At 60.3% G+C, this 69,233-nt stretch overlaps 1 protein-coding gene across 1 annotated transcript; it reads left to right on the top strand.

The window, feature by feature from the left end:
• Positions 1 to 22,370: 22,370 nt before the first annotated feature.
• GPC1 (glypican 1) lies at positions 22,371 to 53,991 on the top strand. The gene is made up of 9 exons (XM_012465052.3): positions 22,371 to 22,792; positions 45,106 to 45,264; positions 48,066 to 48,457; positions 49,539 to 49,704; positions 50,572 to 50,702; positions 50,812 to 50,931; positions 51,033 to 51,166; positions 51,400 to 51,575; positions 52,014 to 53,991. The coding sequence occupies exons 1-9, from the start codon at positions 22,627 to 22,629 to the stop codon at positions 52,244 to 52,246; spliced, it is 1,677 nt and encodes a 558-aa protein (XP_012320475.2). The 5' UTR covers positions 22,371 to 22,626; the 3' UTR covers positions 52,247 to 53,991.
• The last annotated feature ends 15,242 nt before the right edge of the window (positions 53,992 to 69,233 follow it).

The raw sequence follows: 69,233 nt of genomic DNA on the forward strand, positions 1-69,233 counted from the left end.
CATCCTAAGTAGAATTAATGAGTTAAAGATTTGACAAAAATAACAAGAAATAGAAAACCATAAAATGTTAGAAACTAAAAAAAAAGTAATATGGGAAATATACAAAAATAAGAACAGATAAGGTGAAAATAACAGAGTAACTTAAAAGAAACGTAAGTAACTGTCATATTCAACTCTACGCAAATAAATGTGAAAAGCAGAGAAAACGCATATCCTCCGAAGCAGCATGGTTTAGCAAAACTTTAGTAACTAAAGAGAGATAGAAATCTGAATAGAACCGGCGTAAGAAAAAGAGAGAAATAGGCCGGGCGTGGTGGCTCACGCCTGTAATCCAAGCACTTTGGAGGCCAAGGTGGGTGGGTCACCTGAGGTCAGGAGTTCAAGACCAGCCTGATCAACACGGTGAAACTCTGTCTTTAAAAAAATATTATTATAAAAAAATAATAAAAAGAAAAAAAGAGCAATTGTCAAGCAGCTAGTTTTCCAAAAGAGCCAGGCCCAAGTGGTGTAACAAAGGAATTCCATCAGCCCTTGAAGAACAGGGCATTCCAATGCCACTCAATTCCAGAGCATAGATGAAGAGCAGAGGTTCCTGAATTCTTACGTAAGGCAACCATGAGACGGATGGGAACATCTAGCAGATGGTCTTCTATGAGCATTCCTGCAAAAGTCCTAAATTACTAGCAGATGGGGTCCAGCACACATTTAGAATATCGAACTCCAATAAAAGTGGGCTGACCTCAGGGGGAAGCTGCGGGCATGGTTCATCCATGTTGAAGAAGACATTAGATTAAATTCGACATTCATTCTCACTTAGAGTCAAAGACGCTAATAAAATAGGAACACACGGAAGCCCCCCACATGAGATGGAGAGGCCAGCGTGGCCCCAAGCCCACGTCATGCGTGTTGGGAAACCCATCCCGTCGTCCCGTCAAGACCAGAGTGAAACAAGAAGCCGGCCATCAGCGCTGCTCTTTAGCCTTGCTGCAGAGCTGCCGGCCAAGGCCGTGGGAAAAAGAACTAGAGCCCTTGAAAGCACAAAGGAAGAGAGAAAATTAGTACCGTTTTCAGATCACCTAAGTGTGTACCTGGGAAGACAAACCAGAAAAGCAGCTAAACGTTGTTGCAAACCGAAGGAGGGCTTGCACGGCAGCTGAGTGGAGAGAAACAAATCCAGAGGATAAAATGGGGGAGACGCGCCCGTGTAAAATCGCAGTGAAACTAATAAGTTAAAAAGAAATGTAAACATTCTACATGCAGAGAAACCGTGAGTGCTCGTGAGGCAGATACGTGGTGTGTGGTTTTGTTTGTCTGTTTGCTTGTTTTGGGTTTTTTTTGAGATGAAGTTTTGCTCTTGCCGCCCAGGCTGGAGTGCAGTGGCGCAGTCTCTGCTCACAGCAACTTCCGCCTCCCGGGTTCAAGCGATTCTCCTGCCTCGGCCTCCCAAGTAGCTGGGATTACAGGCGTGCGCCACCACACCTGGTTAATTTTTTGTATTTAGTAGAGACAGGGTCTCATCATGTTAGTCAGGCTGGTCTTGAGCTCCTGACCTCAGGTGACCCACCCGTCTCGGTCTCCCAAAATGCTGGGACTACAGGCAACACAGATATATTTTAAACAAATGAAAGACCAGATTATACCCACGAGGAGACAGATTTAACATCATGAAGATGTCAATCCTCCATAGAGTCACGTAAAACGTTGATTCCCATAAAAACACCAACAAAACATTTAAGACAAAAAAGCAAAAGTTTACGTGGACACACGTCCCCAAACCGCATGACTGTAATCCAACCCGTGAGGCGGTGCCACGTGAGCAAGCACGTGGACTGGAGAGACGCGCTGGACCAGGAGGCCCAGATGTCAACACACACGCACATTTTCAGTGCGTTTGCAACATTTTCATCCTGTGAAGAAGGCGATGTCTGGAGCACGTCCCAGGAAGCCTGGGTCCCTGGACATGAGCGAGGCAGGGACAGCAGAGCTGTCTGAGGGAAGGGTCAGATGTGTGCCTCTCGTTCAACACCAAACGTCAGTCATAAGCAGCGCGATCACACAGGTGTTCAGGGAGCCAAGGGGGACGCTAGGGTCTCTACCTTACACGGAGACCTTTCTGCATAGGGCTAAACCGAGAAGCCAGGGGAAATGTGGTGCAAATTGACAACTGGCTGGCACTCTCGCTCCTGTGAGGAGGGATGAGGTCACAGGAGAACTTCAGTCCCGCACTGACCAGAACAGCCCCTCAAACTCTTACATTTAGAAGCTGAGGGGGCAAGACAGCCCGGTGAACTGAAGCCCAGAGGCGACAGCCCCCAGCAAAGAGGAGACACTGTCCCCCTGGGCGGAGAGGCAAAGCAGGCAAGCGGAAAGCAGCCACCAGTTATAAGGGCCAGTGTAGAAGGAGGGGGAGGACCCCCCAGCACGGGTGGGAGGGAGCCAGGCCCTCACCATCGCAGGCCCAAGGGTGCCCCCACCTGGGGAGGACACAGGAACCCAGAACTGCTGCTCGCCCAAAGGGGGCTCTGGGGGACAGAAGGCCGCAGGGCTGTGTTCTCACCCACGGTCAGTCCTGGGCCCTCGCCACCTACCCTGGGCCTGCACTGTGGAGACCCAGCCCTGGACAGCACGGACCTCCAAGCAGAGAAGTAGGTGCGCAAACACCAGCCTCCACCCTGCCACCCTGTGGCCCGAGGGGCCCTAGCCCCCATGCTGTACAGCTGTGCCGCTGCCTCACCCCCACTGCCAGGCTGGTAGCTGCATTTTGGAGTCCAGGGCCAGTCCCCGGTCCCTGATCTGTGCCTCTCTGGGGTCTATCCAGCAACCTCCACGACAGATGGCTGGAGGCAGCTCTGCAAGGTAGGGCAGGCCCTTCCCCCAGCCCCCATCCGGCCCCCATCTGGTCCCCATCCGGCCCCCATCCGGCCCCCATCTGGCCCCCACTGGCCCCTATCCGGCCCCCATCCGGCCCCCATCCAGCCCCCATCTGGCCCCCACTGGCCCTCATCCCTCCCGGGTCAGAGCACCTGCCTTGGGGCAGCTTGGTCCTGCCTGGGTACAAGGATTCCAGGAGGAGATGGAGGAGCTGGGGGCCAGATGTCTCCCAGAGCCACTGGGGACCTGGCGCACCATGACGGCCCAAGGCCCCTGTCCCCTGCCCCATCCGTCTGCACCCCGAGGAGACACCCCTACCCTCCCCGTGTCCTCCCCACCCAGCAAACAGTTTCATAAAATGTCAGAGAGGGAGCCAGCCACCTCCTCCCGGATGCTCCAGGGATGGGCCCCCAGAGACTTCCCTCACCACCCCCACAGCTGCTCTTCCCTCTGGGTCTCCGCTGAGCCTGAAGGTCAGATGGAAGGGAGCACGGAGCAGGAGGAAGGGCCGAGGTCGGGCCTTGGGGCAAGGTAGGGGTCTGCAAGAGTGGCTCCCACCCCCGGGCAGAGCCGCCAGCTCTGACTGAGCTCAGGAATCCAGGGCCTGGGCAGGGGCTGGGAGGTTTTCCAAGCAGCTTCAGAGGAATTTGCTCCCCAGCCCTGGAGGCCCCACTGGGGGACTCTGGCTCCACCTCCCCCAGGCCTTGGGTGTGATTGACAGGTATCAGGATGAGGCAGGGCCAGGCCAGGCTGGGTTTTCCTCCCTCCGAAGGCTCCTTGCAGCTGCTGCCTGCATGGAAAGGAAAGCCGGACCAGACAGGCCCCGAAGACCTGGAGCAGCTGGGCCACAGCTGTCCTCCCTGGCGGGCTGGGCACTCAGCTGGCCACTGGAGCGTCCCTGCAGGGCTGGCCCAGCTCTGTGGCCACGGCACCCAGGCCCTGTTGTTTGCTGTGGCCAGTCCAGGGCCCAACCTGGCTGGGGCTAGAGATCCAGGTCCCATCTCTGTGGCGCCCGCTGCTGCATGCCTCTGCCACCCCATGCCCTTGGGCCACAGACCGTCCTAAAGGACCACCTGTCCAGAGTGCTGCAGACATGCAGTCCAGCCTGGGGACAGGCACTGTCCTCCCTGCAGGCCACCACACTGGCCACAGAAGGGGTGAAGCGAAGCCTTAACTGGCTCCTGCTGAGGCTGGAGCATCCAGGGAGGGGCCAGAGACCAGGGGTCGCCCTGAATGAGCACCAGTGGGAACTGGGGGGTGCCTAAGGCTGCCGCGTGGAAATGGGAGGGCCGAGAGGAGCCAGAACACCCTGGCGGGGGCCTACCATTCCCACCGAGTCTGGAGGAGGCTTCGTTGAGGCAGGAGCCTGACCCACTGCCCGATGTGGCACAGGGAGAAGACGGATATGCAGGGGCGCCACGCGGGGCCAGGAGGCCTGTGTTGGACTGCACGCGGCTCCCTCGTGTGGGGTGGGCGGCACTGGAAGGACTCAGGTCCGGTCAGACACCTGGCTCTGGCCTTGCCCTCGCTGACCAGCCACGGGGTCCTCTGTGTCCTCACATGACCACGGCCCCACTCGCCTCCACTGTGACATCTGCCGGGGGCCGCTGGGTCCAGTGAGGGTGAGCTCCGGCCTGGGTCCGTTACACCAGGGAAGCAGCGGGGAAGGGGTCTCAGATGCGTCCTGAGACAGCAGGGACTCGAGACCCCCGCCCTCCCTCTCTCCCCACCGGCTCCGTGGCTGTGCTGTCGTGGGATGGCTGCATTCCCCACAATCCCGTGTTAGGTCTGAGCTACGAGATCTCCATGGGGAGAGGCAGGGAGGGATGCAAGGTGTCTGCGTGCTGTCCATGGACAGGTGGGGGGGCCGCTCCTCTAAGCCCCTCAATGAGGCCACTTGGTGGCCAGGAGTTCAGGTCAGCCCCCACCAAGAGCAGGGTAGGACAAGGATCCCATCTCACTCGGGCAGAGCACTACACACAGGTAAGGACCAGCAGCTCCCAAAACCCCTGCCCACTCTTAGAGGACCAGGTAACCAGAGAACCCCAGGGTGCTAACAGCAGAGGCCCCTGCAGGTGGATCCTGGGTGGTCTGGAGCCTGGAGTTCCCCAGGAAGGGGCCATTACCAGGGCAGTGGGACTGATAGGGTGGAATGTGGGGTCCCCTTCCGTGCTGTGGCCCAGACAGCTTCAGCTTTGTCCACTGAATACACCACGGGTCGGGGGTCTGTGTAAGCTATTTGTTTAGTTAAACACGTGCTACTAAAAATACAGTCACAAAGTCCTCACAAGCCCAAACCGCATCAGTGTCCGAAAGGAGCGAGCTGGCCACGGTCAAGGCTGAGGGAAGACCAGCTTACGTAATGTTGGTTTCTTACTGAAGGGCAGTCAGAGACATTTGGGTCCATGGGGGAGCGTGTCCTGTGCTATTTTAAAATGATGAAACCATGTTCTTCCCAATTTTCACTAGAGATGAAGGATAAGAGGACTCAGAATTTTAAATAATATGTGTAATTGAAACTACTAGAAATAACAGGGCTAAAAGACAACCGTGTGCAGAAGACATGGAAAGAGAGTGCGGTGTGGTCCCAGTAAGAAGAGGCGTGAAGGTGTGTGTTTTCACTGAGGAAACGAGGAATTTTGTCTTAAAGCCAGACAGATTGTTTCAGAATAAAGAAGAAGGAAAAGCGTAAGACAAACGCTAACCAGATACAGAAAGTTGTAGAAGGCTGGCCAAAGAGGACTGTTAGGTGTGGTCGAACTGCTAATATTAGATCGTTTTTATTCATCAGATCTTTTTTAAAAAAACAAGCTCAGTAATGTACTGGTGCAAAGCAAGAATTAGGTGTCCTCTGCTAAAAGGGCAAGGCTTTCTTGGAATATTGGTCTGCTCTTGACTATGAAGATATTTTTTCTTTAGTTTTAAGTAATGGGCCCAGAAAAAAAATATTTTGTGTTTTATCAGGATAATTTCTAATGCTGCATGCTGTCTTTCATAAAGTCTTTTATCATTTCAGAAAAGTGAGTCTTGGCCAGGCACGGTGGCTCACGCCTGTAATCCCAACACTTTGGGAGGCTGAGGCTGGTGGATCATGAGGTCAGGAGTTCAAGACCAGCCTAGCTGATATAGTAAAACCCCATCTCTGCTAAAAATACAAAAATTAGTTGGGCGTGGTGGCACGTGCCTGTAGTCCCAGCTGCTCGGGAGGCTGAGGCAGGGGAATCGCTTGAACCCGGGAGGTGGAGGTTGCAGCGAGCCAAGATCACAAGATCACGCCACTGCACTCCAGCCTGGGTGACAGAGCAAGACTTTGTCTCAAAAAAAACAAGAAAATAAACTTGGGTCTTTTCAGTATTAAAAGAGCTGCTTTTTACACCTGTGTAAGCTTCCGTATTTGCCTTTGAAATCTGTTGTGTCGGCATTGTCTCACAGTGACCTGCGATCTCATTTAATCAAGTGTTTTAACCCTTTGGAGATTTTTGGCAACTTCCCAAATTCCAATTCTAAATTAAGTCTTTTTGACCTCAAATCAACTTTCCAAGTTTCTCTGGGCTTCTTGTGAAGGATGTCTGGACTGTACCAAAAGCATTTGTTTTCTCTCTTAATAGAAAGAGAGATGGTAAAACGAACTAGGCTTATCCGATACATTGGATTTCACGGGAGGCACAGCCGTGAGTGATACTAAACCTTTCTAAAGTTATATTTACTATTGATCTGAGTATTCCAGAAATTATGTGAAATTCCTAGAAACATGATACGTCCTAGTGTGTTATCATTCATAACTCTAATTATGTTGAAATGTTATCTATCAGGAAGACCACCAAATTCCCCATCAGTTCCATGATACAAAATTGCAAGAGATTCATAAAAAAGACTGACAGGTTCGGGCTCGTGCTAATCTTAAGATCACATTTCGTACAGGGTAAGAATTTCCAGAACAGTAACGAAACACTGATAGATTCACAAAACAACTAACCCAACATCGACAAAACAAATCAGTTACCTGGAACTAAGTTGACTGATGAAAATAGTTATAATTTGTAGCCCTTTTTGTTAGAAATGCTGGTCCTCCAAGGTCTTATTTTTCAGATTTGAGGAATCCTTTTTCACTGAAGCTGGCTATAACTTGCATAAATTTGATATAATATACTTTGTAAACAAAAAAAAAGGAACATTTGTCTTTTTCTCCCTATCTGATTGGTCCAGAATTTGGGAATTTTTATTAAATATTCCTATTTTCATAGCAATACGGGCATTTGCGTAAGTTCAATAGGAAGACACAAGTGGACGGGTCCTTGGCTTGGCTTCTTAGCTAGAAAGGTTTTTAAAGGTCTAATCTGAGATTTCTCCTTACTAAATAATTCTTTAAAATGAAGATTAAGTGATACAAAATCAAGAAAGCCCGTTAGATATTACCAAAGCTCTGACTAAAATATCACAGTTTTGAATATACACAGAATTACAATTCTTATTGTACTTACATAAATAGTCAGGTCAACCTTAGTGAAACGACCTATTTTTAAAAGTTGGCCAGCCTTGGTGCGTCAGGCCTGTAATCCCAGTACTTTGGGAGGCCGAGGTGGGAGGATTGCTTTCTTGAGCCCAGGAGTTTGAAACAGCCTAAACAACATAGACAGACCCCATCTCGACAGAAAACTTAAAAATTAGCCGGATAGTGGTATGCACCTGTGGTCCCAGCCACCTGGAAGCCGAGGCTGGAAGGCTGCTTGAGCCCAGGGATTAGAGGCTGCAGTGCACCACGTCTGCACCACTGCACTACAGCCTGGGTGCCAGAGAAAGACCCTGTTTCAAAAAATATATATTATTTTTAGTAAAAATGGGAATGACTATAAGAAGATTGTATTTCAGTGGAAAACTGTAGTGTGCGCGTTATCAAATTCTAGTCCTGTTGATTTTCATTGAGATTTTGTTACCCGTCTATAAAATGGGTTGAATCCTGAATTCTTCTCCTTATACAAGAAATAGCACTTCCCTTTTCCCATGCCCCGAGACTAAACTGGATGACTTCAAACTGCAGAAAAATCACTGCGAGAGAACACATGTGGACAACCATCAGGCCTGCTCCTCTCTGGGTCACTTGGAGGGTTCCCCCAAACACCACATGACATCATCAGAGACACTCACCCTGCAAACCAGGAAAATCCGCAGGATTGCCATCCTTCATTCCGCCATCCAGAGATGTTTAACGCTCTAGAAACGTAGAAATCTTCTCTGCTTGCTGTCCTCTGCACTCAAAAAGTACAATCATAATTTGCTTCAAACGTTAACCGTTGATTTTCTTTGGTTTTCATAGGACAGCTAAATGAACAATTTAGCCTCAGTCAGACCACAAAATAAAAGTTATTGATACCTTAGCAGCTGAATAAGGAAGAGCTTGTGCTCTTACTGATTTAAAAAATGGTTTTTTCTATCTTAATAAATTAGAAATTGTTGCCAAACTTTAAAGGCTCTTGAGAGACAAATATTAGTCTCTCGCCAGACGGCCTCCTCCCGTGACTGACTCCACTGGAGAAATCTGAAACCCCAGGGAGTCTTTCAGGCCTGGCTGCGACTCTCCGTCCACTCACGGAATTCACATTCCCCTCCCGAGTGTGTGGTGTCCTCTCAAGTGCTTTAAATGCTTTCCAGCAGCCACTCGTGCGTGGAGAGATCGACATCAGAACTAGACAACTCAGAGAGTTCAACAACTCAACCCCTCAGGCCACAATGACTGTGATTTTGTATGGTGGTGACTGTATTGAGAGGACACGGCAACACTGCGGGTGTCTGTCCCACACAGATGTCAGGAGAGTGACACCGTCCTGACACCATGGGCCTCGAGTTTGCCGCATCCCAGATCGCACCTCCGCAGCTCCTCCCTCAGTTGACTTCAGCCCAGGTCCTTTCCCCGTGAAAAACCATAGCCTTGCATATAATAGCTTCCGTGAGTCTTGTGGGTTTTCTGGAAACTGCTGAGCCTTGAAAGCGGGATCTTGGGGCCCCTGAATGTGCCACTGCCGTCAGAAACAAGCGCAGCCTGGCGGGGACTGCACCCTCCCACTTGTGCTCGGAAAACTCTGGGCAGGCCTGGCCCTGACTCCCACCTCCCAGAGCGCCCGAGCCCCGAAAGGAGGCTGGTCCTCCTGGCGCCCAGGCAACTGCAGACACGGGAGTGGCTGGAGACCCACCCCAGCTCCTCTCCACACCCACGAGCGAGCTCCCAGGTGGGGAGCGGGGCCTGCACACATCTAAATGAGCCTCAGCCATCGGCCCTCGGGACCCAGCTTCCTGTGTCCTGCCTGGCCCGCCTCCTAGGGCCACACTGCGGTCACACTGGGGGGCCCAGCCCAAGCCCCCCCAATGCCCGTGGCCGAGCTTGTCTTCAGGGCTGTCTGCACAGACCTCAAATTTCAAGCAGAATCAAAGCCTTTTCAGAGTTTAGGCAAAAATCTTGTGATTTCTTTTTTTCAAATAGTTTGGGCTTGGCAGGTCCCATGCTGCACTTTGCCAAGCTCTCCTCCCTCCTATAATTTAAAGAAGAAAAAAGCACAAATTCAAAACCACTGTGCATTCCGGGGGAGACGTGGTCTGCAGGCTGCTGACTATACCACAGGCATCAGAGCGTCCGCACCGTGTCCACGCGGCCTCGCCCAGCCTCCTCCTGAGTCCTGCAAACTTTCATTTTATATTTTATTTTATTTTGCAATCTGTCAATGAGGCAGAATCTCTGCAGGGAGTTAGAGCCAGCCCGGCCCAGGACAAGGGGGCCAAGTGAGGCCTGTAGAGACTCCCAGCTCCCAGGCCATTAAGGCCAGTATCATACGCTACTAAAAGCCAAAGAAAAATAGACTGAAAACAGCAAAGCTCCCCCAATGCCCATGGCCGAGCTTGTCTTCAGGGCCATCTGCACAGACCTCAAATTTCAAGCAGAATCAGCCCCAGCCCCAGCTATTGGAAGAGGAGCCGGGCAGCCTGCAGGGGGCTCCTGGTCCCAAGAAAGCTTGATGGGGGGGCCATGGACTGAAGCCTGCTCCCATCCCCTCGTCCGTTTCAGAGATTGCAGGCTGCTCAGGCACCCAGAAGACCCCTTCCCGAACCCCTCAGTGTGCCAGGGATGGGCACAGGCAAGCAGGCGCCACCCACAGTGCCTGAAGGCTCAGCACCTTCAGCACACATTGGGAGGGTCTAGTCCACTCCAGAGTCGGGAGCTGGGGGCGGGGAGAAGGTCTTGAAGGGCATGGCTGATACTTTAGCCTGAGGCTTGCCTTAGGGGAGTACCCCCGGAAGAACAGGAGAGCTGAGGGGTGAAGAATGGAAGGACTGCCTCCTGGGCAGGCAGATGCCCCCAAAACCAGAGTTGTGGGCAAGCCCTGGGCGGTAGAACTCCAGCGGGAACAAGACCCTGGTCTGGGCCCTCAGGATACTCAGGCAGGGTTCCCGGGCTGCCACCTGCTATCCAATCCCCTCAGCATGAACTGCCTGGGTCCTCTGGCCTGTGTCCCCCAGCATGGGGTACTTGTGGCATTGAGGTCTTACGTGGCCCACAGGGAAGGAAAGACAGGTCCTTGCAGGGCCCCATGCCCTCTGCGATGGGCACCTCCTCCACAGCAGTCACTCAGCCGCATGCCCACGTGGAATGAGGAGGCCGTCAATCCTGTTCGCCAGGGCTGGGAGCCAAGTGTTGACAATTTTGAGCATTGGGTTTAGCTCGGTTTGGGAAAGGATGAGAAAATTAGAGGATGGGCATCTTTGCTTCCAAGAGTGTCTCGTTCTGTGGATCTGCCCAGGAGCACAGCAGCGGTGTCAGAGGCCCGCCAGGCACACCAGGCCCATGAAAGGCCCAAACTAGAGTCCAGGCTTCCTGTGAGGTGGCCGCCACCTCCATCCCCAACCCCCCAGCCCTCAGGCATCACACACTTGTGCATTTCCAGCTCAATCTTCCAAATGATCAACTTTAAAGAGGTACTGTGGGAGGAACACCCAGGCCCCTGGAAGGCAGTTGCTGGGCCTGGATGCAGAGAGCAGCGACTCCTCCCAGTTGGGATGCACGAGACCAGGATGCCCCAGGGTCGGGGAGGAAGCCAGCTTCACAAGTACGCTTTTTGTGACATGATTCACGGGCATGGGTGTCTTCTTCCAAAGCAGATGAAGGGTGTAGAATCCCATCGGAAGCTCCCCTGTCCATTTCCAGGACCCCCTAGACAGGTGTGGCCAGCAGGCAGAAAGGCACAGTTGGCAGGCACAGGCAACACTCATGCTGGGACACTACGCAGGCTACAAGGATCCCAGAGGGAGATGGAACAGACCCTGGTTCCCCAGGGACCATGCCAGGCTGTGGGACACGGTGCCAGGAGAAGATGGCCAGGGCAAGCCAGACCCAACAAGTGTCCTCATGCCACACAGGCCACGACAGCCCCTGCTCACGCCTCACCAGAACAGCAGCTAGTGCAAGGTGTGGACAGCATCACCTGTGCTCTGGCCCCACTGCCACAGGAATGCCCTGAACCCAAGGAGACCATCACAGCAGGAGAGGCCTGCAAGACCATCAAAACAGACAGGGCTTAGGGGCTGGCCTTAGCAAATCACATCCAGGATGGCATTGAAAATGTTTCCATTGTAAGCAGGGTTTAACGCTGGAATGCAAGGATGGGTTAATAGCAGTAACTCTAGAGGCATAACTCACTACACCAAGAATGGACTGGAGGAAAATGATACAATCATGAAAACAGATGCTGAAAAAATGCTAGTATCCTTCCCTATTAGGACTTTAAAAAGAAACCTTGTAGCAAGGAAAGAATAGAAAAAACCTTCCCCAACTTGATAAAAGTTTCTTCTAGCTTTCAGTCAACACTGTAATTGATGATAAAACTTTCAAAGCTTTAGTATTAAGGTCAGGATAAAACATAAGTTTCTTCATTATTAACAATGTTATCTTTAATATTATACGAGAGATCCTAATGAGGATAACAACACATTTATTTAAAAAAGAAATGAAAGGCATCAATATTTGGAAATAGATTAAGCTGTCATTAATTGCAGATGCTATGATTGTCCACCTAGAAATCAGAAGGTGGCCAATTGGAAAAGTATTAGAAGTAGACAACTTAGCAAAGCTGTGGCTTGAAGGATCAACGGCCAACAGCCAATGACTTCCCTGAACACAGCAACTACCAACAAAAACATATTATCAAAGCTACCGCTCACAGTAGCCAAAACTAAAATATCTTAAGTATAAACTCCAAAATATAAAAAGGCCTAGATGATGAAAAATGTGAAACTTTACTGCAAAGCAATTTTTTAAATTGAATAAAGGAAGAATTTGAACTACATAGAATTCCTGGATGTCAAGAATCAATTCTGAGAAAATATCAGTTCTCCCAGAACCAACCTATGAGTGCTGAGCAATTCTCATCCATTATTTACAGGACTTGATGGATGAATCCAGTGTTCATCTGGAGGAGACACTGGAAAGAATAGCAAGAAATTTTGAATAAGAAGAAATGTATATCTTACAAAACTACGTTATTCAAAACAGTGTGGCTTTAGCCCAGCAATATGCAAAAGAGATCCAGGGTGAGAGTCTAGAAACAGCCTGGTGTGTGCTGGAATGCATATTTACTGGCATTTCACATAAGTGAACAGAGGAAGGGGGAAATATTTGCAACATAGATTCCAGGCAAAGAGCCTAATCTTTTATCCTTAAAGAACTCCTCAAAAGTCAATACCAAAAAAAAACAAAGAAGGTGAAAAATGGCAATGGACTTGAATAGACGAGCCATTAAAAAAAAATCCGAAAGTGGCTGGTAAACGCATGAGAAGATGTACTCCTGGGAGCAGGGAGTACAGACGGAAATACTCCCGACCTCGCCCCTCGAGCCTCGGGTGCGCATGGAGAGGTGTGATGACCTCGGCTCTGACAAGGGCATGAGCCACTAGGGCCTGTGTCTGACTTTGTCTTTTTGAAGGACAGTTGGGCCAAATCTCTTTAAAATATTGAAATGTGCACCCTGTAACTCAGCAGATGTTTCTCATCAGCTGTTCTATAGAAGCCACCAGTGCCATTTTAATGTCACTTTACTTGAAATAAAAACACTCTTCAGCTGGCCGGGAGTGGTGGCTATGCCTGTAATCCCAGCACTTTGGGAGGCCGAGGCAAGTGGATCACCTAAGGTCAGGAGTTCAAGACCAGCCTGACCAATATGGTGAAACCCCATCTCTATTAAAATACAAAAATTAGCCGGGCATGGAGGTGTGTGCCTGTAATCCCACCTACTCTGGAGGCTGGGACAGGAGAATTGCTTGAACCCAGGAGACGGAGGTTGCAGTGTCACTGCACTCCAGCCTGGGTGACAGAGCAACACTCCATCTTAAAAAAAAAAAAAAATAGGCCAGGCACAGTGGCTCATACCTGTAATCCCAGCACTGTGGGAAGCCAGGGCAGCAGATCACGAGGTCAGATCAGGAGATCGAGACCATCCTGCCCAACATGGTGAAACCCCGTCTCTACTAACATACAAAAAATTAGCTGGGTGTGGTGGTACACACCCATAACCCCACCTACTCAGGAGGCGGAGGCAGGGGAATCGTTTGAACCCAGGAGGCAGAGGTGGCAGTGAGCTGAGATCAGGCCACTGCACTCCAGCCTGGGACAGAGCAAGACTCCATCTCAAAAAACAGCAAAAAGAAAAAAAACACTCTTGAGCAGAGGCATGGTGGAACAGGCTGCAGCCCTTTTCTGGAATATTGACAAGGGGTTGACACAAAGGTGTGGGTGGAGCCGTAATGTTGATAGGTGTGGGTGAAGCTGTAATACTGCCAGGTATGGGCAGAGCTGTAATGTTGACAGGTGTGGGCGGAGCTGTAATACTGACGGGTGTGGGCGGAGCTGTAATGTTGACGGGTGTGGGTGGAGCTGTAATGTTGACGGGTGTGGGCGGAGCTGTAATACTGACGGGTGTGGGCGGAGCTGTAATGTTGACGGGTGTGGGTGGAGCTCTAATGTTGACGGGTGTGGGCGGAGCTGTAATGTTGACGGGTGTGGGCGGAGCTGTAATGTTGACGGGTGTGGGCGGAGCTGTAATACTGACGGGTGTGGGCGGAGCTGTAATGTTGACGGCTGTGGGCGGAGCTGTAATGTTGACAGGTGTGGGCGGAGCTCTAATGTTGACGGGTGTGGGCGGAGCTGTAATGTTGACGGCTGTGGGCGGAGCTGTAATACTGACGGGTGTGGGCGGAGCTGTAATGTTGACGGGTGTGGGCGGAGCTCTAATGTTGACGGGTGTGGGCGGAGCTCTAATGTTGACGGGTGTGGGCGGAGCTGTAATGTTGACGGGTGTGGGCGGAGCTGTAATGTTGACGGCTGTGGGCGGAGCTGTAATGTTGACGGCTGTGGGCGGAGCTGTAATGTTGACGGGTGTGGGCGGAGCTGTAATACTGATAGGTGTGGGCGGAGCTGTAATGTTGACGGGTGTGGGCGGAGCTGTAATACTGACGGGTGTGGGCGGAGCCGTAATGTTGACAGCTGTGGGCGGAGCTGTAATGTTGACGGGTGTGGGCGGAGCTGTAATACTGATGGGTGTGGGCGGAGCTGTAATGTTGACGGGTGTGGGCGGAGCTGTAATACTGACGGGTGTGGGCGGAGCTGTAATGTTGACGGGTGTGGGCGGAGCTGTAATACTGACGGGTGTGGGCGGAGCTGTAATGTTGACGGGTGTGGGCGGAGCTGTAATACTGACGGGTGTGGGCGGAGCCGTAATGTTGACAGCTGTGGGCGGAGCTGTAGGCACTGCCATGGAGAGGCCACCAAGGCTCGCTCAGGGTTCAGTTAGAAAAGGAACGCTGCACACCAGTGGGCGTCAGACGCCTGAACCAAACAGGGCCATTTAGGAACAGAGAAAGTTCTAGACAGACGCGCTCACGGCGGCTCACCCTGGTCACTCTGGGTGAGGGTGTGATTTGGGGGTGTGAACAGGAGCCCTCTTTTTTCTTTTTCATATACTTCAGAATGTGATGTATTCTATTTTAACCATGACTAGAGGTTTTTCAAGCTTTTCAAAAGCTTTCAATTCTGTTGCTGGTCCTAGGAACCGGATCCTTTGGGACCACACGGTCTTCAGCCCTCCTGGTCCTGCCTCCATGACCGGCGACCGTACCTGGCGCCGGCGCCTCTGCGGCTCACCCTCCTGATGGGTGCATCGGGCATATGGCCGTCGGGCCTCTCGAATTCAGCCCAAGCTCGGTGAGTGGAAGTCCCCGGGTTACCAGCCCTCCTGATACCCTGTACCTAACGCCACTCCGGGTGCCACACTCCAGAGTCCATTCTGCCCAACACCGCGACTGTGCGTGGCTCCAGCGTTTCCAACCACTGGGAGGGTGGGAGGGACGGCCAGCAGCGAGGTCTCTGTGATTTTGAAGTGCATTTTCCCACAATGGCAATTAAAATGCAATGCCTAATTCTGGACGGCTTCAAGATGAACTTTAGAAATGGTCGCACAGCGAGGAAAGCTCCTTCCAGAAAACCTGCAGGCGTGGAGGGAGACTGAGGCTATGAGGAGGTGGGGCTGGGCTGGGGACTGGGTCTTCCTGAGGCGCTGGGGGGGCTGAAAGCGGGGGGAGGGGCTGGCTGGTGACCAGCTCTGTGGAGGACGACGGAAGTTAGCGCTTTCTCCGCGATTGTGTCGAGCAGCCTTCTGAACAGTCCTGAGGCTCCCAGTGAGTCATAAGCAGGAGTCCTCATGTTGGGGCCAAAATCTCGGCGGGCAGGCCTGTTGTCTGGACCAGGGGCATGGGGGAATGTCCAGGCCCTTGGGGCCACACAGGCGCAGTGCCCTGCTCCGCCAGGCTCAGACTTTTCCAAACACCCTGCTCCTTGTTAGCCTGAGGGATGGTGACCATGCCACCTCACCTGATCATTCATTCATTCAACAAGCCCTGCTCACTCCTACAACGGCCACTCAACCCCCAGCTGTGAAGACCCGAGTCTCAGCGGGTGCCACCCCACCAGGCACGTTCTGGTGCTTCGGAGACAGCAGAGCCGACACTGCCCTCGCCCGGTGGCGCACTTACCTTCCAGGGAGAAGCTGCCTCATCCATGAAGAGACGGTTTCCGAGGGCAGCTGGCGCTGGTGAGGACTGAGGCAGGAACCCTGGCCGGCAGTCATTCTGTGAAGCCGCTTGGTGGACTCTGCCTAGCCTGGTGCCCAGCACCTCCAGCCCTGCAAAAACACACGCTGTGTGCCCCTGGTGGCAGAGACAAGCACAGCTATGGCGGTGCTCCAGAAACCACACGATTGTCCACGCGCAGTGGACTGGGCACGGAGACCACGGTGCTCACAACGGAAGGCCACATGGGGACGAGGCGTGGGCAGCGACGCGGGCGGCGCTCAGCTTCGAGAGACCGAGGCCAGCACGGGGGAGAGCGCCAGGCCCGACGGCCCGTCACTGGGTCAGGGCCAAAGGCAGGGCAGCTGCCCTGTGGCAGGGGAGCTCCGAGCAGGCGACTTCAGGGTGCAGGAAAATGTGGAGAGGAGGTGAGGGGTCCCTCGGGTGGGGCATGCTCTGTTTCCTGATCTGGGTGCAGTTTATGAAATGCAAATTCATCAAGCCCTACCCTCAGGCTTGCACGCTAATCTGGTATATCACACTTCGCAGTGGCTCACACCTGTGACCCAACACTTTGAGAGGCCAAGGCAGGAGGATTGCTGGAGGCCAGGAGTTGAAGACCAGCCCGGGCAAATAGCAAGACCCCGTCTCTACAAACGAATTTTAAAAATGAGACAGGTGTGGTGGTGTGTGCCTGTAATTCCAGCTCTTCAGGAAGCTGAGGCAGGAGGATTGCTTGAGCACAGGAAATCAAGGCTGCGGTGAGCCGTGGTCGCACCACTGCACTCCAGCCTGGGTGACAGAGCAAGATCTTGTCTCTAAAAAAAAAAAAAGTTGAAATGTCACTGGCAACACCCTGGAAACCAATTCATGCACCAGGATTGAAGATGCCTCCAGTTCACTGAGACCTCTGCAAACTGGCAGGTCCATAGTTCAGAGTCAGCCCAGAGTTCTTGCTGGGTGGGAGGGGCCAGGGCTTGCCTGCTGGAGACCTGGAGCCTCCCCTTCCAGGCGAGGGCTCTGTCTCAGGGTCCACCCACCTCTCCCTAGGCCTGAGATGATGGGAGGGGAGGATGTTGCTGGAGAAGGCTGTGATGAACAGGGAGGCACCAGGGCAGGGAGGATCACAAGCTGTCATGAACTTGTGCAAATTACGATGCCTCACCCTCCAAACAGCTCTTTGCTTTGGGGACTGAGGGAGCTCTGCAGACGGGCCTGTGGACGGCCCAGGAGACCGGGCAGGGCCACAGTCTGACCCCCTCCGCCCTCAGGGGCCTCATCTCTGTGGACACAAAACCCTTCAACTTCAGGCTTTCCCTAAGCTTTGGGGAAGGATCGAGGTGAACCTGGAATCAGAAGCGGGAGGGGCAGAGGGTTTGGCTTCCTGGACCCGTCTAGAGGAGCCAGGGGCTCAGAGGCTCCTGCACAGAGGCCACGGGCAGCCGCGCTCTAATCTTCAGAGTCCTTGCAGGCTTCTGATTAGAGCTGGTTTTCCAGTGACCAGCCAGGAGGTGTGGACTGCAGGAGGAACAGGCCAAAAGCCAGTGATGGTCTGGCAGGGGAGAGGCAGAGAGAGGGGCAGGAGCCACAGGGAGGAAAGCGGCAGGCAGGGCCCGCAGGAAGGCCGTGAGCTGCCGGTGCTGGGCACCCTGGCATGCACATGGGGCTCTGAGCTCCAGGCCTTGGGGTGCTTCGTCCTAACACAGCAGACAGTGTTGGGGTGCCCCATCTGCTCCCCCTCTCCTCAAGGAGACCAGGCGGGGAGGGGCAGGAAAACCCGAGCCCAGCTCAGCCCAGAGCGGAGTGTGTGGGGTCACCTCCTGCCGCCAGGTCCTCGGACCAGAGGGACAGGCACCAGCTTTTGGAGGGACCACAGGTGCACTCCCCTGACCCCACCCACCATACGGGTGACCCAGCCTCACTGAAAAGGCTTCCCATCCTCTGACCTGGACAAGGGAGGCCAGCCCAGACTTCTGCTGATCAAAGGGACCCAGCAGAGCAGAGCAGGCTGCAAAGAGCTTCACCTTGAAGTTGACCGCCACGTCCCAGGCAGCCGGACCATGCCCTCCAACCCCTGCTGTCTGCAGGCGCCTGCTCACATCCCTGCCTCCCACGGCAGCAGGACAAGGCCCTCATCAATAGGGACGCTACGGGCAGTGGCATTCACAAGAAGGCACCTGTGGACAGCATCGACGACAATCGCTCAGGCTGTTTGGAGACTTACTTTTGGAGTCCCTGAAAGACAATCTCTGAAACCAAACAGAAAAGGAAAGCTGTCCCCCGTGGCATCGGGGAAGGGCACATACACTCACGGGGATTCCTCAGAGCAAAAGCAGGATCATTTCTGAGCAAGAAACGGCGCCCTGCCGACCTGCGATCCAACGGCTGGGAACTGGGGACGCCGGTGCTCCCCGTGTCTTCCGGGCAGAGCTGGGCTCGGCGTCCAGCAGTCCCCCATCCCGCTCTCGGCACAGGCAGTAGCGGGTCCTGAGCCAGCAGCACACGCCCTCCAGGACCTGGGGTCCTCCAAGGAAAATGGGGGCGTGGAATGGAAACTGCCACGCCCTGGTCCGACAGGCGCTGCCCGACTCCGCCCCTTCAGACAATGCCGAGGGGTCCCTCCTTCTCTGCTCCTCACTGGGGAGCCACCCACTCTTTCAGGAACTAATGCGGTTTTTCCTCTCAGTTGTCTCCTCACTCGTTCATTCACTCCTTCTGTCACACGTGTGTCCCCACCGTCTAGACAGGCAAAGACGCCAAAGCAGGACGTGGTGGTCTTGGTCAGAGCCACACGGCCGCTGTGGTGGCTAGGGCTTGAGGTATCAACTATGTCCTCAAACCCCCCATGTGTCCTGTGTGGAGCGGCCCCAGGGACGGAGTGGAGGAGCCCTGCCCACCCTCCCCGAGTCCCCGTCTGGACCCTGCACCCAACTAGCACGGGCGGCCTGGCGGCTCCTGCCCTTGTGACCGCAGGCAAGTGTGGCACTGCCAGGAGGGAAGGAGGGGCACCTGCAGCTGCTCAGGCTCCTGTGGCTCCTCCCCAGTGCAACCCCGGCGTTTGCTTCTGATGCCCTCGGTGGCATGTGCCAAGCTGTGCCCTGGCTGAGGGCACCCCTCATCCTGGGCTGTCCTAGATAGGTGCCAGATCTCTGTGGCCAGCAGTCTGATGACAAGGAGGGCAGAGCCAGGCAGAGACAGCTCGTGTCTCGGGAGCACTGAGGTCCTGGCTGCCAGCACTTGGGGGCTACCATGTTCTGCTCCTCTGGGCTGATGCGTGGCCTGGGGCAGGGATTTCCGTCTGCAAAAGGTAAACACCTCCTGCTGGCTGGTGGGGAGTGGGGAGCAGGAAGGAGGTTCTGTGGGTGGGGACGTACAGGAGGTGGTCTGTAGGTGCCAGGTGGACGCATCCTCTGTCTGTGCCCCCGAAGTCCGTCCCCACATCTGGGCAGCTTCATCAGAGCCACCTGGGGCCGGTTCCTCTGGTCTCTGGGGTCACGGGCCTCTTACCGCCTGGCCAGCTGCCCTCTGCCCTTGGCCTCCCTGCTTCTTGTCACCAAGGCTCTGTGGCAGGTGCCAGCCCCTCTAGAGCTGGGAGGAGTGGCCCTGCCCCTTAAGCTGGATCTGGGCCATGGGCTGACACCACGGCAGGGCCCCTCATGGCAGCTCTTCTCCCTGGGGAGGCAAGACCCTTCTCTCTGGCAGAGACTCCACAACCAGGACCAAGCTGGGTCACATGAGCAGCGTCTGTAGGGCCTGGTGGGACACACGTGGGCCGGGCAGAGCTTTTCCCCCCTCAGATGCTGGTGGAACGGCCAGGAAAGCAAGCAGCATGCCGGCCCACAGGTGCACAGCTGGTCAGTGCTAGGCCGAAGTCAGGATGGCGTGAGCTCACGGGCTCGGGCACTGTCCCCAGGCTGCAGAGGCCACACTGAGGCAGGCTCAGGCACTGTCCCCAGGCCGCAGAGGCCACACTGAGGCGGGCTCGGGCGCTGTCCCTGGGCCAGAGAGGCCACACTAAGGCAGGCTCGGGCACTGTCCCCGGGCCGCAGAGGCCACACTGAGGCTTCTTTCTCCTTATCTTTCTGTGGCTTTCGACCAGCTGTCCTCACCGGTGCAAGCGGGAGGAGAAACTGCACCCCAGTGTGGAGGTACAAACAAACGCGCCCCGGGTCCCTGGGAAGCCATGCAGGCCACCCTCACCCCCACGCTTTGGCCCAGCCTCAGCCCCACTGCCTTCCCTTGCCTCCCTCAGGCACACACCAAGGCTGAGCATCACGAAGCCAAGGAGACCAGGAGGACACTTGGCGAGAGCACCCAGCCTCGGCGAGGACGGGGAGGCCACCGGCGCCTGCGCTCCCGGCACATGCTGCTCCCACAGTTCTCCGGAGCCTCTCACGCTCCCGGCCGCCTCCCATAGCAATGACAACTCTGCACCCTCTCCAGAGAAGGTCCTGGCTGCACGTCTCCTGGTTTGTGAAATGGGAATGATTCCAGGACCTGCCATGGTGGTAAAGACTTCCTTAGGGAATGGAGACACCTTGGGGTCACCCGGGCCAGGCGGGGGCTGCGACCATCACGTTCTGAGCCCTGCCGTCCACGCTGCCATCCAGAGGCCCAGAACTGAGCTGGAGGAAGAACCTGCCTGGAGGAATGACCCAGTCTGCTGAGATGAAGAGGCACAGTGATGTGGTAACGAACGAGCCTCAGCCGGGCTAACCCCAAGTCCAGGTTCCTAGGCCCTGGCAGCCCTGCCTCACCCTGCAGTGCATGAGACCACACAGAGAGAGGGGTCGGCCCGGCTCCTGACCATGCTGGATAAGGTGTGCGGCAGCTGCGCCAGGCCCAGGCACGGAGGGGCAGGCCCGGGGCATGTACTGCACAGGGGTCTATGAGTCACAAGATGTGACGCAGCAGAGGGTACGTGGGGGAGGGTAAGGAAGTGTACACTTGGATCAGGTCGCCAAAGCCTCCCTCTCCTGCAATGACTCAGTGTCTCTGGGTGAAGGAGCAACCTTCTACGGGCGCAGGGTAGGAAACCCCAAGAGCGCAGGGGTAGGGGACCCACCATCCCGCTCCAGCCCCCATGGTGGCTGAGAGCCCCAGGCACCGGGAAGGGGAGGCTGGCCCCACCCCTACCACGGCTGCTGCAGCTTCCAGGGGTTGCCACAGGTGGTGAAATCCAGGCATCCCTGCTGCACATGGGGGTCATCTAGAGGTTCTCAGCCAAGGCTGCCGACCTCCATGCCTGCCCCCAATTCTGCAGGTCAGGCATCTGACTTCACCACCAGGCCTTACCATGGGGAGGGCAGGGGACCGGGTAGGGGCTCTGGGAGCCAAGTAAGGAGCCAAGCGAGGCCCTCCAGACCTCAACACCGCCGTCCTCGCCCCTCCCCACAGACCCCGTCCAGGCCAGCTCCCCCTGTGCCGCTGAAGCCACGCGCCCTCCCACCGTACGATGTGCCGGCAGCCCTCCCGCCTTCCTCAAAGAGGCATGGGCTCCGGGTCACTGCACCCTCCTCCCCCAGTGACCTAGCTTGTCGCCGGTTCCGACCCTATCCCTTCTCCAGAGGTCACCTGGCCCCACCCAGAAGCCCAAACCAGTAGACCGGCCCTGCCCCATCACTTTGGTTTCTCCAGCATCCAAAGAACGTGGAGGGTCACCCCCCAAAACAGCTGCCAACGTCCAACAACTAAGTCATCTGTCGCCGCTCCCTGGGACTGGGAGACGTGAGGTCAGTTTCTTGGCCAGTTTCCTGCGTCCAGCCCCCACACCACAAACACCCCAGGTGTGAGCCGGAGCCCCGCGCGAGACGGCGGGAAGGGGGGCGCTACGGGGTTCGGGCAAGGAGAGGCGCGCGACCGGCGGGCGGAGGGGACGGAGGCGCCGGAGGGCGATCGCGAGGCGCGCAGCCGGGGTGCAGGAAGCCGGGGTGCAGGAAGCCGGAGCGCGCGGGAGGGACCGGGGGGCCGGGAGCGGGATGCCGAATTCGGCAGGGGGCGGGGAAGCCCCTGATTGGGGCGCGGGAGGCGTGATGTCACGTCCGGCGGGGGAAGCCCTGCCTCGCGCACCCTCCGCCCCCGTCCCCGCCCCCACAGGTGGTGCCACCGCCCCGGGCGCTGGGCGTGGGGGCCCGCCCTACGGGACCCCGGCCACGGCCCCGCGCTCCCAGTCTGGCTCTGTCGCCTGCCTCCGGGGATCGATAGAGTCGCGCGGCCGGCGCGGCCCTCAGGGCCCCCGAGAGCCGAAGGAGCACCCGGTGCGCCCCGGCTCGCGCCCCCGCGCCGCGCCCCGCCCCGCCCTGCCCGGTGCTCCCAGTCCTTCCCCCGCCCCTGCGCTCCCGCCCCGCCCCTCCCTTCTCCAGCGGCCGCCGAGGGGCCGGGCCGGCGGCGGGGGAGGCGCCGAGCCGGGACTGCGCTCGCCCGCTGCGCTCTGGGCTGCCCGAACGAGCGGCCGGACCTCGCGCCCCGCGCGCTCCGCGCCGCCGCCGCCGCCGGCTTTGTTGTCTCCGCCTCCTCGGCCGCCGCCGCCTCTGGACCGCGAGCCGCGCGCACCGGGACCTTGGCTCTGCCCTTCGCGGGCGGGGAGCTGCGCAGGGCCCGGCCGGGATCCGGGAAAGGCGCGGGTGGGGGCCCGGGGGCGCCGCCGGCCCCGCCATGGAGCTCCGGGCCCGAGGCTGGTGGCTGCTGTGCGCGGCCGCCGCGGTGGTCGCCTGCGCCCGCGGGGACCCGACCGGCAAGAGCCGGAGCTGCAGCGAGGTCCGCCAGATCTACGGAGCCAAGGGCTTCAGCCTGAGCGACGTGCCCCAGGCGGAGATCTCGGGTGAGTGAGGGCGCGGCGCGGGGACCCCGGGCTTCGGACTCCGGACCTCGGCGCGCCCGGGATCTCCTCTGCGCCCCCTGCTCTCCCCCCTGCTCTTCCCGACACGGTTGCTCGCCCCTGGCGCGCATCCTGCCGCCCGGCCCCGAGTGGCCCCCTGCGCCGCGGCTCCTCCGCAGCCCCACGGCCTTGCCTCCGAGCCCCGCGCCGCCTCCCTCTCCTGGGTCCCCTCCGCTCCGCTCGGGCGTTCCCCGTCCCCCGGACTCCGGCCCCTTCCCCGCGGAGCTGTGCTCGCCGGGCTGCGGGCCGGGCGGTCCCCGGCTGGCTCGTGGCGCTTCTCCCGGGCCACGGCTGGAACTGGGCGTCTTCTGCCCGCCGCCCGGCCCAGCGCGCCTGCAGGCCGGGAGTCCCAGCCCCCGGGTCGGCTTCGGGGCAGCGCGGACCCCCTGTCCTCTGTACAGCCCTCTCTGGGAGGCGTCTCGGTCCTGCCCTGGGATTCTTGTAGGGTCCCCGGCAACCACAGCCTGGGTGGGTTTTATAAGCGGACCCCCTGCAGCGGGGAGGGGGCAGTTCGGAGGGGCGGGGAGGGAGCGGGGCGCTTCTCTGCGGGCAGAACGCCGCCGCCTCGCAGGGATTCCTGCCCGAGAACTTGTGCGCGCCGGCCCCCGCCTGGCACTCGGGCGGCCTCGCGCTGCGAGTCCAGCTGCAGGTGGTCGGCGCGCTGGATCCCGCCCAGGGGCCGTGTCATTTCTTTGTAAGAACAGCGGTCCTCCTGGCGCCCCCTAAGCCCTGCAGCCGCCTGCGGCTCTGCGTCTTCCCTTCCTGTGGCCCGGAGGAGCTCTGGGGACCGACATGTACCGGTGGCTCAGTGTTCTGAAGACCTCTTGGAGCCCAAGCTTCACTCTCCCACGTGTGGGGACCACCCTGGACCTGTACCCGGGGTCAGGGACCTAGTGGGCAAGAACGGAACAGACCAGATTTCTTCTCTGGGGGGCTCCTCTGAAACCAGGGAGCGGGATTGCGGGTGGAGGACTCAACGCAGGAATGCCCACGGCCCGGGGATTCTGAGCAAGAAGGAACCGTGCGTCCCGGTGAGGGGCGTCTGTGACCATGCTTTACTGCGGGGGATGGAGGAGGGCGGGAAGGAGGCAGCCGGGCTCTGGACCCCTGCCCCTCTGGGAGGAACAGAACCCACAGACAGCGCCTTGGCGGATCTTCCGATGCCCCCAGGCTGAGGTTCTTGTGAGGGAGGACCCCCTGACCCCCCAGGAGGAACAGAACCGGCAGACAGCCCCTTGGCGGATGTCCCCATGCCCTCCCCCAGCCTGAGGCTCTGCGAGGACCCCTCCAAAGCCCAGGACAGGCCTTCCTTTGCCCCTCTTTGCAGAGGACAACACTTTTATTTCCAAGCTGCCTCCTGCACCCCACTGGGCTATGTCTCAGGTTGGGAGCACACCTGGGTGCCAGACAGCACGAAGCCCTGGGCACGGTTGGGTTTGTGCTCTGCCCCCTGCTTCCCACACACCCAGTGAATCCCTCCCTGGGCACCAGGGTGGCAGGGTGGCTGAGCAGCTGCCCCTCCCAACCCAGAGTCTTGAACCCAGCCCTTTTGAGCACCCCTGTGTCCTCTGGGCAGTCGCGTCCTTAGGAGCTAACCTAGCCTTGCTTGCATCCAGAGGCCACTGCTCCCAGTTAGAGAGACAGAGTGGCAGAGTTTGGCCATCTTCCAAGGGTGAGAAGAGAGGGCAGGACACGATGGAGAAGTTGCCGTGGGCCGGGCCAGAGAGCACAGATCTTGCGGCTCTTGGGTTGGGGAATGCGGTGACAGGGACGCGGAACAGGCAGGTTGTTTCCCTGTGTGTGATGGGGGGGTGCTGTCCACCCCTCATAGGGAGTTTGAACACCCTGCAGCTGTCTAAGCACGATGCTAGCCAGGGGCCAGTGCCTGCCGCCAGGGTCCGGGGCGCCAGCCTCCTGCAGGCCTGCAGGCCGGGCCTGCACTGGTCAGGGTGAGCGCCTCTCCAGCCGGTGCCCTTCCGCCCGGAGCTGCTTTCCCTGGACCCCCTATGGCTGCAGAAGTCGGGAGTCACCTTCGGGGCCCAGGGTACAGAAGAGAGTGTGGGAGCCACGTGGGCGGAGGGAAACAGGGTGATCCTCTCCGGCCTGGGGCTGCCAAGCCCAGTGTCCCCTCCTGCTCTGTTGCTGCGCCTGAGCGCCGAGGGCCGGGCGCCCTCTGGTGGTCCCTGGGCGGCAGATCCTCCCAGGAGCCCTGGACCCTCAGTGGCCTGGTGGGCACCATAGTCACTCCTCTCCTGCATCCAGACTTCTCCAGGGGGACCTCCTCAGAGGGCAAGGGGAACCCTGAGGTTGGGCACCTCGCTGGCCCAGGGCAGATGAGGCAGACGTGGTACTGCCTCGTGGGAAGAAGAGCGGGCGGCCCTGAGTGTGTGGCTGGCCTTTCCAGCCTCTGCCCAGGGACCAGAAACAGCAGTGGGCAACAGGAGACTGCTCATGAAAGAGGGCGGTGTCGGGACATATTGGGCTCCCTTTTGAGACCTCCTTTGTCCTCTGGACAGCTGGGCCAGGCTGCAGTGACAGCAGGGGTCGTCCCATTTTATGAGCAAGGAAACAGGCCTGGGTGTCAGCAGCTGGACCATAGCACTGCAGCGGGGCACCCGGCCGCCCTCCCTTTATACCAGGGCATGGCACAGAAGGCAAGGGCGGGCTGAGTGGCACTCCGGGCGCCCCTGCTCTGCCAGGAGCCCTCATGCTGAATCACCGCCTGCATGCCCGCAGGCCTGCTTTTGCCTGCAAGGTTGTTCCTGGGCATAGGTGTTCCTGGAGCACCTGCCTGGCCTCCTGGTGCCTGATGTGATGGGCTTTGGGTCTGTTTGCACCTTTGCTGGGGTCCTGGTGCCCCCCCTTGGCACCTGAGCTCCCTGGTCACTGGGACCACCTCTTTCTGTTTCCCTGTTGCAGCCCCAGAACCAGGCTGGCTCCTGGCCCCCAGGACCTTCTCGGTGGACACCCCAGGCCTTCCTGGCTTCACACCCGGCTGTGTTGGTGGGGGGAGCGGGACATGGAGGGTGGAGGGGGGTCTCCTCGGAGCAGACACCCCTGTTCTCAGGGTCTCCCAGTCTGGGGCAGAGGAGGAGGGGCCCTGAGGTCCAGTTTTGGGGATGGAGGTCAGAGGGGGCGTGGAACTGTCTATGTCACAGGAACTGCGAGGCTGCTCCTGTGCCCCGGGGTGGCAGCCCACCTACCAGCCGAAGTGGGCCCAGCGTGCCCTGAAGCCTGCACTGAGCACCCACTTGATGGACCCCTCCGAGAGAGTCTTTTCTTCTCTGCCACTTTTGACCGCCTGGGTGGTTGGGCACACGAACTCTGGAGGACCATCCTCAGAGGGCCTAGGCCTCCTTCCCACATCCTGGAAAGGACGGTCTTGGCTGGGCCCACAAGAGTCCCCTGGCATTTGCCTCCCAGTCCTGCTCTGGGCCTCATGGAGACTGCCAGCACACACCATTCACCAGACCAGATGGTCCTCGGGCCCCTGTCCTGTCCAGGGGGCTCGGCGTGGTTTCTCGGGGGTCCTCAGCCTTTGCTGTGCTGTTGAGCTGCTCTCCAGGAGAGGAGCTGGGATTTCATCATCCCCAGCGTGAGGACCGAGCGGAGCCCAGGGGAGCCCTGATCCTACAGGCCACCTGCATGATGCAATGGCCTGGGTCCCTGGTGGACCACCACGCCTCCCATGCCAGGCAGGCCACCGCGCTCCTCAGGCACAGACGCCCCCACCCTCGTCCCATCCCCAGTCTCCCTGGGCCTCTTCACAGGAGAGAAAAGGAATAATCACGACGTCCCATGAAGGTGGCCAAGGGAGAAGGTGTTGCTGCTGTGCACCTCGTGAGCCACCTCTGGCCGTGTCCCTCCTCTCCCCGCTCCCGCTCCGCGCAGGCCCACGCCCACCCCTCTCAGTGAATGGCGTCTGGTAGCCCCGAACACTCGCTGTAAAGCATTGCCCATTACTGTCTGGCTAACGCAGCAGACGGAAGGGGTCTTTGTAGACCCGTTTTACAGACGAGTAAACCAAGGCCTGGCGAAGCCCTCTTCTTAGGACTGGATCTGGCTGCGACATTGCTGCCCAGTAAAGCCAGTCCAAGCTGCCTGTCCCGGCCCTGTGCTTTCTGGAAGGCTCACACTTTCCCCCGTCAGCTCTCCTGGCCCTGGGCGCCATCTCTTAGGCCCATGTCGAATGTTTAACCTGGGCTAGATGCAGTGGCTCATGCCTGTAATCCCTGCACTTTGGGAAGCTGAGGCAGGTGGATCACGAGGTTAAGAGATCGAGACCATCCTGGCCAACATGGTGAAACCCCGCCTCTACTAAAAATACAAAAATCAGCCGGGTGTGGTGGCATGTGTGTGCAATCCCAGCTACTGGGGAGGCTGAGGCAGGAGAATCTCTTGAACACGGGAGGCAGAGGTTGCAGTGAGCCGAGATCACGCCACTGCACTCCAGCCTGGTGACAGAGCAAGACTCCGTCTCCTAAAAAAACAAAAAAGAGCGTTTAACTGGGACCCCTCCGGGCCTCCCTGCCTCCAGTCCTGCCCAGCTCCTCCTGGCTGTGCTGCCCGGAGAGTCGGCCTTCCACAAAGCCGGGCCTCACCCTCCAGCCTGCTAGGTGGGCTGTTCCCGGGCATGCCACCATTCCCAGCAGGGCAGACCAGCCACCCACACTGGGCCAAGTGCCCCAGGATTAGTGGACAGGCACCCCATCCAGGTGCCCACTGGTGCCAGGCCAGAGAGACAAGGCAGGCGGGTCCACTGGGGTTTGTACCTTCACACCAGCGACACTGGGGACAGTGTGAGCCTGTGGTGAACAGGCCTGCCCGGGGCCAAGGACGCCACCCTAAGGTGGGATTAGGGGCCGAACCGCAGGGCTGGGCTTCAGAGCCCCGAGGAGAGCCTAGTGGGTGTCTGAGCATGCCCGTGTCTACTCCAGGGCACCCGAGTGCCTGGCACAGGTGTCATCCGTGGGCTGGCACTAGACGGGAGATGAGCCCGGGGAGCCACACGGGTCAGGTCTGGCCTGGGGGGCTGGACACCTTTCCTTCTGCCAGACCGTCCTCCCCTCCCAGGGCCTGGCTCAGTTATTTCAGCTCACGACTGGGCCCCTGGTGGAGGCTGGGGGTGGGCACTCCGTGTGCGGGGCCCTTGCCCAGCCCGGGCCCTGTCCAGGGCCAATGTGCCCAGAGCCCTGAGCCAGGCTGGGTCTTGCCGGTCACCAGTGCAGCCCTGTGGGGCCCAGGATCTTGCCCACTGTATGTGGGGGCTCCAGACAGGGGCCGCCTGCTGGGAGCCAGGGCTTCTTGCCTGTGGCGGCTTTTCTTTGTCTGGGAACAGGCCTGGGCAGGTGTCCTGAGCTGTGTGAAGTCTCCTGACAGTGGGGAGTGCAGTGCAGGGTGGGGAGGCCTGGGCACAGGAAGCAGCGGTTCTCCCTCCACCTCCAGGCCCCACGCCCAGGTGGGAGCACGCAGCAGCCAGGTGTGGGGTGAGGGCGGTGCCAGGGAGCCAGGCCCAGGTCCGCCGTGGGTGGCTGGAAAGCACCCGCTGCGCCAGGCTCAGTAGCAGTCTGGAATCCGGGTGGGTTTAGAAGCCCCTGAGAGGGCCAGGCCAGCCTTACAGCGTCCCGCTCCTCTGCCTATGGACTCAGCTCCGTCTCCCCCAGCTCCTGCTGACCCACCTTCCTGGCACACCTGTCCCCTCCCTCCACGGCGTCCTCCCCGTGCCCACCCACAACACGCCTCCTCCGGCCTTGACCGGCAGCTGGACTTCCTGGGCATCCCCCAGCATGCACAGTCCCTGTTCTGGGGCCCCCGCCTGGGCAGGCCTGAGCCCCACACGGGGTAGCAAAGGCCCTAGTCTGTCCCTGTGCCAGGCAGGGCTGAGGGCTGGGGGCCGGGGGCCGGGGTTAGGAGTGCGTGTTTCCAGGGCAGCCCGGACAGTGCCATGGGCTGAGCAGCTGCAGCCACAGACATGTGTGGTCTGTGTCTCTGGAGTCTGGAAGTCTGAGATCAAGGCGTCCACCAGGCTGGCCCCTTCTCAGGCGTGAGGAAGAGTCTGCCCCCACTCCGGGCTTCCGGGCGTTCCTTGGCTGGTAAACCCCACTTTGGTCTTCGCGGGCGCTCTCCAGTATGCATGTCTGTCTCCGAATTCCCCTCTTCACGAGGACACGAGTCTACCTGGGTCAGGACCTGCCTGTACCATCTCTTCTTAACGAGAGGTGTCGCACAGACTCCACACCCAGGATCACATGTTGAGGAGCCGGGGTTGGGACTGGGCTGCGTGGGTTTTGGGGACAGTTTAGCCTGTAGTGGGGGCTAGCCCAGCCCGGCACACCTCCGTCTTCCCATCAGGTGGCAAAGCCCCCGGGCTCTGGCTGTTTGGTGATTGTGGCCTGAGCGCCAAGTTGTGTCCGTGATGGGCTTAGAGCTCAACACAGATGTGCCCGAGACCCTGGTGACAATGTAAGGGAGTCAGCACGCCCCAGCCTGCCGACCCCTGCCCACCCGCGCGCTCTCAGGGTCTGCACAAGCCTGGGAGGCCTCAGCTTCAGGCCCTGTACCTCCCACTGTGGGCCTCTGCTTCTCCCCCGGGTCGGGGGTGGCAGGGCAGGGCGGGCCACTCAGGCCGTGTCCCAGGGCTAGTGATACAGCAGTGGCTGAGACACCCCCGCCTTTGCTGTCACAGAACTGGCATGGGAGGCAGCGGCCAGGCTGGCCTGAAAACCTTCTGCGGGCTGGGGGAGCCCAGGCTGGGAGAGTCGAGACTCAGTGGTGTGAATATACCTTGGACAGACCCCAGGATCCCACCTGTCAGGAGCAGAGCTGCTCAGGTGGACTTTGGGTGGGGAGGTGGTGGGGGTCCCACGTGTCGGGGGCGGAGCCGCTCAGGTGGACTTCAGGTGGGGAGGTGGTGGGGGTCCCACGTGTCAGGGGCAGAGCCACTCAGGTGGACTTAGGTGGGGAGGTGGTGGGTGTCCCACGTGTCGGGGGCGGAGCCGCTCAGGTGGACTTCAGGTGGGAAGGTGGTGGGGGTCCCACGTGTCGGGGGCGGAGCCACTCAGGTGGACTTCACGTGGGGAGGTGGTGGGTGTCCCACGTGTCGGGGGCGGAGCCGCTCAGGTGGACTTCACGTGGGGCGGTGGTGGGTGTCCCACGTGTCGGGGGCGGAGCCGCTCAGGTGGACTTCGGGTGGGGCGGTGGTGGGTGTTCCACGTGTCGGGGGCAGAGCCGCTCAGGTGGACTTCGGGTGGGGAGGTGGTGGGTGTCCCACGTGTCGGGGGCGGAGCCACTCAGGTGGACTTCGGGTGGGGAGGTGGTGGGGGTCCCACGTGTCGGGGGCGGAGCCACTCAGGTGGACTTTGGGTGGGGAGGTGGTGGGGGTCCCACGTGTCGGGGGCAGAGCCACTCAGGTGGACTTCGGGTGGGGAGGTGGCGGGGGTCCCACGTGTCGGGGGCGGAGCCGCTCAGGTGGATTTTGAGTGGGGAGGCGGTGGGACTGCAGGGCTTCTGTTTGGGCTAGGGTTTGGAGAACCGGCAACGAGGGAGGCCTGAGGGCCAGGAGGCTGCACGTCGCTCTCTCCTGAGGCAGTGGCTGGCCGAGGAGGCCCGCTGCTCACTTGCGCTGAGTGCCCCTGGGTCCTGGAGGCTTGGCAGGGTGACAGGGCAGCCCCCAGGGGCTCCACCCGGCCTGCTCCCTCAGGAGGAGGAAGCCGCCCAGGGCTCTGGCGGGGAGGAGGGCCAGCCGCGGAGCTACTGCAAATCATCCGTGAGGCCTGGGACTCGGAAGCGGAAACCCGAGCCCGGCACGGGGCAGGGGAGGGGAGGCCCGGCGGCAGCTGTGAAATAGGCCTCCCGGTGGGCTCTCAGGGGTCTTCCATGGGGCGCGGCTGGTGGACAGGGAGAGGAGGGGCTGGGGCTGGGGCTGGAGCAGGGCAGTGCCGAGGACACAGGGACACTTCCCTCCCCTGGTCGGCTCCCACCTGTGAGGTGCCCCAGGAGCTCCCAGAGTGGGCAACGCCAGGGTCTGTCTACCGGGTGGGCTGAGCACCACTTAGTTTGCAGACGGGAAAACTGAGTCGGAGCGAGCCGTCCCCAGGGCTCAGAGCTGAGCAGCCTCGCCACCCGGGCCAGGCCCCGCACTTGCTGAGCGACTCACTCCTGCCCTGGCCCCGGCTAGCAGGGGTGAGGCTGGGTCAGAGGATGGGGAGCTGAGCCAAGGCCACAGACCGCCCTGCAGGTGCAGGGACCCAGAGGCCTGAGGGGCGCCGGGAGCTCCGAGGAGGGGAGGCCGTGAACACGGCTCGGCCTCCATGCAGCCCCGCGTCGGGGCCACGTGAGGACACAGTCCTCAGGAGGGCCCAGCCAGCCTTGGCCCGGCCCAGCCACCACGCCCGGCGGGTCTCCTGAGGTCAGAGCTGGCCCGGCAGTGGGCACCACGTGCTGCCTTGTGTCCTGGGTCCTCCTGAGGGACAAGGGTGAGCTGGGCAGGCGGGACAGATCATGGCCAGCCTTCCGCCCCCGCCCCACGGAAGTTCAGGTTCTACTGAGAAACTTGGCTGGGGCTTCCGGGGACGCCCACATCTGGCAGCCCAGGACCCCGTGGCACCGTCCATCCTGAGCCCCGTCCTGGGGTGATGGATATGTGCTGCAGTGACCCCAGTGCTCTGAGGGCAGGACAGCACGTCTCCCTCCTGGGAACAGCCAAGCCTTGGACAGCCCCGTGCAGCAGCGACCCGGTTCCGTGCCTCCCGGCAGGGGTGTTTCCCATCAGCGGTGGGACTGTCGGGAAGTGTGTGGTCTTCAGATGCTTTGCCCAAGCACTGAGGATGGCTGTCCACGCTTCACAGAGCTGTCCTTGCATCTGGTGCAGCCTCAGTGCCAGGGCCCCCTGTGGCCCCAGGCGCCCACCCTGTGTCTGGTGCATCCTTGGTGACCGTGGCCCCCTGTGGCCCCCGGAGCCCACCCTGTGTCTGGCGCATCCTTGGTGACCGTGGCCCCCGTGGCTGTCGGATCCCATCCTTGTGGTGACCCACGTGTGACGTCCAAGTGTCTCCTCAAGAGTCTGGACCAGGAGGCCCACCCTTGGCTCTGGAGACTGTGGGGAGAGCATCCCACCCACCTGTGACCATCTGCCAGGCCCTGGGGACAAAGCTGATGCCACCTGCCACCAGGGTTGGCTCAGGCGTTTACATGCGTCTCCAGTTGTCATGGAGCTTGGGACACAGGGACCCAAGGCGGTATTTCAAAAGGACAAGTGTCTTGCATAATCCAGCGCCACTGTCCCTGAACGCGATGCCCCTGCCCCGAGCCTGGGGCTGCACATGGGACGCTCCTTGGCGTCTTCAGTCTCTTTCCTGTGGCCTCACCCAGGATGTTAACACAGGTGTTAGGACAGGTGCCTCCCTGTTCTGTGTGTGTAGCATCGGCCTGGGGGCACTTTGGGGTGAGGGGTGACTGCAGGTCAGACATACCTGGGAGGGTCCCGTGGGATGTGGTGGCTCCCAGCCAGGTGCAGTTGCCCCGGGCGCTTGTGACGTCCCCGTGGTTTAGGACTGGGGGTGCTCTTGTTGTTTAGGGGGTGGGCCGGGGAGCCCAGTCACCCTGCGAGGTGGAGGTGCCTTCCATGAACGCCGGTAGCACCCCCAGGAGAAATTCTTGAACCGAAGCTGTAGGCAGTACCACGCCAGGGGAGGAGGGAGCTCGGGAGGGAGCGCTGCTCTGAGCCATGCCAGGGGCTGGGATGGGAGGATGGGCAGATGGTGGTGACCAAACACCAGCAGGCAGGTCATTCGAGACACTCCCATCCTTCAGCGGGTGCACAGATGCGGCTCTGAGGTGTCATTCAGGGAGCTGATGAACTCGGCTGAGAAGATTACATCTCCATCACCGCATGCCTCTAACCGGGATTCAGCATTTCTTCTTACTCCGAGTGATGGTGTTCGGGACCTGGGGCTTGGCCCACGGGAGACATCGTGGCTGCTGGTGCCCTGCACGTTGGCAGCAGATGGCGTGGAAACCGCATGCTCTCAACGTGACTCTGAATCGCAGTCAGCCTGGGGCCTGTTGCCGCTTCCCGGGAAGCACGTGCATCGCCACCTCGATATTCGTTGTGTCATATTTTGGTAACTCCTCCGTGGCAGGCGCTTCCCCCGTGGTCCTCTGTGCAGTTGTACGCTTCAGAAACAAGCATCGTCCTGAGAAAGCGTCTGCAGGCTTCGCCGGCGGGCAAGGGGGCTCGCGGCACCGAGAAAGTCAGGCCTGCCTGAGCAGCATGCTGGCCCTGGAGCAGAAAAGGAGAGGCTTGGGTGGGGCCCAGCGTGTCTGCACCCAGGAGGGCCTGCCGGGGCCAAGGGTCCGACATGGGGGGACGTGGTGGGGGGCCCACAGGCACCTCGGGCTGGGCAAGGAACTGGGCCATCTGCCTGCCGTGTGAGGGCTGGGGACGCATCCTCGGTCCTCTGCATGATTCTGTGAGCTCCTACTGGGTGCTGAGTGCTGTTCTCAGTGCTGACACCCGCAGACGAGGCACTTGGTCTCTAGATGCAGTTAGCGCAGACAGGGCGTGTGTGAGAGGCTCCGTGTAAGCTGTGCCCCTGCTCAACCACCGTGAGTGCGTAGCGTGTGTGACTTACAGGGAAAGGGCCACGACATGCGTGAATCTAAGCGTCGGCACGTGACGTTTGCAGCCACTCACCCACTGGCGTCACGTGAGCCCTGAGGGCCAAACCCTAAAGGTCCCTCCCTGCCTGGGGACTGGCCCAGTCTGGCCCCTCTTGCCACGGCCGTCCATTGCCCTGTCCTCGGGCCCCGTGCTGCCTTACGGGACTGGGCCTGGGTACCCGGGGCTCCTCCCCAACCTCAGGAGCCTGAAGCATCCGGGGCCTGGAGCATCGGGGACCGGCCCATTGAGAGGACCAGAGAGGAGACTTGGGGAGCAGACACGAGGGCTGGGTTCTCCCCGCCCATGGAGGGGGGCGAGGGGCCAGGGTGGGGAGCAGTGGAGCCGAAGGGCTGGGGTCAGAATCCGGGGTGGACTGGTGCCCCAGCCCCAGCGTCTCGTCCACGGGGGGAGAAGGGGTGTCCACCCCCAGCCGTGTTGGGAGCCCAGCCTGGCATGACTCTAGCCTTGGGGTCTGGCGTCAGAAGCCTCAGGGCTGCCCAGAATGGGTGGGCTTCACCCCACTTCTGAGCAGCAGAGGCAGTGAGTGGGCCAGGCAGAGACGGGGCTGGGGGCTCAGTGGGCAGGGTCTGAGGCTGGACCCCAGAGCCAGGAGAGGCGTGACCAGAGGTCTGTTCGAGTCAAACATAGATGACCCCCATGTTCGTTCCTCCCTTGAGCAGAGATCCCTCGAGCTGGGCCCCGCCACAGGGGCTGTTCTGGGCACTGGGACACAGCCAAATCCCTGTCCTCCCTCTGCGATTTTGTGTGGCTGGGGCCACTTCAGTGGTCATTTGGGAAGGTCCAGAAGGCTTGGCTGTGAGGAGGGTGTGGCAGGGCCGCTCTGAGGCCAGTGCAGAGCCAGCAGTGGAGGGGAGGGCATGTGGGTGTGCTCACACTGCCTGTACCCCTGTCTGCGTGGACCTCGGGGTTCCTAGGGAGGCGGCCTGCTGGGCCTCCGGGGAAAGCCACCCCCTTGGCCGAGGGCCAGCTCTCTTGAAGATCAAGGCTGTTCTTAGCAAAGGGGCGGGTCCTGAGAGGAAGCCAGGGCCGAGCTGGGGGGGTTACAGGGGATCAAGGGACGGCTCCACAGTGGCTCTGTGCCCGGGCAGAAGGCCCCACCCTTGCGTGTGCCCCTGGCTGAAGGCTGGCCTGCCCTCTGCCCGGCTTGTGTCATGTGAGGGCGGCCTGCTGAGGCCGGCAGTGGATGAGGGCACCCCGTGAGGAGGGAGGAAGGCCGGGCTGGGGAGCTAGGGCCCAGATCCACCTGGACGGGAGGCCCGTCACCATCACCATCACCGTCACTGGCACAGCTGGGCGTCACCCCGGGCCCTCACAGCGTCGGCGCTCCCATTCATCGGCTCTGGGTGTGAGAAGTTGGAAATGGTAACAAGAGTTGCTGCAGGCCCCCTGGGTGGAACGCACCGTGTCCCCAGGGCTCAGTGACAGTCCGTGGCCCGTGTCTTGGGCCCGCCTTGAGGGTGGCAGCAGGTTTTTAGGAAGAGAGTTGAGGATGGAGAGGCAGGAGAGGTGGGAGATGTCAGCCCTGGGTCTGGACAGCTGCCCTCAGAGGGCCCCTCCCTTCCCAGGTCACCTGGGCCCCTGGGGGTGGGGCTGACTCCTTCCCCCAGGCAGTGTCCCCCACCTCTGCCCAGAGCCGTCTCATGAGATCCTGGAGTCCCTCTGCCTCCAGGTACCTGGGGATGGAACTCCAAGCCTCGAGAGACTAGCTCTCTTCCGGCAGGTGGCTCCGGGAAATGAGTGGGATAAGCCCGCATTCCCACCTGCTCCAGGACCCGCAGGGCCACAGGAGGTCGGGGCTCACCCCTGGGGAGCCGGACCGGCAGGCAACTGACAGGGTCACCTGCTGAGACTCTCCCTGGGTGGGAGAGTCCTCTATGATGGGCTAGGTTTCCACAGCGCCTGGCCGGTGACGGGACAGTCAGGCCAGCAGGGGTAGCCAGACCTGACCCTGATTTTGCAAAAGTGGCCTCATCTCCATACCTGGACTTGGGGTACCCGGGTGCCAAGCCTGGGCTTCTCCTTTGCACTCAGGCCAGTGGAAGGAGATTTGCATTAGGCACAAGGCTGAGACCTGCGGGGAAGCTGCCTAACCTCTGTGAGCCTCAGTCTTTCCATCTGTAAGTCGGGCGTGGTCCTGTCTGCCTGTTAATTGAGATGGTGCTGATTTTGGAAGAAAAACCCATTGCTCTCCAAGGAGGCTGGGGGCAGTGCAGAGTGGAAACCGGCTTAACATGCACCGTAACCTCCTGCTGCCAGCCTGGATGGGGTCTGAGACCCGAGTGGGGGAGCCGGGGATGCTGCGTAGGGGTGGGACGCCTGTGTGATTCAGGCAGCATCCCCCCCTCACCCTGCAAAGGGCTGTGGGATTTAGCAGATGCAAAGAATGGACACCAGGCACGTGGGAGTTTCAGGTAGACCTTGCATCGTTTTGTAGTGTAGGGTGTCCTAAATATTTTAATTTCAAATAAATAACATAAATGTTTAGAGTAAATACGGCCTACATACTTAGTGTAATATGCGCCAAATATTTTCGGGGGGCAGAGTTGTTTGCTTTTCGTGGCAAAGCATGCGTAACATAATTTGCCATTTTAACCATTGTTAAGAGTTCGGTTCAGCAGCGTTCAGTCCATCCACGCTGCTGTGCAGCCGTCACCCCCGTCCAGCTCCAGGACATTTTCATCTTGTAAATCTGAAACTGTGTAGGGCTCAGGGCCCCACAGGGTCGTGGGGTGAGCCTTATGCTGTGCTGAGGCGCAGGATCCGAGAAATAAAGAGACGGGACACAGAAGTACAAGGAAAACGCAGCTGGGCTCAGGGGCCACGCCACTTATGAGTGGAGTCAGGCGAGGCCCCGAATGTCCAGAAGCGTGAGTATTTATTGGGTATAGGTTAGGGGGCAGGGCAGTGAGTGAAGTCATCTTTAAGGATAGTGATAGGGTCGTGAGCAATAAAACGTGGGGTCCACCCCCTTTAGGTCACCTAGGCCGGGAGGTGGACAGTGTGCAGTAAGGGGTCCACCCCCATTAGGTCACCTAGGCCAGGAGGTGGACAGTGCGCAGTAAGGGGTCCACCCCTTTAGGTCACCTAGGCCGGGGGATGGACAGTGTGCAGCAAGGGGCCCGCTCCCATTATAAAGGATTATATACAAGGAAATAGCTGAGTAGTAACACTATAAACCGAGATAATCTCCGGGTCTTAATTGTGCCAGGATTCTGCCTAGCTCTCCTTCCTCGGTTCCTATATGGGGGGTTACCCACAAAACTGCCCGCATTAAACAGTCCCTCTCCAGCGCCTCCGGTGCCCGCCATCCTTTCTGTCCCTGTGAACTCCAGGGACCTCACGTAAGTGGAGTCCTGCATATTCGTCCCGCTCTGGCTTGTCATCAAGGCTCCTCCACGAAGGAGCGGGTGTCAGATTTCTTCCTTTTCACGTTTTAATCGTATTCCGCTGTCTGCACCTGCAGACGGTTTGTGGAAACAGTCTCTCCAACTGTGAGGAGATGTCACGTCCCCTCTGGCTCTGGGGAATGATGCTGTGAGCAGGGGTGTACCGGGACCTGTTCCGTTTCCGGCTTGCAGTTCTTTGGGGCCAAATATTTTTATACTGTACACTGTTGATCTGAATTGAGATGTAACTGGCCTCCGTGCTGTATCTGCGCCCGTCCCCTCATCATGCCTGCAGGGCGGGGCGAGGCAGAAGCTCCAGCCCACACACCTGCCACGCCTGGGTGGCCACCTGCCGACTCATCATAGCCCCAGGGAGACACCCTCCTGGGACCGCCCAGACCTCTCTGGGCTCAGCAGGGCTTGTCAGCTCCTGCTCCAGCCTCTGCCTGCAGCTCAGGAGTTCCCCTGGGATGGGAATCAGGGCAGGCTGCAGGGTGGGGGAGGGGAGGCCAGGCTGTCCTCGTGCTGAGCCCCGCGCTGCTGCTCCTAGCCTTGTGACCTTGGGCAGGTCACTTTCGCTCCCTGTGTGCCAGCTGTCAGCCGGACCTACAGCTGCTGTTAAGATGAAATGACTTGGCTGAAACCCCTGAGAGGCCCGCAATGAGCTCTGCGTGTATAGGGAGACAGCTGGGCCTCTGGGAACAGGGAGCCCTCACTGGGTGTGACCTCCCCGTCAGGGCCCGCCCCCCCCCAGCCCTATACTGCCTCTAAGGAGGTGCTGGTTAGGAGGGCTCGTGGGCCACGTTGGCAGAGGGTTTTTTCCCTCCAATGCTAACACTGGGCAGATTCCCCCTGACAAATCATTTAGACGTGCACCTTATTCAGTACCAGGGTACCAGGGCCAGCCTGGGCAGTGGGTAGGAGGCAGGAGCAAGGGAGGGGAGGCTCCCCTGGAGGGACTGGAAGCCAGAGGCTGGGGAGGCTTCCTGGGGGAGGTGAGGGGAGAGCATGCAAGATGGGGGAAGCAGCAGGTCATAGCTGGGTGGGGTGAATGGGTGGGAGAGACAGGGAGAGCCAGGCCTGGAGCCACCATGACCCGTGGAGATGGCTTCCTGGGAAGTGGCTGGGTTGGGGGCGAGTGGCCAAGCCCCTTTGCTCCCTCCCATTCCTCCCATTCCTCTGCTCCTTCCGCGGTATTTACGGGCCATCTTCGAGGCCTCCTTGGGTGCCTGTGGCCCCTGCAGTGGGTGTGTGGGCAGCTAGATGGGAGAGCCCAGGAGGGCAGCCCCGCCCTTACACAGCCGCCTGAATTTCCACCCTGCTGGCAGGGGTGGGCATGGAGACGAATGCCCTCTTCAGCTCCACCAAGCCAAGGAGGAGAAAGCAGGCGAAGCCAGGCCTGGGGGCACGGCCTCTGGGGAGCACCTCACCCTGGGTTCCAAGAGTGGCCCTTCTGTCTTACAGCCAAGACCCCGGGTCCTGGGTGTGGCAGGAGGTTTGTGACACAAACTCTGAATCCGTTTCATCCCCAGCGTCTGAGGCCACAGCATAAGCCTCAATGGAGCAGGCTGGCATAGGGGTAGGTTCTTGGCCAGAGTGACCAAGATCCCATCTGAGGGGCCCTTGCTATGCCAGGGCAGGCACCCCCAAACCTGGTGTCGGCTGGCAGGGTAGCTGCCCAGGGGTTCCGCAGGCAGGAGCCTGGCAGCTTAGAGAGCAGCCTTGTGAGTTGCCTGGTGAAAGAGACCCCCACCTTCGGGGGCCTCCGGTGCTGTGGCCTGCTTGGTGGCCTGTCCAGCAGCTCTCAGAGTGCCGGAGAGGCCCGAGTGCTGCCAGAGCGGTCCTGGTGTGAGTGGGTGGTTTTGTTTGCTGGGCTAGCGGGCCTGGTGGAGGTAGGGAGCTGGGCTGGGCCTGTGGGAACCACGCAGGAGCTGGGCTGCAGGGAGAGGAGAGATGCCGCCCGTCTGGTGTCCAAGGAGGGTGGAGAGAGGTGCAGAGCATAGACCTCACAGGCTGGGGCACCTGGGTGGGGGCGTGGTGGGAGGATGCGGCCTGTGGGCTTTGGTATGTCAGAGGAAAGCAGGTCAGGACGTGGGGGCTGGAGGGGCAGGTAGAGAATGTGGGATGCCCACGCGGCTTTGCGCGAAAACAGCGGTGGGGATCTGGTGGTCAGCAGCCACCTTCATCACAGAAACCATCACCCTCCCGGGAGGCGCCCCAGCTTCTCTGAGCGCCAGCCCTGCTGAGACCCAGGCGCCCCTTCACTCAGGCCTGGGCCGCTTAGCTGCGGGGCAGTGGAGGAGCCGGGAGGCCGCAGCTGCCGGCGAAGATGGGGAGCAGCACCCGCAGCGGGCGCGGGGAGGCGGCGGGGACCTGGCCGGAGGGGCCGCCCGCGGTTTCCGGGGAGACGGGGGCGGTGCCGAGCGCGGCGGGGCGGGGCGGGGCGGGGGCTGCGGGCGGACGCTCGTCCCCGCGCCGGGAGCCGCCCTCGGCCGTGCGCGCCAGTGCGGCTGCAGAGCTGCCCGGAGCCTCCCGCCCGCCCGCGTCCCCGCTCGGCCGCCCTCCCCGGCCCGAGCACCCGCAGCCGGAGCCGCCGCCGCCGCGAAGGGGTCCCGCGCCCGCCGCGCTGGAAGCCAGGCCGGAGGACCCCGCTCGCCGCGTCCCGGTCCCGCGGCGCCCCCGCATCCCCAGTCGCCACCGCGGTCCCCGCAGACTCCGCTCCGTCCCGCCCCCTTGGCCACCGCGCCCCATCCTCCCCGCCCCGGCCCCGTCCCCGTCCCCGTCCCGCCCCTCCCGTCGGGAGCCCGCGGCCCGTCCCCGTTTCCACCCGGTCCGTCGCCCCAGCGGCGCCCAGCGCGGCCCCTCCCGGCTCCCGCGTCTCCTGCCGCAGCCCCCCGCCCGCGCCGGGCCCCGCCCCCTCCCCGGCTGCCGCAGCCCCTGAGCCCCCCCGCCGCCCGCCCCCGCGCCCGCCGCCGCACCCACTGCGACAAGACCCTTCCCCGCCAATCGCGGCGCCCCGCTCCCCTCGCCGCCCGCCCCCTCCTCGCGCGCCGCCGCGTGTCCGGACCCCTGCGCGCCCGCTCCGGCTCCGCGGCTGGCCGTCCTCGTCTCCGGCTGCGGCGGCTGGCGACGGCATCGGGGCGCCCGGCACCCCCACGACGCGGCAGGTGCCTTTTTTCCGCGGCCGGGCCTCTCGCGCCCACCGCCGTCGCCAGCAGCCACGGGTGGCGGAGCCTTAGCCGGCCGGGGCCGCGGACCCTCCCACCCAGCGCAGAGGTGTCCCCGCGACTCCCCGCAGTTGCGGGTCGCAGTGCGTGGCGGAGGCTCTGCAGCGGCGGAGGGGCTCCTTGGCGACGCTGTCATTTGGGTGAAATGGTGGTGGGGGCTTCGGGCAGGCGGTGGGGGCGTGGGGAGGGGAGGGAAGCCCGATGGGGCCAGGCTGGGGTCCTGGGGGCTGTGGATGCCCTTGGCAAGGAGCTGGCGTGCAGTGGCCCGTCCACCTCGCAGGTGGGGCCGAGGCTGCCTTCGGCTCCAACATCGGGAGCCCAGGTGGACAGGAACTGACCAGGGGCGCAGGCTTTTTAGGGGATGGGGCGAAAATAAGGAAAAGACCCCCTGCAGCCTGGGCGGTGGGTGGTCCCCAGGAAACCTCCTGGGCCATTTGTCCAATGCACCCTCACCCAGGAGACTGCTGGACATGCCAGGAGGATGGACAGCCACCGCGGCTGGATGGGGTCGGAGAGCAGATGGGGCAGGGACCAGCTTCCTCAAGAGGGTTCCGGCTTGGGGAAGCCCCCACAGCCATCGGCAAGCCTGGAAGGCCCCATTGCAGGGTGCAGAGCTGGGCAGAGGGCAGGGGCGGGGAGGCCTAGGCTCTTCCTGTGCGTGTCGGGAGGTGGCGGTGCCCTGCATGCACACAGCCCGGCTGACTGCTCGTGCCAAATTCCAGTACCTTAGGCATTTGAGTCCGTTGACACTGAGGGTCTAGGACGAGGCCGTAAAGGCACATAGAGCCGGCTTGACAGCCTGCACTCCTGTGTGAGCCGTGGAAGCTTCTGGAGGGATGGGCGTGGCGTGGCGCCATCATCTCTCTGCAGTCTCCTTGGGAGGGCTCCAGGGCCCGTGGTCACAGGCAGCTGCCAGGCTGGTCTGGACAAATGAGGTCTGCGTCCGTCATTGAGGATGGTGGCCCTTGTCAGGACGGGAGTCTCGGTTAAAGCTTGGGGTGATGGTGCCGATGACGAAGGGGAGGCTGCTGGGTGAGGACCTGTCAGCAGGGAACGGGAATGCGTCACCTAAAAGGTGTCTAAGCCTAAGGCTGGTGGGGGCTTAGTGAGGAGCAGCAGAGTTGGGTGGCCAGGAGCAGTCCGGATCTGGACGGGACTGCACTGCCTACAGGGCGAGAGCTCTGCGCCTTAACCGAAGGGGCAGGAGCCTGGGAATCGGAGGCTCTGAGTTCGGGGCTGGGCCTGGACGAGAAGTGCTAAAGGGACTCAGGTGGGGGACGAATCTGCCAGGAAATGAGTAATCTCCTTCCCCAAAAAAACTGTGGGCGCGCGGTGGGGAGGGAATTGTCCCAGTGACTGAGGGAGGGGAGCGCTGTGGAAGGAGAGGGGGTCAGCTGTAGCAACTGCCTGGGGATCCTGGGAGAAAGGGTTCAGTCCCTGGCCCAGCGGGGGCAGGCCTGGCGACCTCAACCCTAGCAACCGGAGGGCTGGAGGGAGGGGTGGGCAGGAAGGGCTCCCTTTCTTCCCTGCTGGGGGAAGGGGAGGGGCTGTCGGGACTCACCTCCTAGGTTGGAGAAGGAGAAAGGCCGGGAAGGAGGTATCAGAAGGGAGGTCCAGGAAACCCAGGGAGAGGGACAGGGGAGGGTTCCCTCGTGGCCTGAGGCCTCTCCATCCCCAGGTGTTGAGCTGGGGATGGGGGGAGTTAAGATGACAGCCAGACTCTTTCACATCGCTCTCCAGCCAGGCAGACCCCAGCCCCTGCATTCTTCCGGGGAGCGGGGTAGGGATTGCTTTGCTGGCCTGCAGGGGGACTTTGCAGAGCCCACCTCTGCCATCTGATGTCCAGGACCAACACCTGTGGGGCCCAGGCCTGCACTGGGCCGGAGCTCGGCAGAAGGATGCCAGCGGGAGGCCGCCTGCCTTTGACTGCGCGTCCAACCTGCAGCGGGCCTCAGGGGACCGCCTTGGCCCAGCCTGCCCGGGGCTCCCAGGCCGGCGCCCGAGCTCTGGCTCCGTGTCTTCACTCCCGTGTTTGTCCAAGGAGGGAGGGAGGGACGGGGGCTGTGCTGGGGCAGCCGGAACAGCGCAGGTCACCGGGCCGGCTGGGCGAGGTGGCCGAGCAGGGCTGGGGGGGGCAGCAGGGGAGACTGAGAGGTGGGGGTGGCTGGCAGTGCTAAGGAGCCCCCCAGAATCTGCAGGTGGGGGGAGCTTCCCATGTCCCCTGGGTGTTTGGGGCCTCACCTGTCTGCGTCTCTCATCAGCCTCTCCTATCTGCATGGTGCGGGGTGGGGAGTGGGTCCACCAGGGACCCCAGGAGGGATGTGGAGGAGCCACCGAGCCGTGCTGCCCTGCCCATCCTCACTGCCTGGGAATGCTTGAGCCGTAGTCCCGAGTCTTGGGCCAGTCCACCCGTTGCCTGTGGCCCAGCCAGCCTGGCCTGGGTGCCCTGTCACAGCTGAGCCCAGGGTGTCACCAGGAAGCTTCAGCTGTCACCTGCCACCCCCTCCCCCAGGCACATTTCCTGCCCACCGCCAAACACAGCACCGTCGTGTGTCCAACTGACTGGTGCTCTTCTGGTCCGGGTAGCCTGGGGGGGTGCACAGGGCCCCATCACAGCCTACACCCTCAGAGACGCCTCCGGAGTCTGCTCAGCCTTGTGCAGGCCCCAGGGAAGGACCCGGAGGGGCGGCTCCTGCTCTAAATCCTGCCCCCAAGGGGGCGGGACTGGGGCCGAATCCTGTCTGTGAATAAAGGCTGCAGAGTGAAGGATGGTCCCTGGCGAGGGTACCTATGTCCCAGCCTTCCTGCCTGAGGGCACCTTCCCACTGTGTGAGGAGTGGAGGAGGGGTGCCCCTTCCTGCTAGGTGCCAGGGCGCTCAGAGCCAGGCTGTGTCCTCACCGCAGCTGGCTCCTACAAGGCCCTCCTGGCCTGAGACTGTTTCAGGCTCCCACTCCCCCACTCCAGCAGGCATCTGGGGGCAAGGGGGTTCAGGGGTACAGGTGCACTTGCCAAGCCTGCTCTGTCTGCTGCGTAGGAACTGAAGTCCAGGCCCCGGGGGTTCCCTGGATATGCAGCCCCTGCGGAGGGCTCCCTCCCCCTCAAGCCACAGCCCCCTGCATCCAGAACGTTCCAGAACTCAGACGGGGAAAAGAGGACGAGGAGGGAACCCTCCAGGATAAGGCCCCAACTCAAAAAGCCGGGCTGTGGTTGCGGAGGGGCCGTCCTTGCGCCTCGACGCCCCCCTCGCTCTCCCAGGCCCCTCTTGACAGCTCATCTGGGTGATGTCACGTCAGCAGGCGCAGAGGCTACCAAGGGGCCAAGCGGCAGCCACCCAAGCCCAGATTCGGTCTCTCTGTTCCTTCCCACAATCTCAGCCTCCTCCATGGGTGTGTGCTTGGGGGTGCGAAAGATCGGCAGACTCAGTCTGACCCAGGCATTTGCTCTCCGGGCAGTTACCTAGGTCCCCACCCCAGATGGCTTCTGGTGGGGAAGGGCTGCCTGGGCCCCAGGCCTGAGGGTGACCCCTTCTTGCAGTGAGGGGTGGGGTGCTGCCCGGGCTCCTCCAGGCCCCACCTGCACTGGGGCCACAGATCCCCGGTCCCACCGCCATGCAGGGCTGCCCCCTCCCATGGTGCTGCCATCTCCCCAGGACGGCCTGAGGCCAGGGACCTCGGCCCAGCCTGACCTGCCTCTCCTCCCTGGCCTGGCCTTCCCTTCCGGCTGACCACCAGGCAGAAGTAGAAGCATGTAGGGCCTGCCGCATTCCAACCACCCTGGGCCAGGGTCCCAGGACGGGGTGGGGCAGGGTCTTAGGCCTCAGCCCTGGCCCGAGGCAGCAGTCCTGAGGAGCGTTTCTGGAATTCCTGCTGACTCCCCCTTGGCCCTCCCCTCTGACCAAGCCAGGCTCCTGCCTCCACCTCTCCACTGTGCCTGACCCAGGCCGGCACCAGGAGGGCCTCAGAGGTGGGGGGCGAGGTCCACAGCGGGCAGTGTGGCCCGGTGAGTGTGGGGTTCTGGGCTCGGGCAGCCAGAGCTGCGTGCCACCTCACTGTGTAGCTGGGACAGGAGACCTCGTCTCTGTAAGCCCCGGGTTCCTGGTTAATCAAAGGGGATTGCAGCAGCCTCACTACAGCAAGATGCACCCCCTTTTAAATGTGCGCTTTTTCCTGATGCCACACACTATACCAGGTCATCACGTCACCTGTGGCGGGCATGGAAGGGTCCCGAGCTGTGCACAGCAGGGCTGAGGGTTGACTCAAAGCCTGTGCCCACTCCCCACGAGGAGGGGAGGCTGTCTCTGATGGCACCATTGCTATTACTGCCCAGGGCAAGCTGCAGAGGAGGGGACTCCACAAGGACACCAGGACACACAGGGTGTGCCCTGCCCCAATGTCCCCTTCGTGGTGCCTGCCACCTGCACCAGGGCATGCCTGCCCCCACCAGACTTGTGCCTGGGGTCCTGCGGGGCCACTGCCTCTGGCCGCCCGCTGTTGGTGGGGTCAGCTGTCCTTGCAGTGGGGGCTTGGTGCCTCCCAGGGCTGGTGTGGGAAGGCAGGGGGATTGGATTCCTTCCTCCCTCCCCATCCTCAGCCCTGGGCCCGGGTAAGAGGGCCTGTCGGGCCTGTTAGCCGCCTCCCGCCTTGCACACAGGAACTGGAGGCCAGTTTTTTGTCATGGCTGCTGGGACAGTCGGCTGGGGCCGGACTTGCCCAAGGCACCTCCTGCCCTGCAGAGGAAGCCCTGCTCCGGTGTCAGGCACAGGAGCTACGGGACCAGGCCCGGCCTCTTCCTCCCCCACACCGCACCATTTCTGCCTTCACCCAGCGCACCCCCAGGCTGGTCTGCCACTGAGCTGTGCTCCATCCCGGGTCTGCCATCCTTCTGCCCAGGAGAGCGTGAGGCTGCCCGCCTGGCTCCCAGCTCGGTCCCAGCCCCTCCCTCACGCTGGCCTTTCCCCGCAGGTGAGCACCTGCGCATCTGCCCCCAGGGCTACACCTGCTGCACCAGCGAGATGGAGGAGAACCTGGCCAACCGCAGCCGCGCCGAGCTGGAGACTGCGCTCCGGGACAGCAGCCGAGCCCTGCAGGCCATGCTCGCCACCCAGCTGCGCGGCTTCGACGGTGAGTGTCTCGCAGGGTGCTGGGCGTGGGGGGGCAGGCACGCTGTCAATGCGGAGGGTGGGGGATTCGCAGGAGGAGGCGGGGGAGTTAGTGCTTTAGGGTTGGGGTGCTAGGTTGAAGCCCCAACTGGGGTGTGGGGGCTGCCCTCAGGCGGGATCTGCAGGGTTTGACACCCAGCTGGGGGTGTGCACAGCCCATTACCAGTGCGCATTTGGGGACAGAAGTCCTGTCCCAACGGCCCCTCAGATGCTCCTGCCCCCGATAGATTCTCTCGAGCGCCTGCAGAGAGAGGCCTGGGCCAAGCCTGCAGCTCCTCGAGTGCCCCAGGCTGCTCAGTTCGAGGGCTGAGACGCTCGGGCTGGCGACAGAGCTGCAGAGGGCCGGGCCTGCCCAGAGTGGCCACCACTCAGCCCTTTATATCGGGGCAGGAGTTTGGGGGCCCGGGGAGTGACCCCTCAGGCCTCACAGCCCATCAACTGCTGTGTCAGAGCTGCATACTCCTCAGCCCTGGGCCGAGCCTCACCATGTGTCTGGGCACAGAGCATCGGGCACCTCCAGGGGGACAGCGTGGGGTCGGGGGGCCCCCAGGAAGTGACCTCTGATCAGAAACACAAGAACTCAGTGGAGGGAGGCGGCCTGGGCTGAGGTCCTGCCCCTGTGGCCGGCGGGTCAGGGGCATCCGGAAACTGAGCCTGAGCAGACGGGAGGGGTGGAGCGCTGAGGCTGCAGGGCTCGGTGTGGCCATGAGGGACAGCCGCTGCTGCTGGGCCCTGATTTGTCCAGTGTCCCTGCCTCTCTGGCTCCTGAACACCTGCTGTGGCCTCCCAGGCCCCAAGGAGGGTCTGCTGTCCCCAGGAGCCCCCAAGGCCATTTCCACAGGGCTGCGGTGGGTTCAGAAGCTCCCTCTCTGTGACTTTGACATCGACGCTCAAAGCTCAGCCCCCTCCCCCACCCCCATGTGGGACCCATGGGACGCTCGTGGACCCTCTGGGACCCTCCTTCCTCCTGCCCAGCTGGACCCAGGAAGCGAGTCCCTACATCCCAAGTCAGGAGCCTTCCCTAGCCCCTTGCATCTGTCCTGAGTATGGGGACCCCACTCACCTCCTCCACTCTATCCTGGGCCTCAGTTTCTCTGCAGCGTCACTAAGCCCTGGCTCCAGCCCCAGCATGCCACCAGCCCTGCCCCTTCCGCCTCCTGCTAAGACCCTCCGCCCCTCACCGACCTCGTCCTGCCTGCCTCCTCCTGGCTCTGAGGGGGGTCCATGCCCCTGCCCCACTCTGAGGCACCTCCCGTGTCAGCAGCCTGCCGCCACCCTCCCTCTGCTGGAAGCCTCCAGCCTTCCTGTTAGACTCTCCCGTCTTTGACATGAAAACACAGGCCCCCCCTTGGGGACACTAATTTGTGTTGAAAATGACCCATTATGTGCCCAAGGCCCAGCTGTGCTCCTACCCCCAGGAGTCCTGTCCCACCCCCACCCTCCCCACCTCCTCCCCCATTGGCAGCTGCTGGTCCCTCCTGGCCCACAGAGGAGGGCAGCCGAGGACCCCACAGTCGTCTGCAGTGCTGGTGGGAGCCGGTAGGAGGCGGGCCTGGCTCGGTCCCTGGTTGTTGTGTTTGAGCATTTGGAGCCCCGTGCCCGCCCCCGCCACCAGCCATCAGGGGCAGCTTCGAGGGGCCTGGCAGGAGGGAGAGCTTGGGGCTGTCCTGGGGTGTGGCCCACGGCCCTGCAGGTGTGTCTGGGGTAACACGTGAACTGTAAACTGCCCCTTTCTGGAAGAGGCCAGGGTGTTCCAGGCACCAGGACCTGAGGCGGACAATGGACAGTCGCATGGCCTGTCCGCCCTCCCCACAGCGGCCTGGGAGCTGCCCCTGACACCCCTGTAGTCCCAGGCCTTGCCAGGGTCAGCATGGGGGCTGGTCCCGAGATCTCAGGCCTGGCAGCCACCATGCCTCGGACGAGAACCTCTACCCCGCATCCCTGGAGCACCCCGGGGGGCCGTCGAGCCCCTGGAGCCTGAGGGCAAGGCCGACCACAGCCCTAGGGAAGCTCTGAGCAGTTACAGACCCAGAAGGCTCACTTCCAGATGGCGTGGGGAAGTCCGGGGTCCCATCCTAGGCACCGGGTGCAGGGGCTCTTCCCCAAGCCACGGAGCCTGCCGCACACGTGGAGTCTGAGTTTGGGCCTGGGCCTCCCGCTCCCACCCTGGGGCTCTGGTCTACGGGAGGCCCCGCAAAGCCCTCAGACAGGCTCGGGGTGCTCAGAGCTGAGGCCTCTGGATCGCAGAAGCTGAGAGAAGACAAGAAGCCCAGGAGAGCAGCAGAGACGGGTGGGGTGAGGGGCAGCACCGCTGGAGACTCGAGGGGCAGGCGGCTGGGGCCACAGATGGGGACCGGTGGAGAGCAGGAGCGGCTGGCAGGGAAGCACAGACCAGCCCGGCCGCTGCTCTCACCCCAGGGGACTCCATCTCTAGCAACAGCCCCTCCCCGGGTGTTCTTGGGGATCACTGAGTCACAGAGCATCTGTTCCTGCCCAGAGCTCAGCTAAGAAACAGCCACTGGAGCCCCAGTCAGAGCCCCTGAGACCCGAGACAGGACCCTGCCACGTGGGCCTCTGCTCCCCAGGCCAGGGGTGAGGTCTCAGGGAGCCCCGTGGATGCTCACAGGGCCCACAGCCGCTGCAGCGTGGCGTGCGGCTCCGAGGACCTCAGAGTGCATCCTCAGAGCCCCGCCTGCGGTCCGGCTGCCTCGGCAGTGGGGGGAGCAGGGGCCCCGCAGGCCTCACGCCCCTCCCTGTGCGCAGACCACTTCCAGCAGCTGCTGAACGACTCGGAGCGGGCGCTGCAGGACGCCTTCCCCGGCGCCTTCGGAGAGCTGTACGCGCAGAACGCCAGGGCCTTCCGGGACCTGTTCTCGGAGCTGCGCCTGTACTACCGCGGCGCCAACCTGCACCTGGAGGAGACGCTGGCCGAGTTCTGGGCCCGCCTGCTGGAGCGCCTGTTCAAGCAGCTGCACCCCCAGCTGCTGCTGCCCGACGACTACCTGGACTGCCTGGGCAAGCAGGCCGAGGCGCTGCGGCCCTTCGGGGAGGCCCCCAGAGAGCTGCGCCTGCGGGCCACACGCGCCTTTGTGGCCGCTCGCTCCTTCGTGCAGGGCCTGGGCGTGGCCGGTGACGTGGTCCGGAAGGTGGCTCAGGTGCGCCCCACCCCCGGGGCTTCCAGAAGCCCCTGCAGACCCCACCCCACCCCCGGGGCTCCCAGAAGCCCCTGCAGACCCCACCCCACCCCTGTGGCTCCCAGAAGCCCCTGCAGACCTCCACACCCCCTCAGGGCTCCCAGACACCCCTGCAGACCCCACCCCACCCCCGGGGCTCCCAGAAGCCCCTGCAGACCCCACCCCACCCCTGTGGCTCCCAGAAGCCCCTGCAGACCTCCACACCCCCTCAGGGCTCCCAGACACCCCTGCAGACCCCACCCCACCCCCGGGGCTCCCAGAAGCCCCTGCAGACCCCTACACCTCCACCCAGAGCCCCCAGCAGCCCCTCCAGACCCCCATGCTCTGCCCAAGGGACTTCATATAGCCCCTATTCCTACCCTGTATCCCCGGGCCTCCGGGCCAGCCTCCAGCCTCAGCCCCGCAGCCTCAGTCCCTCTGGCACTGGCTGCTGCCCACGGCCTGGTCATTGCCCACCCGTAGACGTGAGCCCTGCTCCAGGCAGGCAGCTCTAGGCTGGCCCTCCCCTGCCCAGCCCCGTCATGGGCCAGGATGGGAAGGGCCGGGGGCCAGGTGCTGGATGCTGAGCCGGCCGTGGAGTCCAGATGGATGGGAGACAGAAGAGAACAACATGTGGGGACCGGGCAGGGTGGGGCTCTGAGGCCTTGCAGGCCAGCACGTGTCAGACCCAGCTAGGGTGGGACATGGGGAGGCATCAGCCTCAGACCCACATGCCCTGGGTGGGAACTGCCCCCACCTCCAAGCTCCTTGGCAAGTCATCCCCGACCCGAGTTTGCTCAGCGGCACGCTGGTGAGGCTGTTCATGCCTCCCTGTGAGCATGAGTAACAGCGGAGTGTCCCTTGACCCTCGAGATCATTAGAATGAGGGCTGGCAGGGCCCCAAGGAGGGCGGGGCCAGGCAAGGGCCATTGCAAGTTGGGGCAGAGCAGAGACCTCCCCTTACTTCCCTCCAGAGCCCCCAATCCTGGGGCTCCGATGGGGCTGGTCAGGGGCCAGCACGCCCAGGGCCCTGGGGCCTGACTCAGGCTGCCTTGCTCCCCAGGTCCCCCTGGGCCCGGAGTGCTCACGGGCTGTCATGAAGCTGGTCTACTGTGCTCACTGCCTGGGGGTCCCTGGCGCCAGGCCCTGCCCCGACTATTGCCGAAACGTGCTCAAGGGCTGCCTCGCCAACCAGGCCGACCTGGATGCCGAGTGGAGAAACCTTCTGGGTGAGCCCCCACCTGCCAGAGCAGCCTGGAACTGTCTTGGGGAGTGCACGGCAGGGGGTCCTGGGAGGCGGGTGGTCCCTAGTTCAGGGCTTGGATCCAGGGGCCTGATCAGGGATGCCCTAACCAGGGCAAGTTCTGGGTGGCGCTGCAGGGTGACGTGGGGCAGCTGCCAATGTCAACCTGTGGGGTTGTCATTTCTTGTCCTTCCCCACCGAGCAAGCGCGTCTGTGCATACATGCCAACATACACGCCAACACGCGTCACTCACGGGGCCAGCACTCGGGGAAGCTAGCACTTACGTGCACTGTCACATGACGGGCTAACGCGTGGGAGCTGGCGTGATGCTTGCTGACACACAGCGGGCCAGCGCCCACAGTGCAGCGTGTGCTCCAGTGTGCATGTGGTGGCATGAGCTGGGCTGACCCGAATCAACGTCAGCACGCGTGTGCTCATGTGTACATTCTTAATCCGCTAACGTGCACATGTGCTTACATGAGGTGGGAAAGTCTGCATCTGTGCCATCACGTGCTAGCATGTGTGACACGGGACCAACACGTGCTAGTGTGATGGGAGCTGACAACACGCATAAGCTTTACATGTGCATGCGCTGACCGTGCATGAAACACACACATGAACTGATGTGTATGGGGCATGAGAGGAGCCGGCATGCGTGCGCATGTTCACCTCTGCCCGTGGCGCATGTGCACACATGGGCGTGGACCAGGCCGAGTGCACGTGGCCTGCACACATCACACAAGCTAACCCGAGTGTGCTCGCGGGTCTCCCCTGCCGACCGGCTGGTGCCGTCAGGACCGTGCGTCTGCACGCACGTGTGGTGACGCACGTCTGTGTTACCTCCCGTGCTAGACTCCATGGTGCTCATCACCGACAAGTTCTGGGGCGCGTCAGGTGTGGAAAGCGTCATCGGCGGCGTGCACACGTGGCTGGCGGAGGCCATCAACTCCCTCCAGGACAACAGGGACACGCTCACAGCCAAGGTGCGGGCAGGAGGGCGTGACAAGCACAGCGGGGCGGGGGTCCTGGATGGGGCCCCGTCGGGCCTGAGGGGCCCTGCTGCTCCCCAAGGATCCTGCGGTGTCTCCCCAGGTCATCCAGGGCTGCGGGAACCCCAAGGTCGACCCCCAGGGCCCCAGGCCTGAGGAGAAGCAGCGTCGTGGCAAGCTGGCCCCGAGGGAGAGGCCACCCTCAGGCACGCTGGAGAAGCTGGTGAGCGGCCCCCACCTGCCCACCGGGCTAGGCATGAGGGAGGCAGATGGGCAGAGATGGGCTGGGCCTAGCAGCCCAGTGGCCTGACTGCTGCCCCGTAGGTCTCCGAGGCCAAGGCCCAGCTCCGCGATGTCCAGGAGTTTTGGATCAGCCTCCCAGGGACATTGTGCAGCGAGAAGATGGCCCTGAGCACTGCCAGTGATGACCGCTGCTGGAACGGGATGGCCAGGGGCCGGTAGGTGCCCGCCTGCTGGCACAGCCCTCCCTCTTATGCTGTCCTCCTTGGGCTGGGCCTGGGCCAGGTGCCGTATGCACGGGGCTGCATCCCTCGCTGGAGGCCTCGAGGCCCACTTCTCTGCGGCCTGCATGGGCTCTGCTCGGTCCCTGGAGGCCTGCTGGGCAGGCTCAGAGGATGGCCCTTTTCAGGGGCTGGAGCACTGACCTGAGCTCTTCCTACCGTGCCCCCAGATACCTCCCCGAGGTCATGGGCGACGGCCTGGCCAACCAGATTAACAACCCCGAGGTGGAGGTGGACATCACCAAGCCGGACATGACCATCCGGCAGCAGATCATGCAGCTGAAGATCATGACCAACCGGCTGCGCAGCGCCTACAACGGCAACGACGTGGACTTCCAGGATGCCAGTGAGGGCACAGCCCAGCAGGCGAGGGGCGGGGGCGGGGACGGGGATGGGGGCGAGGGCCGGGGACGGGGTTGGCAGGTGCTGAAGGGGCGACTCCCCTCCAGGTTCCCCCACTTGAGGAGCCCTCAGCTCCAGCATCACCACAGCGACTCTTAGGACACTGTGCTGTCCAGGCACGGTCACTGAGTCCCGTGCCTCTGCGGTGCCCTGGGGGCCTGGCCAGGATGTCTGTCTGGCTTTAGGTCCAGGGACAAAGGGCGGCAACCCCAGGGAGTGAGCATCTCCCAGCCTCATGGGTTGTGAGGATCGGGTGCTGCAGGCAGGGTGCAGCTGGCACTGGGCTTCCACACCGAAAGGATGTCGGGGTCACCTGGCACGTGGCACCCTCGCCGGGGTCTCCTGTGGGGACCAGCCTGCTGGAGCCTCCTCTCCTTCCCAGGTGACGATGGCAGCGGCTCAGGCAGCGGCGATGGCTGTCCGGATGACCTCTGCAGCCGGAAGAACAGCAGGAAGAGCTCCAGCTCCCGGACACCCCTGACGCATGCCCTCCCAGGCCTGTCAGAGCAGGAAGGGCAGAAGACCTCGGCTGCCAGCTACCCTCAGCCCCCCAGCTTCCTCCTGCCCCTCCTCCTTGCCCTGGCCCTCACAGTCGCCAGGCCCCGGTGGCGGTAACTGCCCCAGGGATAGAGGCCAAGGACTGACTTTGCCAAAAATACAAAACAGACGATATTTAATTCACCTCAGCCTGGAGAGGCCTGGGGTGGGACAGGGAGGGCCAGTGGCTCTGAGCAGGGGTGGCACACAGGTTCTGGCCCCCGGCCTGGCCTCACCTGCCTCTCTGCCTTTTAATTTTGTATGAGGTCCTCGGGTCAGCTGGGCACTAGTGTCCCCACAAGCCATGTATTTCAGGGACCTCAGGGGCACCCCAGCTGCCTAGCCCTCCCTCCCAGCTCCCTGCACCGCTGCAGAAGCAGCCCTTCGAGGCCTGCGGAGGAGGCCTCAAAGCGACCCGCTGGAGCCATGGCCAGCCTGTGCCTTCCTCCCCGCCTCCTCCCACTGGGACTCCCACCCGAGCCCACCAGCCAGGCCTGGCCCAGCCCTCAGCCCCCAGAGAAGCCCCACAAGGGCCGTCTGAGTGACTACCATCTAGCGGAGCCTCTGAGATGCATGACACCCCCCACTCAGCGAAGCTGCACAGCCCAGCCCCCACCTCCCCGTGCCATTGAGGGGCCCCAGGTCTGCAGGGTGGGCTGAGAAGGCACCATGGCTGGGGAGTCTGTGAGGACTCTGTCCTCCTGAAGACCTGCGGCCAGGGGCCCTCTACGCACAGAGTAGGGGCCACTGACCCACCTGGGCTTCTGCTGGAGGAGCGGGAGCTGGGCCAAGCATGGCCTCTGCGGATGTGGGCTGCCCGCTTACACATGGGGCTCACGGGGCAGGCCTTGCTGGGGTCCAGGGCTGCATCGTAAGGACCCCAAGGGCCGAGGAGCAGCCTGGACCCGCCTGCTCCTGCCTTCACCCAGCTCAGGAACCAGGGCCTCCCTGTTCAGGGTGACACAGGCCAGGGCTCACAGGGACCCTCGGCTGTCACCTGCCCACAGGGCTGCTGGTGTCTGGGGAGACCCAGCGCTGCAGACAGGAACGCCTAGGTCCCTTCCCGACCCAGCCAGCTGCAGGGGACAGGGGACTTGGATAGTTAAGGGCTTTTCCAAACGTGCATACATTTACTGACAATTCTGCCCTCGTTCACTGAGAGCTGTTCACTCCTCCCAAATAGCTTTGGAGGGACATGGGGCCCCCCTTGGACCATCACTGAGGCCATCAGGACCTGCCCCAGGCCTGGACGGACCCTCCCTCCTGTACTCCAGCTGCCAGGCAGCCCTGGGGAGGGGTGTCGTGTTGGGAAGGGGTCCTGCAGGGGGAGGAGGACCCCGAGGGTCTGGGGGCAGCGTCCTGACCGCGCTGGCCCTGAGGAGGCCGCTTAGTCCTGCCTTGCTTTTCATCACCGTCCCACGGTGGATGGAGGTCCCGGTCGCTGGTCGGGTCTCCGTGGCTTCTGTTCTCTGCAGCCCGACTTTAGATGTCTTGGGTTCAGGACCCCCTGACGCAGGCATGTCCACCCCATAATAACCCTGCCAGTGCTGGGGTGGGCTGGGGACTCTGGCACAGTGATGCCAGGCGCCAGGACAGCAGCGCTCCTGCTGCACACATACAGCCTGGGGACAGCGCTCAGACCCCCTACGCTCACCTCTGAAGGGGCAGCCCTGGGTGGTCACTGGTCAGGGCAGTGGCCGAGCCTGCGTGTCCTTCCTCCACGACGCCCCCCACCGCTCTGTCAGCGGGTGCCGTGTGTTCTTTTAGTCCTTGTATGAATAAAAGGCTGGAGACGTACAGCAGAGGAGGCCTCATGGAGAGAGGGGGAGAGTGTGTGTGTCTGTGCATGTACATGTCTGGGGCTTGGGCATAGACCGCACTGCCATATTCGGGGTGAACTGCAGGCCCTGCCAGCTGCACCTGTCAGCCTGTTGGCGGCTCCAGCTCGCCCTGGGCAGACTCAGGCCTGTCCGCACCTCTTCTTGGTGCAGGGGAGAAGGGAAGGAAGAGGCCAGGGCACAGAGACCCAGGCGGCCTCCAGTATACCCCTTCCCATTCACCTCTTCCCACCTCCTACCCCTGCTCTGGGCACACAGCACAGAGATTCTCTACCCCTGGAAGGTTCTGGGTCCTGCCAGGTGGCCTCAGAGATGCCCAAGGGGCCAGAGAGAAGGAACCGGCATTGTCCCCAGGATTCCCTCGTGGTCCAGTCTGTCCCCAGCCACCTTTCTCCCAAGGCCAAGGGTCCTGCGTAACCCCTAGGGGCTCCCTGTAGCCCAGCTCGTGTTCCTGTGAGGTCGCGCCAGAGACGGAAGTGGCAGGGCGGCACTGGCAGAAGTGCCCGCTCTCCTGGGTGTGTCCCTCAGGTGCATTATTGGGAATTGCAGCCAGCACTGGTTGGCCTGGTGAACATTTGAACATTGTGCTTCCATCATCTGGGACTCAGGAACACAGCCCTCCAGGCCCCTGTGTGAGAGCACAGAGGAGGGGGTGGGCACCCGGGGGCGATGCAGCTCCACACAGCCCCGCTGAAGGCCACTGCTCAGTAGGGCACAGCTCGGGACAAGACCACAGGGCTGCACAAAGGCCCCCCCGGAGGAATCCGCATTGGCCAGGTTCCCGGTGGCCACTGTCATCACGTGTTGACCCTCCACAAGTCCCGGAGGCCCAGCTCCCCTGGGAAGTGAGGGTGGGGTGGCGTCCTCTCCCTGGGCAGGCCAGGGGCTGCAGCCTGGGCGCTCAGCAGGGCTCCTCGGGGACAGGTGAGCAGCCAGATGCTCACTGGTGGCCATAGCTGAAGACGCGTTTGGTCCAGCCCGGCAGGATCTCAGCCTCCCAGGGCGCCGCCCAGCCCACCTGCTTCAATGCTCCCACGAGTCCTTTCAGAACCGGGGCAAATGCGTCTTTCCAGTCAGGGAAAGGAGGCCACAGGTGTGCTGTGCACTCTGCAGAACAGCCACCGGGCTAGGAGTGCATGGGCGGTGGTCACCTTCCAGTCTCAGCCCTGCCTGCCCGGGCCACACCTCAGACCACCAGTGAGCTCCCAAGTCCTGCCCAACCCAGTGCTGCCCCAGGAGGCTGCTCAGGGAGAGACCTCGACCCCTCCAGCCATGACTGGCTCAGTCCTCTCCGTTCCTCACAGAAGTTCCAGAAGCCACAGACAAACTGACCCACCCACACTGATGGCAGAGAGCAGCCCCTCAGCCAGCCTCCCTCGAGCAGCCCAACCCAGCCACGGTGGGTGGCCCCAGCATCCCACACCATCTGTGGGCATCCCTGGCAGGCCAGCACGGGCATCTGCTCCATGTAAACATGCACCTATCACATGCACACACACACACGTGCACACTCCTACACAGGTTCACATGCATGCACACATGCACACTCCACAGGTACACACGTGCACACTCCACAGGTACACACACATGCACACACACATGCACACATACACATGTATGAACACAGCCCTGTGCATGTACATACAAGCACATCTCCATACACATGCACACACCTGCACGTGCAAGCACTTTCACACGCATACATGCCCATAGACACAGAAGCACACGTGCACACTCCTACACAGGTACACACACATGCACACTCCACAGGTACACACACACATGCACACTCCTACACAGGTACACACACATGCACACTCCTACACAGGTACACACACATGCACACTCCCACACAGGTACACACACGCACACTCCCACACAAGTACACACACATGCACACTCCTACACAGGTACACACATGCACACTCCTACACAAGTACACACACATGCACACTCCTACACAGGTACACACATGCACACTCCTACACAAGTACACACACATGCACACTCCTACACAGGTACACACACATGCACACTCCTACACAGGTACACACATGCACACTCCTACACAGGTACACACACGCACACTCCTACACAGGTACACATGCACACATATGCGTGTATGAATATATACCTAGCCCTGTGCATGCACACATAAGCACACATATCCATCCACGTGCACACACACTCCTGAACATGCACACACTTTCACATGCACATATGCCCATACACACACAAGCACACGTGCACACTCCCAGCATGTGTACACATGTAGACATGCATGTACACGTATGCACAGTACACACACACACTCATGAGACACTCAGACACTCCTGTCCGGGTAACCCTAAGTATTCTTTATCTGAGGACAAGGCCCTCTGTCGAGAAAGCATTTACAATCGCAGTGCTCCCTGAGGTTGACGTGGAGGACTGACTGCCACCTCTAAGCCCCCCTTCCTCCCGCCCTAAGCCACGGCTGACATCACGGAAGGACCATAACTGGGCATCCATCTCTCCACTGGACACTGAAGGCAGGTGGCACAGCATGCGTCACAGCCATCAAAGAAGAAGGTGGAGTCTAGGGCAGGTGTGGTTCTGAGAGACCCCAACAACAAAGCCCCCGCAGCTTTCCCGAGGGCGGGTGAGGGGCACACAGACAGACGCCGGGGCTGTGGACGAGCCGGAGGCAGTCGCTGCCCAGCAAGCCGTCCCTCTGTGCACAGGAGGCCCTCCCAGATGAGGCCACCCCACAAAGCGAAGCCAGTGAGCCTAAACCGTTCCCTCCTCCTTCCATATGTCCTGGAAGTATGAACAGGAACCGCCGTGGTTTCTAGTACAAACCCATGTTTATACCCAATCTGGGAAAGCACAAGAAAGAGCCAGTAAAAACCTTGCAGGACACGTCAAAATACGCAGCATCAGCCTGGGAAATCAGACCAACTGTCCTGGTGCGAGAATTCCAAGAAACAGGAGCAAACACTGGGAAATGCTGACTTTGGAAACATGGCAGCAACACACGATACTCCGGGAGAACCACCCCCTCCGCTCGCGGGACGCGCGGGACTCCGTGAGAACCACCCCCTCCGCTCGCGGGACGAGCGGGACTCCGGGAGAACCACCCCCTCCCCTCGCGGGACGCGCGGGACTCCGTGAGAACCACCCCCTCCGCTCGCGGGACGCGCGGGACTCCGTGAGAACCACCCCCTCCGCTCGCGGGACGCGCGGGACTCCGTGAGAACCACCCCCTCCCCTCGCGGGACGCGCGGGACTCCGTGAGAACCACCCCCTCCCCTCGCGGGACGCGCGGGACTCCGTGAGAACCACCCCCTCCGCTCGCGGGACGCGCGGGACTCCGTGAGAACCACCCCCTCCGCTCGCGGGACGCGCGGGACTCCGGGAGAACCACCCCCTCCCCTCGCGGGACGCGCGGGACTCCGTGAGAACCACCCCCTCCCCTCGCGGGACGCGCGGGACTCCGTGAGAACCACCCCCTCCCCTCGCGGGACGCGCGGGACTCCGGGAGAACCACCCCCTCCCCTCGCGGGACGCGCGGGACTCCGTGAGAACCACCCCCTCCGCTCGCGGGACGCGCGGGACTCCGTGAGAACCACCCACTCCCCTCGCGGGACGCGCGGGACTCCGTGAGAACCACCCCCTCCCCTCGCGGGACGCGCGAGACTCCGTGAGAACCGCCCCCTCCGCTCGCGGGACGCGCGGGACTCCGGGAGAACCGCCCCCTCCGCTCGCGGGACGCGCGGGACTCCGGGAGAACCACCCCCTCCGCTCGCGGGACGCGCGGGACTCCGTGAGAACCGCCCCCTCCGCTCGCGGGACGCGCGGGACTCCGGGAGAACCACCCCCTCCCCTCACACAGACATCCAAATTCCGGGAAAAAACAAAATCCTGGTTTCGCAAAGTCAATCCGTGTCTGAGGTCACAGGACAGCTACAAATCTCGCGCTGAAAAGAAAAAGGAAATGAGAGGCTTCGATGAACGGGCGGCAGGGAGAGCAGCGTGTCAGGCACAGAAATGCCCTCTCAGGATGGAGCTCGGGAGGGATGGGCACGCACAGGCCTGGGGGAGGGCCGCGGGCTGGAACTGAGGCCCCCGGCAACCTGGAACCTCAAGGAAACAACGGAGTCCTCCCCGTTGCCAGAGACGGGCCGGGAGAGCGTTTGCTGCCTGGGGATCCAGGCAGAAGAAAACTCCTCCAGGAAGAATCACCGGCTGGTGACAAAAGGCAATGAGCCAATACAAAGGTACCTGGAGGTCTGTCCACAGTGAGGCAGTGACACTCCCTCCGAGAAGTCACAAAGCCTCCGGGACACGAGCTCAGATTCGTCAAAACTTCAAAATGCTTAAAAAAAAAAAAATCCACCCACCGCCAGAGCCAGCACCCTGAGACCTTCGGGTGACTGAGCGAACCGGAACGGTCTATGCAGTAAGCGTTTTGTGCTATCAAAGAGAAAAGCGGGAGAAATGGAAACCGTAAGGGTAGAACAATTCCGTTTTTAAAAGGAAAAAAATGAAATTAGAAAAAATGCCAAATGGAAGGAACGTCAGCAAGATGGCAGAACAGGGGGTCCCCTGTTTTTAGCCACCCATTGCAACAAGAATTTGCCAGCCATCCACACGCGAAAGTGAATTTGTGGGCGCCTCGGGACTCTAGTGCGAGGCCGGGGAACCCTGACGGAGCCCAACTGAGAGGGGCTGTTTTAAGAGGGCAGGTTGGCACCCAGGTGGCAGGCTCAGCAACCGGGGTCCTGTTGCAGATCCAGGAATGGCCTCATCCCCCTATGGACTCAACGACAGCCTCCTTTGGCTCTCCTGCCACAAGAACCATCTGCCCAGGGACCTCCTGGAAGATACACCAGTCCGTCCGCCTGGAGGGAGGCCCACCACGCTTGCTCCACTGCAGATCCTGAAGCCACCCTGTAAGTCAGCTCCAACCCCTCAGCTGCAGTCTGAAAGCAGTCCTGCCTTCCCAGGGACTTCCTGGGAGACACTCTTGTCTGCGTTAGGCCAGTCAACCTCAATCCCACAGAAGATCTTGAAATGGTCCTGAGTATACTCTGGCCTTCCCCAGTCCTGCCTACCCAGGGGCCACTGGGAGATAAGCCCGTCTGTACACGGGAGGCAGGCCTACCCATCTAAGTCCAGCTGCACAGGCTGAAGGAGCCCAGTGACCCAGCTCCAGCCCCACTCAGCCATGGTCTGAAGTCAGTCCCCAACAGGAGGCAGGCCCATCTGTGCCCCCAGAGGCAGGCCTACAGGCCTCAGTCTCAGCCGTGAACCTTAAAGCAGCCTGTGACTTGGTTTCCCCCGCCTTTCGACCACAGTCTGGGGTCAGTCCTGCCTGTCAGGGACTCACCCAGCGACTGAGTGCACGCTTGCCCCAGCGCTAGCCCTATTCCTCAAGGTCTTAGAGGCAATCCAGCCTGCCAGGGACCAGACATGATCAATGCCTGCTCTAACCCTGAAGAGGCCCACCAACTACAAATCCCACTGTAGGCTCAGCAGCAGCCATGTGACTAAGCTGTAATCCTGGAGGCAATCCCTTCAGAGACCCAACAGATCTTTATGTGCTAAAATCAGTTTGTAAAGGCTGAAAGAGGTGTTTGCTCCGTCAAATGGAGACACCAATGAAAGGCTATATGAATAATAAAGAATCAGGGCAACATGATGCCACAGCTGGGCATAGTGGCTCACATCTGTAATCCCAGCACTTTGGGAGACCAAGGCAGGTAGGTCACTTGAGGTCAGGAGTTTGAGATCGGCTTGGCCAACATGAAGAAACCCAATCTCTACTAAAGCTATAACATTTAGTCGGATGTGGTGGTGCATGCTTGTAATCCCAGCTACTTGGGAGGCTGCGGTGGGAGAATCGCTGGAACCCAGGAGACGAGGTTGCAGTAAGAGGAGATTCTGCCACTATACTCCAGCCTCAGTGACAGAGTGAGACTCCGTCTCAACAACAACAAAAAAATGATGCCACCAAAAGAAAGTAATAAAGCTCCAGTAAATGATCCCAAAGAAATGAAGATCTATAAATTGCCTGGCAATTTAAAACAATCATCCTAAAGAAACTCAGTAACATGCAAGATAACTCAGACAACCAAAAAAAAAAAAGAAAGAAAAACAATACATAAAATTTAAAGTTTAATGGAAACCATAAAAAAGAACCAAGTAGAAATCCTAGAGCTGAAAAACACTATGACAATATTGAAAACTTCAATAAAGAGCTTCAACAACAGACTCGATCATATAGAAGAAAGAATCAGTAAACTTGAAGACAAATTATTTAAAACTAACAAATTAACCAAAAAAAAAAAAATGAATAAAAAAAGTAAAGAATAAAGAAGAGTGAAAAAAGCACAAGGGCCCTATGGAGACCAACAAGAAAATAAGTATGTGAGTTATAGAAGTCTCAAAAGAAGACAGAAACAAAGGGGCAGAAAGTTTATTTAAAGAAACAAAGGCAGAAAACTTTCCAAAGTTGGGGTAGATAAGGACATCCAGATTCCATATGGATGTGGATATACATTGATGCAAGGTTCAACATATGAAAATCTATAAATGTGATATACCATATTAACAGAATAAAGGATGACAATCATGTGGTCATCTCAATAGATGCAGAAAAAGTATTTGACAAAATTCAACATCCTGTTGTGGTAAAAACTCTCAACAAATTAGGTACAGAAGAAATATACTTCAACATAATAAAGGACACATATAACAAGCCTACAGTTAACATTATACCCAATAGTGAAAAGCTGAAAGCATTTCCTCTAAGATTATGAACAAGGCAAGGGTGCCGCCCACACTCACCACTCCTATTCAATGTGTTATTGGAAGTCCTTGCCAGAGCAATTAGGCAAGAAAAGAAATAAAAAGCATCCACATAAGAAAGGAGGAAATTAAACTGTCTCTTTTTGCCGATAACATGATCTCTTTTGTAAATTTTTATTTTAGATTCAGGGATACATGTGCAAGTTTCTAAAACAGGTAAAGTTGTGTCACAGGGGTTTGTTGTACACATTGTCCCATCATCCAGATACTAAGCGTAGTAGTACCCAATAGCTATTTATTTTCTGATCTCCACCCTCAAGTAGACCCCAGTGTCTGTGGTTTCCCTTTTTGTATCTAAACTTTTTCATCATTTACCTCCCACTGAAGTGAGAACATGTGGTATTGAGTTTTCTGTTCCTGCTTTAGTTAGCCAAGGATAATAGCCTCCAGCTCCATCCACATTCCTGCAAAGGACATGCTCCCATTCTTTTTTATGGCTGCACAGTATTTCATTGTGTATATGTACATATTTTCTTGATCCAATCTACCACTGATCAGCATTTATGTTGATTCCATGTCCTTGCTATTGTGAATACAACTGCAATGAACATACATGTCTTTATGGTAGAACAATTTATATTCCTTTGGGCACACACCCAATAATGGTATTGCTGGGTCAAATGGCAGCTCTGTTTTTAGCTCCTTAAGGAATCACCACACTGTTTTCCACAATGGTTGAACGAATTTACATTCCCACCAACAGTGTGTTTATGTTCCCTTTTCTCTGCAATCTCGCCTGCCTTTTTAATCACAGCCATTCTGGCTGGTGTGAGATGGTATCATATTGCTTTGATTTGCATTTCTCTAATGATCAGTAATATTAAGCTTTTTTTCATATGCTTGTTGGCTGGATACATATGTCTTCTTTTGAAGAGTGGACAAGATCTCTTATATATACAAAATTCTAAAAGTTCCACCAAAAAACCTGTTAGAACTAATAAATGAATTCATTAAAGTTGCAAGATACAATATCAACATACAAAAATTAGTTATGTTTTTATGCACTAACAATGAACTATCTGAAAAAGAAATTAAGAAAACAATCCCATTTACAATAGCATAAAAATAATAAAATACTTAGCAATAAATTTAACCAAGGTGAAAGATCTATATGCTGAAAACTATAAAATATAGAGGAGAAAAATTTTAAAAGGTACAAATAAATGGAAGGATATTTTATGTTCATGGATTGGAGTAATCAATACTGTTAAAATGTCCATACTACCTAAAGCAATCTACAAACTCAATGCAATGCCTATTAAAATTCCAATGGCATTTTTTACAGAAATAGCAGAAACAATCTTAAAATTTGCATGGAATCACAAAATACTCTAAACAACTAAACCTTGCAAAAGAAGAACAAATCTGGATATATCACACATCCTGTTTTAAAGTATGTTACAAAGCTGTAGTGATCAAAACAGTATGATACAGTCATAAAAACAGAAACAGGCCGGGCGCGGTGGCTCACGAGGTCAAGAGAGCACTTTGGGAGGCTGAAGCGGGTGGATCACGAGGTCAAGAGATCGAGACCATCCTGGTCAACATGGTGAAACCCTGTCTCTACTAAAAATACAAAAAATTAGCTGGGCATGGTGGCGCATGCCTGTAATCCCAGCTACTCAGGAGGCTGAGGCAGGAGAATTGCCTGAACCCAGGAGGCGGAGGTTGCGGTGAGCCAATATCACGCCAATTGCACTCCAGCCTGGGTAACAAGAGCGAAACTCCATGGTGGTGCAGGCTGAGCCGGAGGAGGGGCTGGCCCCAGGCCCACCCTCAGCAAACTGACCTCTCAGCAACTGCCTGGGTGGGCCCAGCCCTCCACTCTGCAATGAGGCCTGTGGGGCCTGGAGGCAGCCCAGGGTTCAGGCCAGGGAGCGGGGATGCAGGGGAAGCAGGAGAGGGAGGAATGTGGGCTGGGGCAAGGAGCACCCTTGGACCTGCTGGGACCGCCTTCTACAGCGCCTTCAATAGCAGCACAGCTGGGCTGGGGGCTGGTGCACAGCAGATGACAGCAGACTCGGGGACACCCTTGCTGGACCTTTGGGCCAATGCACGTGAAGCTGTGTTCCCTCGCTGCCCCAGAGAGTGGGGGCTGAGCCCCTCCTTTGCTCCCATCCCACTGTAGGGGGTCCCGGGGGCTGCAGCTCCACCGCACGTCCCAGCCTCTGTGTCTCCCTGCCTTCCCTCCCTGCATCCCCTGCTCCTTGTCTCTGTCCCACGGGCAACCCCTCCTCCCACCCTGGACCACCCGACTGCCCCCCTGCTGAGGCCCCTTAACCTGCCGGGGTTCCACGGGCCCTGACTGCCCAGCTCGCCATCCCTGGCTCAGGAGGCAGCGGTGGCGTGGACGTCAGGAAGGGGAATGGCTTGGGCCCAGGTGGAGCGGTGGCGCCCTGGACTCCCTGGAGAACCATGGGACACTCCCGTGTCCCTCCCTCTCTCTGGTTCCAAGGCAGATGGCTGGAAAGAAGTTATCAGAAATAGCGGCTTGTGGAACACCTGAGAGGAGCTCCAGGCCTCAGACCGTCTTCAAGACATGGTGGCTGTGGCTCGGCCGGGCATCTTGTGCCAGCAGGTCCACCAGGCTGCCCAGCCCGGGTGCCTGGTCCTCAGCCTTCCAGGACCGAGTGTGCGTGGGCATCCGCCGTTCAGACGGACCCTGAGCTGCTGCTCCCAGACCCTCTGCCAGGATCCCCACTCACCATCCAGTGCCAGGGCGCTGTGAGGCACTGAGGCTGCCCTCCTGGGAGGCATGGTAGGGGAGGCACCCATCTCACAGCCAGGATGGGACTGAAGACGGTTGTGGGCGTGGGGCGGGCTGAGCAAGGGCAAGCATCCCCATCTCCCTCCCTGACCTGGAGACAGCCCAGGACAGCATGGAGGGGCCACAGGGACACAGGCGGCTCCCCAGGCCTGCTGTCCTGCCTCCTCGTGGGGGCAAAGAAGGCTCCAGCCAGACCTCAACTTACAGCTGGAAGCCTGGGACACGTCTCAGAGAGGCTGCTTAGGGCAGAAAAGAGCTGAGGGCTCTGAGAAGCAGCGGGGGCAGCCTGGGTCCCGAGGATTCCCTCCCCTCCCTCTGGCCCTGGGCAGGCCCTCAGCCCCGCCCGGCCCCACATGCTCCTAGGTGAGCAGTGTAGCTCCCACACACGGCCCATCATCCCAGAACTCCACGTTCACAAAGAGCCAAGGGGCCGGGCCGCACTGTGGCCCCCAAGGGGAGGATGGGGGGCCGCACCGAGCAGCCTGGTTCTCGGGGCACATCCTCTAGGGCTCAAGAGTGAGACAGTTATGTGCCCACAAGGCACGGGAGAGGTCGCTGTGCTTTAGCGAGTTTCTATCCGTCAGGTGTGGGTGCCTGCATGCAGGGGTTACAGTCTAAAGAATACGTTCCCCAAGGCTGGGCGCCGTGCCTCACGCCTGTAATCTTAGCACTTTGGGAGGCCGAGGCAGGTGGATCACTTGAGTTCAGGAGTTCGAGACCAGCCTGCCCAACATGGTGAAACCCCATCTCTACTAAAAATACAAAATTGGCCAGGTGTGGTGGTGCACGCCTGTAATCCCAGCTACTCGGGAGGCTGAGGCAGGAGAACCGCTTGAACCCTGTAGGCAGAGGCTGCAGTGAGCCGAGATCTCACCACTGCCTCTAGCCTGGGCGACAAGAGTGAAATTCTGTCTCAAAAAATAATAAAACTAAAGAATATGCTCCCCAAAATGCTCAGAATTCTTATCCTTGAATTGTAAGATTAAGATGATTTTCTCCTTTTTTAAAATTATTTTTTAGCACCTCACTCTCACCCAGGCCGGAGCACAGTGGTGCCATCACAGCTCACTGCAGCCTCAAACTCCTAGTTCAGCAATCCTCCCACCGCAGCCTCCTGAGTAGCTGGGACTACAGGTGTGCACACCTGGCTAAGGTTTTTTTCGAGAGACATTGTCTCACTATGTTGCCCAGGCTGGTCTGGAACTCCTGGGCTCAAGCAATCCTCCTGCCTCGGCCTCCCAAGTCACTGGGATCACAGGCACGTGCCACTTCCCCCAGTTATTTTATTTGTCTCTGCTGTCTTCTTTCTTAAATAAGCATATGTTGCATGCATAATAAAAATAAAGCTGTTTCCATTTGGGAAAATTATGTTGCAGAAAAATGTTTAATGGCACGGACGTTCACGGCCGAGTTGGGAACAGAGGGTGCTCCTGCCTCCGGGTGGCGTGTGTGTCTGTGTGCGCTGGCGCCTGCGGAGATCGAAAGCGCACGCAAAGCGTTGGCCACGGTCACTTCCGGGTGCCTGTGACACGGTTTGGATCCGTGGCTCTGCCCAAATCTCACGCTGAACTGTATCCCCGAAGTTGCAGGTGGGCCTGGTGGGAGGTGCCCAGATCCTGGGGGCGGGCTCCACCCTTCGGCGCAGTTCTCACAGCCGTGGAATTCTCAGGAGATCTGGCCGGTTAAGGGTGTGGCCGCCCCCGCCTCCTCCCGCTCCGGCCACGTGACGTGCCGCGTCCCCTTCGCCTTCCGCCACGGTGGAAGCCGAGCACCTGCCCCGTGCTTCCGGGGCGGCCTGCGGAATCTTGAGCCAATTAAACCCCGCTCTTTATACATTTTCCGGTCTCTCATCTGTGTTTGTAGCAGTGCGAGAATGGACTAATTCAGGGCAGATAATTGTCACTTAACGGGTTTTCTTTTGCTTTATAGATATTCTCTAAGTTCATAGAATTAACTGCACTGACAAATAAGCACCCGTTAGCAGCTTCTTCCTTCCCAGCAGAGGCAGTGGAAGCTGGGGGTGCCTACACCCACCCAGCATCCCGGAGCCCCCGGTCAGGGACAGCCGTTGGCGGCAGGGACCCAGCTCACACGGTTAGGCCCTCCTGGGGGCAGCCTGTGGCCAGTGGCCGCCGATGCTGGCATACAAAGGCCTGGCCCCTGCATCCGACGGGACACTCTATGAAAAGCCACCCAGCCGTCAGGTTGTCCCTCTGCCCAGGCTCCTTGCTGACCCCTTACAGGAGCATTTCCCAGGGCCCTCCCAACAAATCCCCGGCACGGAGCCCATCTTTGATCAAAGACCAAGGAAGTCGGTAAAAAAATCACTGCAGGGGCTGGGAGCGGCGGCTCACGCCTGTAATCCCAGCACTTTGGGAGGCCAAGGAGGGCAGATCACGAGGTCAGGGGTTCGAGACCAGCCTGGCCAAGATGACACCCTGTCTCTACTAAAAATACAAAAATTAGCTGAGCATGGTGGTGCACACCTGTAGTCTCAGCTACTCGAGAGGCTGAGGCAGAATAATTGTTTGAACCCAGGAGGTGGAGGTTGCTGTGAGCCAAGATCGCTCCACTGCACTCCAGCCTGGACAACAGAGTAAGACTCTGTCTCAAATATATATATATTTATATATATCACTGCAGGTGCGGCTGCTTGGACAGCCGCAAGCCAGCCTGGAGCAGAGCCTCACCTGCTTGGCTCCAGCCCTGACACAGGCTCCCACCTCCCACACTCCCCACTATTCTGCCCTCCGCAGTAAGTCCCCACCGTCCTCGTCCTGGACGCTGTCCCCTTGTCCCTGGGGATGCTGTCGTCCTCCTCCCTGTGCACCCCTCACTGCACACCTTCCTCCCGCCCTCTCCTGAATTTCCACGCAGGCCACCTTTGCCCGCCCTCCCTGTCAACTGCTCCAGGCGCCCCTCCCTCTCGGTCCCGGTGATTTCCACAAACACCGTCATCCCCAGAACACTCAGCACACAGCAGACACTCGGTAAGTGCACACGGAACAAATGAACACCCCAGACCCCAGTAGGAGCCCTGCGCCCATGGGCACCTGAGCAGGGGGTGGAGCCTGAGTCAAGGTCCCAGAACAGGCCCCGGAGGCCCAGGAGCCACCCCCACAGCCGTCTCTGCAGCAGGCTCTGAGTCCTGACCCTCACCTGCCTCGTCCATCAGGACTGCCCAGGCCAGGCCCCGAGGAGGCCAGGCAAGACCAAAGCCAGGGGCAGAGGCAGGTGCGGGCCCCACGGAAGCTCTGGGACTTTGCCCAGCTAGGGGCAGAGCACGGCACACACTGTCAAAAACACCCCGTGGGGCCAATTTATTTCGAGGTCGCGAAGGAGACACTGCTACATAGCCCGGCCCTACAGGTGCAGAAACGCCGGCATGAACAGAGGAGTCCCCGAGGCGGCCCAGGCCGGTGAGAAACGCGCATGGTCCTGGGTCCTCCCCGGGCCTCGGGCGTGCAGACGCTGCTTCACTGAGACTTTCCTCTCCGCCTGGAAACCTCCTCCAGCTGTGCCCCTGAGGTGGGAGGGGGAGGAGCGGGCTGCAGCTGGGCCTCCGGGCCTGGCTCAGAACTCGTGCCGTCTGTGCAGGGCGGCTGAGTGCCGGGCTCTGTCTAGGCTTTCCCAGACCAGGAGACCAGACACAGCAGGGCCTAAGGGCCGTCTACGCAGCAGGGCCTAAGGGCCGTCTAGACAGCAGGGTCTACGCAGCAGGGCCTAAGGGCTGTCTGCGGTGACTCCTCAAAGAGGGGCCTGCCAGACCCAACAAATCCCATCCTGGAATCCACAAGCCAGGAAGCTACAACCCCCGCCCCAAGGGCACCTGTCATTACAAACCCCATTTTATGGAGAGGGAAGGAGGTCAGCAGCCATTCGCTTCAGGGCACAGGCCCAAGGCAGGGGCATTCCCAGCCTCACTCACATCCTCACCAGGCCAGGCACCCAGCCAAGTCCCAGGAGAGCGGTCACCCCCGCACAGCTTCACACAGCAGCCTTCACAATGCCCGCCACCCTCGCCACACCCGGCCCTGGTCACACCAAGGAGGGTGGGGGAAGGGCAGGAGAACAGGTTGTTTCTAGAAGCAGACACCTGTTGATATCCGCACTAAGCCGTCTGAGACAGCAGGCTGGGAGGAAATTTCCAGAAGGAACCCCAAGGTCAACCACCCTGTGATCCAGAGGCCCTCGTGTCCAGCAGACCCCCCAGACCCCTCTAGCCCCCGGGTGTCAGCAGAGCCCCCAGACCCCCCAGACCCCTCTAGCCCCCGGGTGTCAGCAGAGCCCCCAGACCCCTCAGACCCCTCTAGCCCCCGGGTGTCAGCAGAGCCCCCAGACCCCTCAGACCCCTCTAGCCCCCGGGTGTCAGCAGAGCCCCCAGACCCCTCTAGCCCCCGGGTGTCAGCAGAGCCCCCAGACCCCTCAGACCCCTCTAGCCCCCGGGTGTCAGCAGAGCCCGCAGACCCCCCAGACCCCTCTAGCCCCCGGGTGTCAGCAGAGCCCCCAGACCCCTCTAGCCCCCGGGTGTCAGCAGAGCCCCCAGACCCCCCAGACCCCTCTAGCCCCCGGGTGTCAGCAGAGCCCCCAGACCCCTCTAGCCCCCGGGTGTCAGCAGAGCCCCCAGACCCCTCTAGCCCCCGGGTGTCAGCAGAGCCCCCAGACCCCCCAGACCCCTCTAGCCCCCGGGTGTCAGCAGAGCCCCCAGACCCCTCTAGCCCCCGGGTGTCAGCAGAGCCCCCAGACCCCTCTAGCCCCCGGGTGTCAGCAGAGCCCCCAGACCCCTCTAGCCCCCGGGTGTCAGCAGAGCCCCCAGACCCCTCTAGCCCCCGGGTGTCAGCAGAGCCCGCAGACCCCCCAGACCCCTCTAGCCCCCGGGTGTCAGCAGAGCCCCCAGACCCCTCTAGCCCCCGGGTGTCAGCAGAGCCCCCAGACCCCCCAGACCCCTCTAGCCCCCGGGTGTCAGCAGAGCCCCCAGACCCCTCTAGCCCCCGGGTGTCAGCAGAGCCCCCAGACCCCTCTAGCCCCCGGGTGTCAGCAGAGCCCCCAGACCCCTCAGACCCCTCTAGCCCCCGGGTGTCAGCAGAGCCCCCAGACCCCTCTAGCCCCCGGGTGTCAGCAGAGCCCCCAGACCCCTCTAGCCCCCGGGTGTCAGCAGACCCCCCAGAGGTCCATGTTCCAGCTCTGCAGGGATGGGGTGGTGTCCCCTTCCAGGCTGAGGACAAGCCTCGCGCTGCCACAGTAGGTGAGGCAGAGCCAGGCTGCCTCAGTGGCCCCCTGCTGCCCACCTCCCAACAGGCCCATCTGGAAATGCTGGGAAAGTGGCCTGAATCTGGAGAGATTTCAGGAAATGAGGGTGCTCCTCGCCCACGACCCAGGCCCGCGCCTTCGCCCTCTGCAGCAGCGGCAGCCTCGCCTCCCAGCCTGAGGGCCAACCTACCGATGGCCGCCATGTCCCCGCAGTCCTTCTTGTGGAACTCGGTCCAGGCCTTGGTTTTGCAGTATTTGCTGCAGGTCAGGATCCCGCAGCAGCGAGGGCAGGGCAGGAGGCGGACCCCGATGGAGCGGCCACACTGGTAGCAGAACTTGAAGAAGGGAATTCTGCAAC

Source organism: Aotus nancymaae, unplaced genomic scaffold (genome assembly GCF_030222135.1).
Source record: "Aotus nancymaae isolate 86718 unplaced genomic scaffold, 86718_ANA_hifiasm-v0.15.2.pri h1tg000031l, whole genome shotgun sequence".
Lineage (NCBI taxonomy): Eukaryota > Metazoa > Chordata > Mammalia > Primates > Aotidae > Aotus > Aotus nancymaae.

Coding starts and splice junctions, on each gene's coding strand:
- GPC1 (XM_012465052.3), top strand. CDS start 22,627: ATGGAGCTCCGGGCCCGAGGCTGGTGGCTGCTGTGCGCGGCCGCCGCG. Junction 22,793..45,105: donor GCCCCAGGCGGAGATCTCGG/GTGAGTGAGGGC, acceptor CTTTCCCCGCAG/GTGAGCACCTGCGCATCTGC. Junction 51,167..51,399: donor AACGGGATGGCCAGGGGCCG/GTAGGTGCCCGC, acceptor CCGTGCCCCCAG/ATACCTCCCCGAGGTCATGG.